The 72,089-nt window shown below is 35.1% G+C and overlaps 5 protein-coding genes across 6 annotated transcripts in view; all 5 read right to left on the bottom strand.

The window, feature by feature from the left end:
• The window catches only part of LOC110451444 (C-type lectin domain family 4 member M-like), a 3,180-nt gene extending 921 nt beyond the window's left edge, over positions 1-2,259 (bottom strand). Inside the window, exons 1-4 of the mRNA XM_021499462.1 lie at positions 2,199-2,259; positions 1,190-1,287; positions 814-892; positions 1-78 (exon numbers count right to left, since the gene is read on the bottom strand). The exon at positions 1-78 is cut by the window's left edge and continues 193 nt beyond it. Coding sequence (XP_021355137.1) covers positions 1-78; positions 814-892; positions 1,190-1,287; positions 2,199-2,247 — 304 coding nt within the window. The 5' untranslated portion in view covers positions 2,248-2,259. The remainder of the gene's footprint in view (positions 79-813; positions 893-1,189; positions 1,288-2,198) is intronic.
• Positions 2,260-7,009: 4,750 nt separating this feature from the next.
• Positions 7,010-11,126, bottom strand: LOC110451443 (C-type lectin domain family 4 member M-like). The gene is made up of 5 exons (XM_021499461.1): positions 11,032-11,126; positions 9,169-9,266; positions 8,752-8,830; positions 7,798-8,068; positions 7,010-7,174 (listed from the first exon to the last, which is right to left on the bottom strand). Exons 1-5 carry the CDS (start codon positions 11,078-11,080, stop codon positions 7,150-7,152), a joined length of 522 nt encoding a protein of 173 aa, XP_021355136.1. The 5' UTR covers positions 11,081-11,126; the 3' UTR covers positions 7,010-7,149.
• A 10,253-nt stretch (positions 11,127-21,379) lies between these two features.
• On the bottom strand, positions 21,380-25,785 carry LOC110451442 (C-type lectin domain family 4 member C-like). Its single transcript, XM_021499460.1, has 5 exons — positions 25,667-25,785; positions 24,877-24,974; positions 22,980-23,067; positions 22,173-22,443; positions 21,380-21,484 (listed from the first exon to the last, which is right to left on the bottom strand). Exons 1-5 carry the CDS (start codon positions 25,713-25,715, stop codon positions 21,466-21,468), a joined length of 525 nt encoding a protein of 174 aa, XP_021355135.1. The 5' UTR covers positions 25,716-25,785; the 3' UTR covers positions 21,380-21,465.
• Positions 25,786-30,653: 4,868 nt separating this feature from the next.
• Positions 30,654-46,154, bottom strand: LOC110451440 (sulfotransferase family cytosolic 1B member 1-like). 2 transcript variants are annotated; one of them, XM_021499459.1, is made up of 6 exons: positions 45,973-46,154; positions 38,739-38,957; positions 37,756-38,076; positions 36,970-37,073; positions 33,234-33,405; positions 30,654-31,367 (listed from the first exon to the last, which is right to left on the bottom strand). In XM_021499459.1, the coding sequence occupies exons 2-6, from the start codon at positions 38,911-38,913 to the stop codon at positions 31,258-31,260; spliced, it is 882 nt and encodes a 293-aa protein (XP_021355134.1). In that variant the 5' UTR covers positions 38,914-38,957; positions 45,973-46,154; the 3' UTR covers positions 30,654-31,257. The 2 variants fall into 2 exon arrangements, with proteins under 2 accessions (XP_021355134.1, XP_021355133.1); XM_021499458.1 differs by having other exon boundaries at positions 38,739-39,040; positions 45,973-46,151.
• A 7,898-nt stretch (positions 46,155-54,052) lies between these two features.
• On the bottom strand, positions 54,053-71,020 carry LOC110451439 (cartilage matrix protein-like). Its single transcript, XM_021499457.1, has 12 exons — positions 70,898-71,020; positions 62,106-62,121; positions 60,621-61,244; positions 60,229-60,273; positions 59,847-59,882; positions 59,159-59,370; positions 58,566-58,788; positions 57,837-57,968; positions 57,606-57,632; positions 56,619-57,053; positions 56,238-56,366; positions 54,053-55,475 (listed from the first exon to the last, which is right to left on the bottom strand). Exons 1-12 carry the CDS (start codon positions 70,934-70,936, stop codon positions 55,372-55,374), a joined length of 2,022 nt encoding a protein of 673 aa, XP_021355132.1. The 5' UTR covers positions 70,937-71,020; the 3' UTR covers positions 54,053-55,371.
• Positions 71,021-72,089: the final 1,069 nt, after the last annotated feature.

Genomic DNA, 72,089 nt, shown 5'->3' with positions numbered 1-72,089 from the left:
TACCGAGATTAGTCCATTTCCAGCTGCCTCCCCACAAAGTAGCACCGATCATGAAAAACCCAGAACTGTGATCCGACGCTTGTAAGAAAAAAAGATATGAATCACGTGAGAAACGTTATATTCATATCACGTAAACTGTTATATCAATATTATACATATAATAATGCAAAATGATAGGAACATAAACTACAACTACATTAGCAACATTGTAGGTATAGTTTCAATTTTCACAATCATTTTAATAATGTAATTTATTTGAAAATAATGTGATCTCTAAAACAATAACATAAAACGTGTTGTATACAGGTAAGTACTCGAGTACCGAAGTACGGATCGCTACCCCTAAAATATACAGCATTTAGGTATCCATCATTGATACTCCGGGGGCTACGCTCACTTAAGCTCTCTGCACCCATGGACCATGTCATAACAACATCGTAGGCACACGGGTACCTATTAGATTGGTGTCGGGTAAAAAAACCCTGACCAAACACTAGGCTGATCTTTGAAGATTACAGAGTCGCAACGCCCGACTTTAAAGCCAGTAAGTGTTACCGTTCCGCGACCGCAAGATGCTTTTAATGTACATCAAAGGATCAACTTAGTCTTTTTGTCTCATCCACAATGTGGCGTACACTGCGCCTTCAATGTTAGGTACCAAGCCATCACTTTACAAAAGGCGTATATATGAACAAGTCAATCTCATACATCAGAGGAAAGATTTATATATAACAAAATATAATACCAAATGATTAGAACTTTGATATTGCCATTTGGCAAATATAAATATGACTGTTATATATATTTATTTACATATTAGGTTGATGAGGTGGGTGTGGGTACTGTGGTCCGGTACTTGTGCCAGGATGGTACCAGATGCAATACATCTGCCCTGTAATATTGCAAAGAAACACAATATGTCATAGCGTACTTTAGGTAGAGGTACGTTCTAGCGTCTGTCCGTCTGTCAACATTTGACTTCTATGTATATTTTTTATTTAAGTTTTCAACCGAAGTTAATAAAACTTAACATAAGTATTCTTGAATATATCATTAAATGTTTGCCTGAAGTTCAAGGTCTAAGTCACAGTCACAGAATCAGTCAACCATATCGCAAAACATTAAATAGATTAACCACCACACGAATTTTTCTCCATTTTCTTACTTGTTACAGGTAAAGTTATCTTACGTTAGCATCATTCCAGCTTATTCCTTGTTCATGGAACACCTTGAAGCACGGGCCCCCAGGATGGAAAGAGTGCCAACCACCAGTACAGGCCCCACAAACTGAAGTGATACCAAACGTTAAATAGCTTTATTAACATATTTTCATCAACTTATATCAACTTAATTGCTACACCACTGGCCATAGAAGACCAAAATCTCTCCTGTTCAGCACATAAATACATAAATCCAGTAATTGCAGAGCCCTACTCTTACATCAAGAAAATGAGCCAAAGTTTCCAAAGATAAGCTATATTTGCGTAGTAATGCAAAAACCAAACGTCCTCACCATTGATAAGGTAGAATTATTTCACAAACAATTATAAGATGACTTACGCCTTCCTTTTCATTATTCTTATATAGGTTTTAGATGAAGGTAACCAAGCTACTAACACTAGTAACATCGTGTTAAACACAGGAATTTATATTTCTGTAGAGTTCAAATATTGAAAAAGAATCAGAAAAAAAGGATCATCTTTGAAATGTACGTGAAGCTTAGCAATCTCATATAACGGCACACAGTTTTCGAACTGTAAATAACACAATCGAATTTTAGGATGGTCGAAAATGTGGAAATCAGTAGATCGCTCATGTTTGTTTTTCTGACCTGAAATTCCTAATTATGATATTTTTACTAAGCAATATCTAACCTCAGAGCAACATGGTAATTAACCACGTTATCAAAATGTCTTCAAGTAATTCAGAATATGCAAAATAATCGCACATCGACTATCTACGAATGCTGTACAATATCGAACGCAACCCTGATCTATAAGATATAGCGATAGCTTTTTGGATCGCGTGTGCGCTCATTGACCAATTACTGTCCCTGTGACTGATTAACTATACCAACATTGAATTCCATATTGAGCTTTTATTTGTCACTAGGTACTCCCCCGCATTTATTTCTTTTCGCCGAAGTATATTGGTACCCAACTTTCAAATAAGATAAGAAAATATGAAAAAAATCCTACCATGGAGAAGCAGAGGAAGGAGAGTAAGAGCAAAGCCGAGTCCTTTCATATTTCTAGCATATAGTTTTATATTGAATAAGATAAAGGTTTTATATAAAGGCTACTAACACATAAAGATAAGGTCGAAGTCAAGACGGTGACCTTTTTGACATTTAACTGAACAAACAGGTGCTCGTTTGTAGTACTATTGACACTTGTTTAACCATGAAACGTAGTTTGGTCTGCACTCAGTCACCCTATAACGTTTTTGACAATAACCACCCATTTGTGAACACTTTATAATTCGCCTGATTTATTTAATAAACTTAATTAACGTGCATATAGAGGGTCGTGACGTGCTTAACCAAAGCTAAAACAATAGCTTCCATTATCTAAAGTTTGAAATGCAACGCGCATCATGGAATATATTTGAACGGAACTGTGTTGTATACCCTCATAAATTTTAAAAAGATGCATTTCAAACCGTATATTTACGTTCTATTTACATTCACTTTCATAATTTTAAATTAAGAAAAGCAGGCGTTCTTTTACGTGAAAAAGCAATACACCGTTCTGAAAACAGCATTATTGAATAGACATTTTTCGAGGGAAAGATGATGCGATGCGGTTGGAATGTCAACGAGATCGGTGAATGGAAATTGCATTTGTGAAATGTGGAGTTTTCTCAGAAACCAGATGACGAATTAAAAATTGCTGTTGACTGAATTCTTGTGTTGACCGACTGTGACAACGGGACTAGCTCATTGTTGGGGCATTCGGCATGTATAGGAGGCCTACAGTCGTCGAGGGGACTGGCCGTCGAGCCGGGATGATTTCATCTACTTTGCCACTTACAACAGACCCTGGTGTAGAGGACACTGTTCGTAATATTAGACTCATTTCGGTGGGCCGACATAAACATGATGTGCCTTGATTCAAAACCAGTCATTCATCGTCTGCATTGGCATGGCAAGGAGACAGTGTGCTGTCAATATTTTCCCAGCACCCTTACTTGATGATCAGTTCATAGTCGTTAGCACTGATTTGAAAAAAATATATGTTTTTAAGCCGTTGTTAAGATGAGGGGGGATTGTGCTTACATATTAAGGTCAGATGTCATATAACGGTACATGTAGTACTGTTTACATTTCTACACACTTGCTTGTTTTGAATCATAACATTTAGAGATGGTACTGTTAACAAAAATGTAAATATTTCTACATATATAAAGGTCTATTCACGTGCATATTTTAGGAAATGTTATACATTAGGTGCACGTGAGAAAGACGAACACATTAATCTTGATATGTTTATATTTATTGCTAACTAAAAGTCAGAAACTGTGCTTTTTTACACTGCTTATTAGTTAGACACAGTTCCAAACAAAGTGCGTTCGTTTATCATAGATTAATTCTGAAAGCATACGAGGAAACAACGGTTACTCACAACAAAATTGCATATTGCATTCTAGTTTTCACCAAATCTTATACGAAAATAATTAAATATACTTTTGTCTACACCCATTGTACTTCCATTTTTTTTACTGTGAATATTTAGATAATCCTACCGCTTTCTGCAATGTTAAATAATTTAAATCTTACCCTGGTAGCAATATTGGACGGTTAAACGCCATATGGCCACGAGTGTTATGTTCTCGCATGCAGTGAAACTTGTTCATTTTCAGCGTCAATGTCGCCGTCAATTCAAATTCATCGACCATCAACATAAGAGTATCTATGTGTTTCCGCTCTTTCCTCAAGACCGAAACATGAACAATAACATTGTACAACATACAAGAAAGAGACAAACAATCACCATGGAAATTACTTCGACATGAAATACCTTTAAAAAACTAGCTATTACTTCTGTGATATAAAGACGTTATCGCATATCCCTTCCTGACTACAAACTGCAATAATCTATCGATCCCGCCCTATACAATAAACATATTTTCCTTTGGCTACTTAACTCTCTTTAAACAAACATTGGCACTGCCGACAAGCCAGGGTTAATACTTTAAGATGCACAAGTTATATGCACACTTTTGACAATATATCGATTAACTAGAAACTGTTGGTAACGATTTGACGGGGTTTTAACCGTTAGGACTGATTTGGACTTTAGTCACCAGCCTTTTTATTCAGATGGTCTTTACCTTTTTTGAAGAAAGGATCATGTAAACTATAGTACTGAAAGAAGCTTTGTGTTTCGTTTAAAATGAATCGAAGTACTGGTCATCTTAGATGTTTGATCAAGATGAAAGTTATGAAAACTTTGGCAAACATGAATACCAAGACTGGATAAATTCTGCCTAGCAGAACATCAGCGATTCATAGTAAATATGTCCAGAATGCCGAGGTTATTTTTAACTCTTGAATGTTGAAAAAACAACATTTTCAAGTGCTTTGAATTTTTCGATGCTAACATATATGAAAACAAATACACGTATTTTTTGTAATTAAACAAGGAGGCAGCGCAGTAGAGAGAACAGCGTATTCTCACGGGAAAATGGAACATTTTCACTGGGGACCTAGCAACAGCATGACAACATAATAAACAGAATATAGTTCAATTTTCAAGATTTAATTTGTAGAATGTATTTAAGTTGAATATTATCATCATATACTTGAAAATCAAGCCAATCATGTTAAATGTTAATTCATATTAGCATAACAAAACTAAATCGGAGCTGTTTCACGGCGGACGTGAAGCAAGAATGCCCTGTGCTACGTCGTTGTAATGTATCAATAACAATCGGAAGACCACGAAATGGTTGCCAAAATCAATAACGGAATAGTCGGACATTTACTTAACCCTTAGGGGGGCCCCATGTTAGCCCCTGGCTTAGACCTACAAATTATCTACATTTTTATAGATGCGACCAAAATCGGATAGTTGTATAATAAAAACAGTGTTCAGGGATTACAAATTAGTGTTAACTTTGTACTCTATTTTAAATACTGACAAAGAAATCACAAATCTGAACAGATTTTAAAAGGAAGCCAGACTACAAAGTTGTGAAATGTCAACCATTTTTAAGTAGAACGCGCTTTTACATGCGAGATGTAAATATAATCTGAAGAGTACACACTTGAATGGTAGTCAAAACATTTTGTTCTAAAGAACAATATTACCGCATATGATTTACAGATAACTGTAAGTGAAACCCCTCTTACTGCATTCCGACATTTGTTGTCCATGAAATATACTTACTGAGGTTACACATGTATGAAACTATTTCCTGCGTTTAGCTTGAGATACGCGAGTAAACTATCATGCTAATTAATATATACATGTTTGTTTGTGTTGTAAATACGTTTTAGATAGAAAGTTTTCTAAACATGTACTGTGTTTGTTGCTGTTTATTATTTGATTACGAAATTGAACGGTAGATTGTTCGAGTAACCGTTTATAAAAATATGACCGGTTTGACAACCCTAATATTATGGCATTGCGATCATTTTCTGATGCATCACTTGCGACTACTGGGTTTGTTTAGGCACCTTATGGTGTAACGGTTTATGTTACGAGTATATATTGTTATACTTAATAATAAAAAAAAGAAATGTGTGTACCCTTCTAGAGCAATGCTATTACATCTGCTTTAGTAAGTTTATGTTGTGTAAAAGATTCGTGTCCTTTGTTCCTTTGGCCAAAGACAGGTGTCCTGTGTTAGATATGACTTACATATTATTTCATATACGTATGTCTCGCGCAAATTGTCTTTATAAAACGTTTCTATGTTAAGAATATATTCAGTGGAATTCCAACAAAATCAGTTCTTCTGATTCATAAGTAAATGAATAATAAATAAATAGATAAACACAGTTACCGCTATCCAAAAAAGTGGTAGCATATGTGTTAATTCACTCACAATTTAGGTGAACCGGATTGCGTTTGAATATGATTAAGAAGGTAAGCGCACGTGCATTGTATGAATCGGGCAACATTGTTTCTTTTCATCGTCTTATTGAATCTGTGAAGATTTGTTAAGATTTCTGTTTCGTATTTCAAAAGTAAATGAATAAATAGATTGATAGATAAATCAATCAATAGCTATTAGGCATGTTGTACATTGGACCATAGTAATTTGACATCGTGCCAGCTCATCTATTACATGTACACTTAGGCAGGTTTTAAGACACCACGGATGAAATCCATCCCCAATTGAAATAGAGAGTTGGGGTGAGAAATCGTGCCTGGTGAGAAAACGTGTCACCTATGCCAATATGTTTTGCACGATTTTTCACCGGGGTGAGAAATCGTTCAGGGGTGAAAAATCGTGTTGCGAACGCAGCAATTTTAGCAGGATCTCTCACCCAGGTTAAAAATCGTGCTACAGTGGTGAGAAATCGTGCCCTAATCTCGTTTCATCTTTAGTGAAGTTATAAAAGCTTTAATTATGTGTCATTATATAACATTATGATGATATTTATAGATATTTAATGTTTTGAAGATATTGTTTGAACAAAAGAGGTGTTTTGATTGACTTAAAAAATCCACAATACTATTCACAGATCAAAGAGACGCATTGAGGTTTTTATCAACTATAAATATTTGAGATAGAATGGAAATCATAGCGAAATTAAAGATGTTTGTTTTAAGACAAAGTCTTTGTGAAAGTAGGTCACCGACATAATAACATATACATATCTTAAGCAACCGAATTAAGTTATGCGATATGATACCATTTTTAAAGTTTATCTTTATATTGTATGTATATATGTCATGGTCATGCAGAGCTGCTTTCTTCTTTAATTTGAAAATTTAAAAATGCCAGTTTTATTCTACTGATAAGGAAAAAGAGCGAAGGTACAGTGTAAGCTTTCATATAATAACTAAAGCCTTCACGTACATTTTATTTGAAATCAAATAATAGTAACATTATCAATAATATTTAATTCAAATAATAAACATATTGGTTGAATGCATGCATTTTCCTCTTCTTCACTGAATGCGAGAGAGAAGCCTTTTATCCGACAATCGGTCCACTATGGCTGGAAACAAAAGAAAACTACTATTAAAGATTAGACATTGTTTTTTTTTCAATACATATTATAACAATATTGTATTTTTTTATAATATATATGATAAATTAAATGCTTTACGACGGGAAAACAGTATCGATATTTTTGTCGGTGGTACAATGCATCATTACATTCATGTTTAGATAAACCAATTGCACGCGTATCAGGGAAACAACCATATTTATCGACCCACTGAAGCGGACCCGTACGACAGCCTCGAAAAAGTGCTATCTCAATCGTACCCGTAAAAGTACTGATTGTGTTATTACAGGAAAGTGTGTCTCTGACAATATACCAGATCGCATCAATCCGATCTTATGGCGTATGCGCTTTATAATAATTTCAGACGCTTTTCACAGGCTAAGAGTATGACAGGGATGCTTGATTGGGGAGTGCAAGTGAGACAGGGGTTATATATTAATTACCTGCTAAGGTAGTACGCTGTAAGAGTCGTTAAGGAACTTTCCTTCCCTAACATGGACGTGATAATTTTTTCGATTGTTTTGAATAATTTTCATATATAAAGATGTTTTATCAAAGACTTCAAAAAGGGATACTTTTCACTAATTCATAAAACAGACTAAGTTACATACCCTTCAGCATTCTTTTCACAAATGTAATAATCATAGTTAGAAACACTGCAAGTGATGTCGTCCCAGCCCCAGTGGTCACTGTTTTTGTTGGTATACGCTACACAATGTTGACCTTCATGACACGTGTGACCGGCATGACAGTAGTTGTCTGGCTGACCCGACAGCCAATAACTATGACTAGAAGTTAGGTGACTACCGAGATTAGTCCATTTCCAGCTGCCTCCCCAGTTAGTAGCACCGATCATGAAAAACCCAGAACTGTGATCCGATGCTTGTAAGAAACAAATATATGAATCACGTGACATAATTAATATTTATATTACGTGACATGATATATCAATATCATGCATATCAATATGCAAAATGATAGGAACATAAACAGCGCAATGATATAATAGTGTCAATTTGAATTTATGCTTCATCGAAATCTTCTACGAATGTCAACTCGTGTGCTTCTATTTCTTTCTTACACTTGAGTACTCGAAACATTTTCATGAAGAAATTAACATATACCAACTGCCCACATATATGTTTTATGATTAAACATCCTCCATCTGTAAATCACATTAGAAACATTGTAGGTATAGTTTCAATGTTCACAAACATTTCAATAATGTAATTTATTTGAAAATAATCTGATGTCTTAAACAACAACATAGAAAGTGTTGTTTCCAGTAATGAAGTATAATAAATTTGTCACGGTGGCGAACACTGAGCCTTCAATTTTGCTTTGACATATTGCAGGGGTGCAGAGCGCGAGAGTTATTGTAACCCCTTGCTATCGAGTATGTTAGGTACCGAGCCGTCATTTTACAAAAGGCGTCAACATGAACAAGTCAATCCCATAAATCAGGAGGAAAGATTTATATATAACAAAATGTAAAACAAATTAATGTTAACTTTGATATTGCCATTTGGCACATATACATATGATTGTTATGTAGATTTACTTACATATTAGGTTGATGAGGTGGGTGTGGGTACTGTGGTCCGGTACTTGTGCCAGGACGGTGCCAGATGAAAGACATCTTTTCTGTAAGATTGCAAAGAGACAAAATACGCCATAGCGTACCTTAGGTCAAGGTACGTTCAAGAGTCTGTCCGTCTGTCAACATTTGACTTCTACGCAGATTTGTTATTTAAGTTTTCAACCGAAGTTAATAAAACTTAACATAAGTTTTCCTGAAATATATCATTAAATGTTTATTTGAAGTTCAAGGTCATATGTTTACTGTCAATGTCACAGTCACAGAACCAGTCAACAATATCGCAAAACATTTAATAGATTAACCGACACACGCATTTTTCTCCGTTTTCTTACTTGTTACAGGTATAGTTACATTTTTACAAAACACGTGATGTGCATCTTACGTTAGCCTCATTCCAGTTTATTCCTCGTTCATGGAACACCTTGAAGCACGGGCCCCCATGACTAAACGAGTGCCAGCCACCTGTACAGGCTCCACAGACTGCAGTGATACCAAACGTTAAACAGTTTATGCATATCTTTTGATTTAATAATTTGCTTCACAAGTGGCCGTAGAAGACCAAAGGCCTGTCCTGTCCAGAATTTAAATAAGATGCAATGTATAAATATGGAGAAAATCCAGTAATTGCAAACCCTTACTGTGAAACAATGAAATGAAACAATGTTTCCAAAGATAAGTAATGTTGGAGTAGTAATGCAATAACGTACACGTCCTCACAATTGATATGGCAATCTAATTAAAATTATATCTTCACATCGCTCCCGTTTAATGATATGTCGCGTTGAAGATCTAACAACATCCCGTAGAGGGTCATGTTCAGGCGACCTTTGCTTTAACCAATCAGATGAGAGCTTACGCATTTCTGTAAGTGATGATGTAATGATTTCGGAACACACTTGCTATACTAAAAGACCGAGAGGTGTCAAATGAGCATCGAAAATGGCGGCGCCCATGACCCCACGCCGTGTCTATCTACAAGACATCGTTTGTACAATTTGTGGATTTTGCTTTGAAATAAGAGAGACTTCCTCTTCTGGTGATGTTGTCGTTAAAAAGTTTAACAACCTGAAACTAAAATTAACCAATGACAGGCTTCGCAATATTCAAACTATCACTGGACCAGACGAAAAAGTGGATTTTGGGCTACGAGGTGTCTGCATTAAATGCCACAGATCCTGCTTTCTGATTGGTTGAATGAAAGATTTATGTCGCGTTTTGATTGGCTTGTTATAAATGCGATAATGCATTCATGTTGACCTCTGACGTGACCCTCTGTGGGATGTTGTTAGATCTTCAACGCGACATATCGGTAAACGGGAGCGATGTGAAGATATGATTTTAATTAGATTGTTGATATGGTAGAATTATTTCACAAACAATTATAGGATGAGTAATGCCGTCCTTTTCATTATTCATATATAGGTTTTAGATGAAGGTAACAAACCAACTTACAATAGTAACACCGTGTTAAACACAGGAACTGATATGTAAATACCACATTTTACCTTCTAAAGAGTCCTGCCTATTACTCGTTTTTGGTCATAAGTAAAAACGTCATCGAGTTACTTTGTCAAAAGTGTGAGACAAATATTATATATATTATATAATATATCATTATATATTTGAGCGAAAAGAGCGAAACCTTAATGCTCTTTTTTCTTTTTATCAATTTAGATTTCTGTAGAATTCAAACATTGAAAAAGAATCAGAAAAAGGGAGAATCTTTTAAATGTACGGGTAGCTTAGCAATCTCAGATAACGGCACACAGTGTTACGAAATGTAAATAGAAAAATCGAATTTTAGGATGGCCGAAACTTCAAAAAATGTGAAAGTGAGTAGATCCCTCGCGTTCGTTTTCTTGAACTAAAATTCCTATTTATGACGTTTTCAATATGCAATACCTAACCTCTGAACAACTTGGTAATTGACCACCGTATTAAAATTTCTTCAATTACTTCAGAATGAGCAAATCAATTGCACATAGGCTACTTCCGAATGCTGTACAATATCGAACGCAATCCTGATCTATTAGATACAACGCTAGCTTTATTGGATCAAGTGTGAGCCTATCGACAAATTACTGGCTCCGTTAAAGATTAACTACAACAATATTGAATTCAATATTGAACGTTTTACTTGTCGCCAGGTACTCTTTCGCAGTAATTGCTTCTTCGCAGATTATACCGAATGTGTATTAGTACCGAACTTTCAAATAAGTTAAGAAAAAAAATATAGAATTCCTACCATGAAGAAGCAGAGGAAGGAGAGTAAGAGCAACGCTGAGGCCCCTCATAATTCCAGCACGAAGTTTGTTATTGAGTGAGGTAAAGGTTTCATATTAAGGCTACTGACACATAATGATAAGGTGGAGGTCAAGACGGTGACCCTTTGACGTGGAACTAATCAGGTGGTCGTTTGTAGTACTATTGACACATGTTTATTCATGAAACGTAGTTGATCTGCACTCAGACACTATACAAAGTTCACAGAAAGCAGCTGTTCCGGAGCGATACCTTCTTTGCAATAACAACCCATTTTAGAACACTTTTTCATTCGCCTGATTTATTTGATACCTCTGAAAGATTTGGCACGTGTATCGAGGGCTGTGACGCGCCTAACCGAAACTAAAACGACAATTTTCATTATTTCTACATATAAACAAGGTCTATTCACGTGCATATTTAAGGACATGTTATACAATAAGGTACACACGAGGAAGAACATATTAATCTTGATATATTGATATTTTACTAGGAAACAATGGTTACTCACAATAAAGCTGCATCATAGTTTTCAAAAAATCTGATATATCCATGTTAATTTTTTTTGTCTACGTCCAACGTACTCCTAACTTGCTTTTTGCAGTGTTAACTAATTTAATTCTCATCCTGGAAGCAATGTTGCATAATGTTATGGTCTTACCTCTGGTCACAAATGAAGCGCTTTCTAATATCCACTGCTCTTCACATCATTGTAAAGCATTGCTAATTGCATTGTTGGTATCCAGTGTTATGTTCTCGTTTTTAGTGAAACTTGTATATTTTCATATGTACAGTGTATCTATATGTATCCGCACTGTCCTTTGAAGACAGAAACATGAACAATTTCATTTTATAACTTACAACAAAATGACACATAGTCACCATGAACATTACTACAACATGAAATACCTAAGCAGACAACTAGTTATCAGTTATGCTTTATATAGACGTTATCGCATATCCCTTCCAGACTACAAACTAAAATAATCTGTAGATCTCGATCTATACTTTAAACACATATTTCTAAGGCTACTTAACTCTCTTTAAACAGACTTTGGCGAGCCAGAGGTAATTATTTAAGATGCAAAAGTTATATAAACACTTTTGACAATTTGAAGATTAACTAGAATCTAACTGTTGGTAACGATTTGAAGAAAGGAACATGTAAACTATAGTACTGAACGTAGTTTTGTTTTACGTTTAAAAAGAATCAAAGTACTGAAAGTTCTGATTATATTGCTGAAAGGTAAAAACAATGAAGTCGGATTTTGGAAGTCACTGATATAGTCATAGTTCATGTAAATAAAGGTCAGGCATTGAAACCATGTTAAAGCACATCGTTCCATGTTGCTCCATGCTAAATACCAGTGACCTAGACTTCATCCTTATATACGAGAGGTTGTTTGAATATTTTGACATGTTTTATCCTTTTAACCTTGAAAGTTTATCAAGATCGATCATACTATTCAACTTGATAGTCACTCACCTGAGCATTCAAACAGATAAAATATAAAGATTATAGACTTAGTAGATTTTTAAAATGATTTTTTCAAAAAGATGTTACCTTGAAATGGCACACCCGCACTTTAATTTCAAACGAAAACCGAAAGTTGACCTTTAACACTAAACACTTCCTGAGACAATATGTGCATTGGCGTCCACCACAACACACCAGAACATAATGTAAATGCCTTAAATCGATTTCGAAATATTCTGGTTTTAAAAAATTTGACCTCTATGACCTTGAAAGTGTATCAAAGTAAATCGTTTTCTCAAACCTGATAGCAAACCATCTCAGTGTCTTACAGATAAAATTTCCAGACTTTTTATTTTTTTTGTTATAATCTTCATAGCATATCAAAAGATGAAATTGATGGCTTATTCGTTAAGGAATTATTACAAAGTGGACAAAACGGATATGACATCAAGGCGGCCATCTTTGATTTTGATCGAGATAACAGGTATAAAAAAATTGGAAGATAGAATGGGCAAACATAAATAGTAAGACTGGATAAAATCTCCGTAGCAGAACATCAGGATATAACGGTTTAAATATACATTGTATTATCGGCTTTTCAAAAAGATCAAAGGAAATATTCAAAATGGCGCTGGATGTTAACGATAAGGATTATAGTCAAAAACTTCAACGGGATCGAATTCCCAATAAAAAAGTTGAAAAAATGGTGACCTTTGACCAAAGGCGAGTATTTTTAATTGACGTTTTTGTATAAATGTGTATGACAAAACGTTAGCTACGAAGAATATCTACAAATAATATAAAGCATGAAAGCTGTATAATAAATATTTTTGAGTTATGGCCATTTTGACATATGGCGTCATTGCGGCCATATGGGATTTTTGACCTACTTAAAAGTGTGGCAATAACACATTTTGGCCATGACCTACAATAAAGCTGAAAAACTGTGAACAAATCTGTTACCGATGAAAAGATTGAGACGCCACTAAATCATGTCAGAATATCAATAAGAACTAGAAATTGTTGATACCAATACGACGGGCTTTTCAATTTTTCTGAATTGGTCTTTGAACAGAATCATGGTTTGACCATCCATAAAAAAGGATAAGTAAGCTTTTTTACCGAAGAAACTGATACAATCGCAAAATTGGAAAAAAGATGGATTTTGGAAGCTATTGTTTGGGTCATATCCCATGTATGTCAAGAATTGAAACCATGTTGAAGAATGTTCCTTGTCAAATATCATAGACCTCGTTTCACTTAGGGTAAGGGTTAGGGACAATTGTCCCCTGTGACCTTGAATAGAGACTAAAGTCATTGGTAGTCCTCCATCCAAACTTGCAACAAGCCAGATATCATCATCCCAGGCCTTTTGTTTTTTTAGACGAAATTTTTGAAAGATTTCAAAAAATTTAAATCCTTCAACTTTGAATCGGCGAATTTCAGTCAATTGAACAAACTAGGTACCCCTTCTTTCCTGCATACTTCCGGTCAAATATCAATACCCTAGTCACTTTAGTTATTCAAAAGAAGTTGTTTAATTCTTTTTTTAATTTCACCTCTCTGACCTTGAATATGGGTGAATGTCGTTTATTCAAATAAACTTGGTAACCCTTCATCAGAGCAAGTTTCAAGCCAAATATCGTCATCCTGTGTCTTTTGTTATTCAGACGAAGTTGTTTAAATGTCCTATAATTCCTTGAATAAAGGTCAAGGTCAATCATTTGTACAAACTTGGAAGCTTTCAATCCTAGCATGTTACCTGCCGCATATTATTATCCTTTGCCTATTGATTACTTAGAAGTTTTTTAAAGATTTTAACATACATGCGACCTTGAATATGGGCGAAGGTCATGCATTTGAAAAAAAATTGGTAGCCCTTCACCCTGCATGCTTCTGGAAAAATAGCATCACCCTAGTGACTTTGGTTATTCAGAAAAAGTCGTTTAAAGTTTTCTTTTTTAATATTTGATTCCTGTGATCTTTAATATGGGCTAAGATCTTTCATTTGAATAAACTTGGAAGCACTTTTATTTCAGCATATTACTGGACAAATATCATCAGCCTTTGCCTTTTTGTTATTCAGAAGAGGTTGTTAAATGATTTTTTGCTAGACAATTAACCCCTGTGACCTTGAATATTAAACATGGTCATTCATTTGAACACACTTTGTAGCCCTTCATGCCAGTATGCTTCTGGTAAAATATAATCACCCTAGGCATCTTGGTCATGCTGTATAAGTTGTATCAAGTAAACATGACAGTAGATCTAGGTCAGCCTTTTTTTAAACCTAATAGCTGATCACTCAAGCTCTTACATATCAAGACCTTAAACCTAGTAGAACTTAGGAAGAATTTATTTGTTTTGAGTCTGCTACCAAAAAAATAATGCATTTGAACTTTATCCCTATAAAAAGCCAAAAATTGACCTTTGACAGAAAAGTGTTTTTTTAGAAAAAAAATGCGGAATCACGCCGTCAACATTAAAACAGAATATAGTGCCAATATTCGTTTTATACAGTATCCATGTATTCTGGTTTGAGAAAATTTTAAAGTTTTTCAACATTTGGCCTTTGTGACCTTGAAAGTAGGTCAATGTCACACATCTGATGGTCAGTCCTCTCAACGTGTTGGAGATCAACTATCAAGCCCCTTGACCTCGCAGAACTAGAAGTGAAGTTGTTATTAAACGTTTTTTAATTACATGTTTGAAATTTGACCCCTGCCGGAAAACGAAAATTGACCTTTGACACAAAAATATAACCGAAAAAAACTTTGGTGAAAATCCTAATAAGAATAAAAAACATAACAAAAACATTTGGTCATTTCACCTGATAAACCCTACTAAAAACTATAATTATTTTTCATTAAATGATAGGATGTAACATAAGTATTTGATGTTTCGAGTTATTTTGGTCGACATAGAAATCCATAATACTATTCTTTGATCAGAGGGACGCTTCAAGATGTTTATCAACTGTAAATATTTGAGATGGATTGGAAATTATAGCAAATTTCAATTTGTTTGTATCGAGGCAGCTGCCTTTGTGAAAATAAGTCACCGACAATAAAATATATGAATATCTTATGCAGCCGAATTAAATGTTGCGATATGAAACCTTATTTAAAGTTTTTTTTTTATTGTAGGTACACATGTTGGTTATATAGATGTTTTCACCTTGTAATAGAAAAATAACTAAATGCTAGTTTTTATCCTGCTCATACCAAAATAAAGAGCGACGGTTAGCAAGACAGTAACTTTGATAAAAACATATAAAATGTCTTTTAACCATTACTCTTTGCTCTTTGCGTTCATATGAAAACTCAACCCAGTGACATTTCATTTGAAATCAAATACCATTATTAATTAGAGAGTTATCGCCCTTCACGGCGTGAGGACGTGTAAAACATCGGTCCCAGGTTTTTCACAACATTTTTACCATATTTCCAACAATTAACTATGAATGTGTTATACTTTTCCAACCGTATGGATGTGTAATACTTAGGAGTGGAAAATGTATGGAACGAACCCCACGCAAAAGTGCGTACTTTGTGAAAATAAATGTGAGAAAAATTCTCATTACATCCGTCTATTCTGACTATCATCATCTGTCAAATTTTTAACTTCTGTGAAAAACATTTGATATTTACAAAACATCTATGGAATTATGTGGCTGAGATGGTTTTTGAGTAGAGACAATTATAGTGAAAAAATCTTTACAGTCGACTGAACCCTTTGTGTATAGTGTCGATACATGTATATTGCTCGTGCACGCACGGCGGACTATATGTTGAGTACTTATAACCGACAAACTAAACGTAAATGGCAGAGAAGAGGAAAACTGTATCGACCTCCAGTTTTATTGATAGTGACAAAGTTATTACAAAAGTTAAAAAGGTCGTCAAGCGCGCAAAAACTTCGGACAATCAAGCGATGCTACATACATTCAAAATGAACGAGCAATTAAAAAAGTTCAGTGCCAACACGATGACAAATTTTAAACTCCTAGAAGACAAAATGAATGACATTACAGAAAAATTATCAGACATGGTCACATCGGAGGTATGTCGCAGCAGTTTAAAACAATGGCCACTAAAGAGGACCTGGAAGTTTTGAAAAGGGAAAATCATTGAGGGCTTCTGCTTCTGCCCCCTGGGAGACCACACCCACTGCTTATACAAAATTGAGTTCCCTTGGCCCAGGGATGGCCAGGGCCAGACCCATCATTTATACAAAATTTGTTCCCCTTCCCCCAAGGATGCTCCACACCAAATATGGAACAAATCCTTTCATCCCTACGGTAGAAGAAGGAGTTTAAAGGTTTTACCTCTATTTCCCCTATTGGGCCCCACCCCTCTGTCCCCAGGGGGGCCACACCCACCGTTTATACAAAATTGAGTCCCCTTGGCCTAAGGATGCTCCAGACCAAATTTAGTCAAAATCTACTTGGCCATTCAGGACAAGTAGCGTTTTAAAGGAAAAGTTGACGGACGGAGGGACGGAGGGACAACGGACGACGGACGTCGGACGACGGACGCTGCGGTATGGCATAAGCTCACCATGGTCCTTTGGACCAGGTGAGCTTAAAACTATAGAAAATATCCAGGCTGTGGTTACAGAACAAATATGGGAAATATTGTTAAAAAAACCCACATGTAATGCTCCAAGCGCAGCGTTACACCAGTGATTCCTGTTTAGATTTTAATTCCAAGGGCTGATCTTCATTTACATGCCTCACAGTTCATTGTAAATAAACTTGTTTATCATTAGGATGTTATGCTTGCAAATACATCTGTGATTAGAAGAGATTTTGTGAGATGGATTTTGTACATAGTTGGACCGATTCGAACGCACCCAACGTAAGGCTACACATATATACATACGTACGAGTCCGGACTATTGGTTAGTAGTGAAAGCAATAACAATGTAACTCACATTAGGTGTATATCGTGTGGATGCCACCACTACTACACGAAACTATATGATAAAACATATTATAACAGCTATTACATAGGGTGTTAGTTCATTGATCAATATAATCAGTCTTATCTACAGAAATCACATAAAGTTATGTATGTCTATTTTTACAGAGCGCATTTTGCAATCACAGATGTCCCTGCCCCATGTATGTGCTTGTCTTAATGACAGGAAGAGTTTTGCCTTGTTTTCCCCAGCAAATTTACGTAATGTTTATTTTTTGTTGTTGTTGTGACATAACCCGTTATGTGAGTAATAAGGATGAAGGTATAATCATATAACATAAAAGAGTGCGGCGAGAGAAGTGTGATTGACGCAAAATGAACAAATTCGTCATACATCATATATTTTATATAAGAACAAACAAATACACCGTCAACGTGTCGAGTGTTATTGTACATGTGCATTTATGTATTTCAGACTATGTTGTATACAGGAAGTGAAACTTGCACGTGATGCTAAATGAACTAAAAACAAGGTTATGTTATAAGTAACCCTAATCGACCATGGTACATTATATACTTATTAGTTAAATTTAATATAACTTAGATAACTCTTAAAATATCCAAATATGAATGGAAGATATATAGTTTAATATTACAAATAGATATCCTCAAGGTATATAAGTTATAATAGATACTTTTAGAGAATTAAACCCGGATACAAGGAGATATACTTGGCGTAGAAGAAATTCATATAAACAGGAATATTTTATATTAAAAACAGTACGCGGTACCAATTTACAATATGGACAATATTGAAGATGTTTCTTTGGAAGACTTTTTGGAAACTTTATTGTAAGAAATCAAAAGTAAGACTATTTCATACTCATGATATTACCCCCCCCCCCCCCCCCCCCAGTAATGATACCGAGAAAAAGCTAATTGAAGATATTCAGGAACTAGAAAGGGGGGCACTATCAAGTTATGTTGATTTAAACAATATTGACATAAAAAGAGAGAACTAGAAAACTTAAGAAAGCATAAATTAATGGGCAATATGATACGTTCCCGAACAAAATGGATAATGGAAGAAGAAAAGCCAACTAGGTACTTTGTGGACTAGAATCTAGAAACTTCACCAGTAAAATTATTCCAAAGATAGAAAAAGATGACGGTATAGTGATTTTCAAACAGACAGAAATTCTAAATGAAACAAAACTTTTTTATTAAAATTTGTACATAAGAAATACTGCTATACAGGATGTAAACTTAGAAGACTTGTTTGATCCATATGATATACCTAAATTATCTCCCCTAGAATCATTATCATTAGAAGGACAAATTACTATATTTGAAATGGCAAAAACTCTAATGAAAATGAAGGATAATAAAAGTACTGGTTCCGACGGCTTCTCTGTTGAATTTCTAAAAGTATTTTGGAAACAACTTGGGCATTTCATTGTTAGGTCAATTAATTTTGGTTATTCAGTTTCAGAACTGTCAGTTACTCAAAAACAAGGAATTATAACATGCATCCTAAAAGGCGTCAAACCCTGTAATAAACTAAAAAATTGGCGTCCCATCACACTTCTCAATACTATTTATAAGATGGCATCTGGCACGATAGCAGAAAGACTCAAAACTGTAATAACTAAATTAATTAGCAACAGTCAAACCGGTTTTATTCCTGGTAGATATATTGGAGAAAGTACACGTCAAATTTATGATTTAATGCATTATACTGAAGAAAATGACATATCTGGTCTTCTATTGTTAATTGATTTTGAAAAAGCTTTTGACTCTGTGTCTTGGAAATTTATTACAAAAACTTTAAATTTCTTCAATTTTCGACCGTCAGTTATTAACTGGATCAACCTTTTTTCAAACAAAATTACACTCTGCAGTTAACATAGGAGGGAACTTGTCCAATGTTTTCACTATCGAGCATGGATGCCGTCAGGGGAACCCTGTTTCTCATATATATTTTATCTTATGTGCTGAAATTTTATCGATTCTATTTAGAAATAATTCTGATATCAGCGGCATTGTTGTCAATAATAAAGAAATTCTTTTATCTCAGTTTGCTGATGATACGTCTGTTATCCTTGACGGTTCAGAAAAATCTTAAAATGTAACGCTACAACAACTTAATTATTATGCCAGAATTTCAGGTCTTAAAATGAATTTCACCAAGGCCCAGGTAATCTGGATAGGCAGTGAAAAATATAGTAATAATAAATATGCGACAGAGCACAATCTTTTGGGGGAAGTACACGTTTTAATTTGCTAGGCATTGAATATGATGTTGATTTACATAGAGTAGTTAAGTTAAACTTTGATAAGAAACTTGTTAAACTTAAATCCCTCATAAGTTCGTGGAATAGAAGAAATCTCACTCCAATAGGTAGGATAACCATTATTAAAACAATGCTAATTTCACAATTTAATCATCTTTTTATAGCTCTTCCAAACCAACATGACCCTTATATAAAAATAAAAAAATAACATGTTATACATTTTTTTGTGGTGCGGAAAGACTGATAAAGTTAAACGTGATGTTAAAACTAAGTCAGGGTGGTTTGAAAATTATTTATTTAAAGTCTTTCATAACAGCACTAAAGGCAACATGGGTACGGAGGATCTATAAAGAAGATGCTACTTGGACTTTCATTACTGAAAACTACATTGATAAGTTCTCTTTGGCTAATTGTGGAATTCATAAATTGAAAATGTTATGTGAAGAATGTAAAAATACATTTTGGAAAAACGTTCTAGAAACATGGTATCAAACAATAGTGTCGTCCAGTATATATAGTGAAAAAATATGTGAAAATCCTTTGTGGTATAATCACAATATCCAAATAAACAATAAGCCTGTTTTCTGTAAAGAGTGGTATAGAAAAGGAGTGCTTTTCATATATGATGTTATTATAGAAGATGTTTTTTTATGATTTTGTAGGATTTCAACATAGATATGATATTAGTTCCAATATTTTAACTGTTCACTATATAATTAGTGCTATAAAACAGTTTATAAATAGTAAACAAAAATCTTTGCTTTAGAAAAGAGTATTTGTTTACCTTTTATACCTTTAATCTTAATATTATATTAAGGAAGACTAAAGGGGCACAGGATGTGTATGCTGTTTTATGCCAAAATGATACAAAACCCACGTCACAGAGGAAATGATCTACAGTTTTTAACATTCAGGGCAAATTATGGAAAAATATTTATGTATGTCCTTTTAAAACTACTGATTTTACTAAATTAAGATGGCTTCAATACCGAATTAACCATAGAATCTTAACTACAAACACACTCCTACACAAAATGGGTATAAAACAAAATTCAACTTGTACTTTTTGTAAAACAAATCCAGAAACAATTGAACATCTATTTTGGGATTGTGGTAAAGTATGTGAAATTTTGAGAGAACTAAAACAATTGTTTGTGATTTGAATTTTGACAAACAGGAATTTATATTTGGACAATTCAGTTCTAAGGATGCTGATTTGATGGTGGAAAATATCATCCTATTATTGATTAAACAATACATTTCAAAATGAAATGGCTATAAATGGAACTTAATATAACGATTTTAAAGAATCACATACTTTTTGAACTTAAATCTCATAAGTTCTTGATAAATAAGCATAAAAACTGCAAAAATAATATAGACTTACATTATAAATTGGAAAAATGGCTTCTCTTATGAAATAACATGAATAAAGAAAAAAAACTGATGTCTAAGGTTTGCAATCCCCCTCCCCTGTGTGTGTGTATGTGTATGTGTGTACAGTATATAATTGGTCTCTTGTAAAGAGGTGTCCGTTGTGAAGGGAATTGTAATCAATGTAATATATGCTTGTTGCTTTGTGTGTAAGTGTGTTGTTAATAAAAAAGAAAAATTTAATAAAAAAAACCAAAACAATACCATTATTAATAACATTTTATTCAAATAATATACATATTTAATTGAATGTATGGATTTCTGCTTCGTCACTGCGAGAGAAAAGTCTTTTATCCGACAAGCGGTCCACTTCGGCAAGAAACAAAGAAAACAATTATTAAAGATGAGATTATGGGACTTTTTCAAAACATATTATAACATAGAGTGCTTAACTATTGCAGTTTTTTTTACAATATCTATGATAATTAAAGTGTTTTACGATGGAAAACAGTATTATCGTTGTCATTTTCACATTTTGTTAAACCGTCGTGTGAAACACATAACGTATCGATACTTTCGTCGGTGGTACACTGTATCATAACATTCATGTTTATGATTCACATACTGATAAGAAAAACATCCATAATTATCAACCCTCGGAAGCAGTCCTGTACGAAAGCCTTAAAACAAAAGCTGTATATTACTTGTACCCGTTAAATGATTGATTCTGTTATCGAAGGAAAGTGCGTCTCTGAAAATATACCAGATCGCATTACACCGATCATGTCGTATGCGCTTTATGATAATTTCAGGCGCTTTTCACAGACGAATATTATGACAGGGACAATAGTTTGAGAAAAGCAAGTGAGACAGAGAGTAAAACTTTATTATATTCCAAGTTTTTTTTTAAAAACTGCCGTGTAGGAACTTCCCTTCCCTAACAAGGGTGTAACATTATTTAAATAATATTTAATGAGTAATATACATAAATTCTTTTATCGGAGACATCAAAAACTATGCTTTTCACTAGTTAATAAACCAGACTAAAGATGCATACCCGTCAGCACTCTTTTCACAAATGTAATAATCATAGCCATGATGACTGCAATTGATGTCGTCCCAGCCCCAGTGGTCACTCTGTTTGTGGGTATACGCTAAACAATGTTGACCTTCACACCACGTCTGACCGGGACGACAGTAGTTGTCTGGCTGACCCGACAGCCAATAACTATGACTAAAAGTTAGGGGACTATCGAAATAAGTCCATGTCCAGCTGCCTACCCAGTTATTAGCACCGATCAGGAAAAAATCAGAATTGTGATCCGATGCTAGGAGGAAAAAGAAATGACATTAACCACGTGATATGAGTAATATTCATATCATGTGACGTGTTATATTGTTATAATAAAGATAATAATAAAAAACAAAGATAACATTAACAAGTCATTTATATAGGGTGTGTAATAGCATGTGAATACAATTCATCGTACAACATCAAAGTGTAAATAAATGCAAACGTACTTTTTTTAACTTGTTCACGAATTTCAACTCGAATAAATTTAAAACTCGTGTTTCTTATTCTAATGAGTGCTAAAACGTTTTCATGAAGCGATAAACATATATCCTGTTTGATGATATAACATCCTCTATGCGTTAACAACATTAGTAACATTATAGCTGCAATTTTCACAAACATTTTGATAACGTTATTTATTTATAAAGAATCTGTTGACTTTAACAATAACAAAAAAAGCGTTGTATACAGTATAAACGAGTACCAAAGGACTTGTGATTGATGTAAACTTTGATATTGCCACTTGACATACAATGTATATAGATATGACTGCTATGCTGATTTACTTACATATTTGATTTATTAGGTCGATGAGGTGGGTATGTGTACTGTGGTCCGGTACTTGTGCCAGGACGCTACCAGCTGTTTGACATCTGTTCTGTAACATAAGGTTTCCTGAAATAAATCTCTAAATGTTCCCTTGAAGTTCAAGATAATATGTTTAGTGTCAAAGTCAGTCAGAATCGGTACATGATGACCGAAAATATGGCCTTTGCATGATCAAGATCCTGATTTTAGCTTTCAGCTACATTTTGAAAACCGGCCACATGTACTTTTTACATCAATTTTGTGGGACATATTGAATGAGTGGTCTGAAATTCAATATCAAGGTCTCCTCGAGGAACTTTTACATCACGAGGAGAGTATTTACTTTTCCACGCATTCCTGACGTGGAAAATTGGCTTGTCCACATATCTAATTTCAGGAAATTCCTCTTATCTATTCATCACTGTACTCTTCCGATAATAAATTAAAGGTCCATATCTCAGCTACAGATTATATACACTTGGAGTGGAAAATTCCACATGTTCCAAACTAACGAAACATAAATGTGTCACTCCGTATTTCGCATAACCCAATCCCGTAATGGCCTATCTAAATATATTTTTTCATTTTCTTAGAAAATTATTTCATTTCAACAGATTTTATTGACATGGTGTTATGGTAAAATGGATCGAATAACAGGCAAGCCTATATAAATTATCTCCATAGGTGGCTAGAGTATTACTGTAATATTATAGAACTATAGCTAAACATATTTTATAGATATTTTGAAATGAAAATACATAAATGTAAACGATAAAGTAATTAAAGGGAGGTAACTCACTTTTGATTTTTTACAATACAACAAAGGACATACATACACCGACACAGACACACACACACAAACAAAACATAAATATAGTTATTAATTATCATAATTACACGTGTACACATGAGTTACTATTTAACATTTGATACAGTTATGTAGATAGACCAAAAGTCCATGTGCAAGTACTGCACAGGTCATCACCACCTAAACTGTGTATTAATTTATTTATATGTAACTATTTAATCTACAGATTTAATCCGATATGTACATTTATCAAAAGTATAAGTAAAACATTGTGTAGAGGAGCACAAAATAAATAAATGAAAATATATATTTATTACATAATCAAATAAATGCACAACCATGTTCAACTGTTTTCATACAAAATTTCAGTTTTTGTCAATTTTATGGCTTTCTAGATCTTGTAAAAGTTAAAACGTTTGGATTTCTCTATACGAAGCATTAGTCTGTTGGTATTACCTTCACAATTAGGACAGCCGTGTAAAATAATTTCAATATCGATATGGTTATGGTCAAAGGCATAATTACTGAGTGAGTTGAATAACCGCAAATCATAGTAAATAGGACATTTAAAAAAAATGAGAGACTGTTTCCAATTCATCTGAACAAGTACATACTGGACTATCAGTTAGGTGGTCATGATACAAATCAAACTTTAAATCGCTACAATAATTTCTAAGTTGGGAAAGAATAATGTTTGCCCTTCTATCACCTTCAGTTTTGAAAATTTTAACAGATTCACTATCAGTTATAGCATTTTTATCTAACAGCCATTTAAAACTTGCAAGTGTAGGAGAGTCAAAAAGATTAGTATCCGTGTTGTAAGCTGTGCGGCACATGAAAGGAAAGAAGCTGTCAAAGTAGTTATTAGTTCTGCATATTGGTGGGATAAAAAGTCTAGTTTGTCGGAGAGAATAATGATTTTCATTAGGATTGTTTGGCAAGGGGATCAACACATCTTGTAAATATTGCGGTGAGAGTCCATACAATAATTTATTCATCATGATATATTTGTGTTTCTCTCTTATATTAGAGTCGCATAGCATTCTAACAACAAAATAACGTGAATCTTACTTGAGCATCTTTCCAGCTTATAAAGCTCTCATGGAACACCTTGAAGCACTGGCCCCCAGAGTGAAACGAGTGCCAACCATCAGGACATGCTCCACAAACTGCAGTGTTACATGTACCAAATGTTAAACCGTTTTATCAATATATTTTCATCAACTTTATATCAACTTAACTGCTACAGCAGTGTCTGTAAAAGACCAAAGACCTCTCCTGCTCTGGGTTATATCAAGTAATTACACCGACTGTGACACCATCAAACGATAACAAGGTTATCAAAGACAAGCTATGTTGGCGAGTAATACTTAAACCTGACGTCCTCACCATTGACAATATGGTAAAATTATTTCACAAACAAAATTAGGAATAGGATGACTCACGCTTTCCTTTTCATTATACATAAACAGAGTAGAACATCTATTTAGATTTCTGTAGAGTACAAGTAAGGAAAGAATCTCTCAAAAGTACGAGGTGTTAAACACAATCTCAGATAACGGCACACGTTATTTCGAAGTGTTAATTTTAAAATCCAATTTAAGGATTACCGAAATTTCAAAAAATACAGAAGACAGTAGACCACACGCATTCGTTTCTTGGACCAATATTCTTAAATATTATGGTTATATTAAGCGATATCTAATCACTGAACTTTACGGTCATTGGTCTAGAGCCAACTTATCAAACAATCCTCTGTTCAATTTAATGCTTGATTTACTAGATAGTATGACCAATTGCAGCCCATGTACGTAGGTAACCTAACGTTTCAAAAAAGGAAGAAAACATATAGAAATCCTACCGTGAAGGATCAGAGGAAGGAGAGTAAGGGTAACACTGAGTCCCCTCATGATTACAGCATAAAGTTGTCAATTGAGTGAGTAAGGTAAATGGTTTTATATCGAGGCTACTGACACAAAATGATAAAAAGTGTCTGATTTGTTAACATTAAACGTCGCATTTGGAAACTGAACAGGTGGCCGTTTGCAGTACTATTCACATGTTTATTTATGAAAGATATTTTGGTCTGCTCTCAGTCACAATAAATTTAACGGAGAGCGACTTTTCTTGAGCGAGATTTTCTTTGTAATAACAACCCATTTAAGAACACTTATTCATACACATGTGTTTTTCGAAAGCTCTGACAAATTCGGCACGTGCATACCGAGGGCCGTGAAGTTCATGACCAAAATTAAAACAAAAGTTTTCATTATTTCTACATATATCCAATGTCTATCACGTACATATTTTAGGACATTGGGTTTACGCGAGAAAGAAGAACGTTTCAATCTTAATGTATTGATATGTATTTATTAAGAAACTATGCTGTGTCTGCTCTACTTATTAGTTCGACATAGTTCCTGTCCATGTGCATTTAGTTCGTTTATTTCGGAATATTTCTGAAAGCAAACTAAGGAACAATGTTCACTCACAAGACACTTGCTTTAAAGTTTTCAGCAAATCTGACACGACAATGTCCCATTGCATTTCTAATTTATGTTCTGCCGCTTTTTACAGTGTTAAATAATTTAATTCTGACCCTTGTAGCAATATTAAATAATGATCTTACCGCTGGTCACAAGTTTAAAGTTTTGTAAAATTCCCTGCTCTACACCCCATTGCGCCCCTTCCTCAGGACAGAAACATAAACAACAACATTTTACAACATACACAAAAAAGAGACAAACAGTTACCATGACAATTACTACAACATATCATATATAACAGAAAACCAGTTACATGTATCACTCAGGTAATACTGATAATACTGTATATCCCTTCTAGACTACAAACGGTCACACTTGTCTGTAGATTCCGACCTATACCTTAAACAAACTTTTATACGGATACTTAAGGTCTCCTCAAACAAACTTTGACACTGACGACGAGCAAGCGTGAGTAAGATACACAAGTTTGGTATACCTTTGACAATTGAACGATTAATAAATACATAGAAAATGTGAAATTGTCATAGCTATGAATATGTGACATTATATAACAATATGATGATACATTCTTTTTCATGTTTTGTAGATATGGTTCGAACAAAAGAAGTGTCGTGAATGATCCTGAGAGCTTCCTACGTTTGGGACATTTTCACTGTTCGAGATGTTGAACCCGGAGCTCTTCAACCGCGGCAATCCATGTCGTTTAATTTATAGTTATATATATCTGTGGTATGTTCATGTATTCATACATACTTGATGAGAAAATATCCATAATATTAATCTTTGATCTAAGTGAAGTGTCACGGTTTACTCGAATGTAAATATTCAGTTTGAATGGAAACCATCGCGAATTAAAAGTTACATGCATCAAGGGTGCCAATCTCTTATTCAACAAAAATAAATTTTAAACGGCATGATACATTATCTTAAGTTTATTTATACATTGTATAAAGGGCATGCATTCACCTCTAATAGCAGGTTATGGGAAAGGCTATCGGCCTTAGGTCAAGGTAGTTGTGATCACGCAAAATCGCAAACAAACGATTTCTTGTTTTTAACTGCTGAATCGAAGGAGGAATTTGACCAGATATTTGATTGGAACCACTTTATGGTAGTGGGGATTCAAATTTGAGAAATGGAGGTGATGACCACTAGGAGCTGAAAGGCGACATAATCATGATATTAGAATTGACTCTAGGGTTTAGTCTCACACTAGGAATATAATTCCACTGTCATAACTATTAAATGGTTGAGATCCCCACCCCATAACAATTATACCATTGCTGGGTCTAAAGATACCAATGTAATCACGACATAAGGATTGACCCTAGGATCTGGCCCTACCCGTTGCGACTTCATTTTTTTATTATAACTTAGAAATGGTTGAGATTCCCATCCAGTTACCACATATACAATACATCTCCTGCAAACACACAGGCATACACATATAGGGAGATATTAGCCAGGTGGCATAGGACTAGTAGATAGCGCATGATAAGGCAGCTCCTGCGAATTCCTCAAAAATTGTATATCCTAATTGTATCAATTGTATAAATGTGTACTGTAAAGCGCTTTAGAGTGGCTTATGTTAGCTAGATAGGGCGCTATACCTATGTACTGTAAAGCGCTTTAGAGTGGCGTATGTTAGCTAGATAGGGCGCTATATCAAATGTTGTATATAATTATTATAGGAATAAAGAGATACGCACTCATGATATTTCAATCGGCTTCTAGGTCAGGTCTTACTCCTTGGGATTTAATGTTTGGACCATAAATGTGGAACGTTTGTGATCCCAACCCATAGCCATTTACCATTGCTGGGTATACAGATCCAGTCGAGCGAAACAGGTCCCCCGGGCCTCTTGTATTAACGCAAAATCGGTGTCGTGTGATCGAGATAATTAAATCAACATAATATGATATGTAATTGTTTAATATAAATGATGTTATAACTAGCTTGTCATTATTTAAATATTGTGTATGAAAATAATTTTAACGTTTGTAACACGCCAAACTCATGTTTAACTAAAACAAATTACGACAGAGCTGTATAAAATGTATTTATTTATCGCAAAGGCATTTATTTACTACTAACGTATGTTTCCTTGGCATTTTCTTTGATTTTTGTGGTATTGCATAGCAACATCCATCCTGATATGTCTCTCAAACAGCTATCACAAGCGAAACAAATCTCTGTGTTACATGGGTACTGTATGTATTTAGATATTGTGACATTAGTAACATTCTATTACAGAAGGGATAGGAACATTTTAATACCAATGAACTATTAAAAGACAGCAACCTTAATGTCTAAGTACAGACTAATGAACATTCTCATTGTACTACCATCACCAACGATTTTACCTGTAGCCAATTCCTCTGCTGTTTGTATTTAAGTGAATGGTTAATTGTGTACTGATGGCAATGACATATATTTAAACCAAGCAATTAATTTCAGAACACAATTGATCAAATCCTGTGACAATCTGGCCACTCCGGATCCTAAATGTATAGGAGATCTGGCTAAGAGTCATATATATGAAATTGAGAGCGAAACGTTAGTACATGAACACCTAGATATCGACTTCTGTTCTCCGTCAGCAGATATGTAGAGCACGCTACCACTGATATCTTATCTTTGGTCGACAAACCACTGTCTATATGAGAAGGGGTGCACGCACTACCAATCAGGGTTTGATTGTGCCTGCTTTGTGTTTCAGGAAATGTCGACTAACGATTAGCGTAGACGTGGTTTTACAAATGTACGATTGATAAGTAAATGTACATGTTACATGTATACAACTCAGTCACTTCCCAAATCTTCATGCCGAATCTTTATCATTCAATCTTATATCACTTTTAAGTCTTTTTGCACCAATGAAGTTCGATGGTCTACTCTGCAGCGTTGTCTATGCTGTTACCTGTTTATCCCTATACTATCGGTTCATCATGTCTGTATTGGTATCTGAACCGTATTTTCCAGATCCAGATCCAAGTAATACAGCTTGATCTGCGGTGATTTCCATGCTATTTGGACATTGGTTTGTACCGTAGACGTAGTCGCCGCGCATGTTTACAAATTCGTTTTTCTGTTTTTCGCTGTACTTTTTTAATTTATAAGTTAATTATTTCCCCACCAATTTTTCAATTATCATTTTTTCGATTGCATCTTTCATCGTCTTATTTGAAACGGAATACCCCGATGAGTTCAGTGTTGTGGTGCTCCTTATACTCCTTTATAATATAGCTTTTCTTGTCTAATTGGAGGTTATCTTCTGACTTTTATTATAGGTTTAAATCCTTCCCAACATCAAGTCTGAATCACTGACTCTTTTCTCATTACACGTATTCACTGTCAAATCTTTGATTATTTCAAACGCGTGAACTTCCTGCATTATGGTAAATGATTGCGCTTGTACTGAGCAAGATATGAAAAAAATGTCATATGCCCGAATTGTTTTATTTCAAAATTGAAATGTCAACGGTTTGTCTTGGTTGAATATGAACAGCTGATAAGAACAAACCGACCTTGTGTATAGACACTGCCTACATGACCGACTCATGACGATACTATAGGTTAGATTTGCACGCCACACTAAAAACTTTGCACATCTGTCGGAATATCATATTTTCGTTGTCACTAAATTGAGCACACGTCCCTCAGTTTAGTGTTATAATGCCTTATTCTAGATAAAGTTTTCAATCTTTTAACACACTTGTATTAGAAGTAACTCGCAATTTTTTACTTTTCCAGCTTTATGTTCAAAGGTTAACAAAGGTTAACAAAGGTGAAAATATATATATTATTCCTCATAATGCGTTTGTGTTTGCGAAAGAATCATAGGTAATGGTGAATCGTATTACATGTCAGAGATTAAATAATGTTTTAAAATTTCGCAGTGTGAAAATGAACGCGTTTTATTGCATGGAGTACACAAGTACATATCCATACATTATTAAGCTTTAGGTATAGAGAATATAACAACTTCAGAACCATTGCCAGAACCAAACTTTCCACACTGCGACCTATTTCAATTTCACAGTATACATGTTGATACTAAGTACACGTTTTAATACTACAATTATTATTGTAGTTTTAAATATGTCACTTCTTATAGACACACCTGTCACATGTCCAGTATCCTTTGCTGTGTATTGCAGATAAAAATACAATTCAACAATCACGACAGATATTTAAATTAACAAGAACTTTTGGTCGAGTTGACGTCACTCTTTAATATATTTTTGTTGTGAATAATGACTATATAAGTGAGTTACGAGACATTTCTATCTGCTCCAACTTCATTTGATTTTAAGGAAACAAACAACACACACTCGTTATAATATCTAATGCTAGAACCGTGTGAATTTATTATCATATTTAGGCAAATATACACACAAATGCATGATTCGTGATCAAATATTCCGTTTTGAACACGTATGAATAACGTAAAATACGAAAGGAAGACTTCAGACTTAGCTGAGTCTCCGTAAAACTGTAGTAAAACAACACAATGGATAAATCTTGCAGTTTTTGTCTGTATGCACACAATCTTTTTGAACCTTTAGAAGTATTTCCATCACACTTGAATATCATATGGACAAGCCAAATTGAAATTCACAATAGTCAGCTATTATACCTTTATTCTTTCCGCTCATCCTTCTTTCTAAATAGAATTTATGCATTTTGTAATTTAACTGTTTTTGTTTGTTGGATAAAAACAATCATTACAAACATTACTTGCAAATATAAAACCTTTTCACATTTTAAAACATATCTTTAAAAAACTACTTGGAAACTATATTTTCATTCATGAAAACAGAGAAAAATAGTTTAAAATGCACTTTCCTCATTCGATATCTGAATACTTCTCTCGAAGTGCGTGGGCTGCAAGTAGTTGTTGGCGCTGCAGTATTTAGGACTCTTTATGTGGTCGGGTGTAAGCTATGTATAAGGCACAGGGAGTGTTACGTTGTTTAGTTTTTCCTTGTACACTGTATCAAACATGTCACTCTGGGCCACCGTGAACCAGTTTTTCCAGTCTCCAACGACCCCTGTAAGTAAACACAGTTAGTATTAATAACTCAATATCATAAAATATATATCATACATCAAACACTGTCGCATCCAGTATCTCACAACATATACACAACACACAAAAATGTATACGTCACATTAAATCACCTACAACAATCAAATGTACATATATATATCATACGTCAAACACTGTCGCATCCAGTATCTCACAACATATACACAATACACAAAAATGTATACGTCACATTAAATCACCTACAACAATCAAATGTACATATATATATCATACGGCAAACACTGTCGCATCTAGTACCTCACAACATATACACAACACACAAAAAATGGAAACGATACATTAAAACACCTACAACAATCAAATGTACATATATATACCATACGTCAATCACTGTCGCATCCAGTACCTCACAACATATACACAACACACAAAAAATGTAAACGTTACATTAAATTACCTACAACAATCAAATGTACATATATATATCATACGGCAAACACTGTCGCATCCAGTACCTCACAACATATACACAACAAACAAAAAATGTAAACGTTACATTAAATCACCTACAACAGTCAAATGTACATATATATATCATACGTCAAACACTGTCGCATCCAGTATCTCACAACATATACACAATACACAAAAATGTATACATCACATTAAATCACCTACAACAATCAAATGTGCATATTTATATCATACGGCAAACACTGTCGCATCCAGTACCTCAAAACATATACACAACACACAAAAAATGTAAACGTTACATTAAATCACCGACAACAATCAAATGTAAATATATATATCATACGGCAAACACTGTCGCATCTAGTACCTCACAACATATACACAACACACAAAAAATGGAAACGATACATTAAAACACCTACAACAATCAAATGTACATATATATACCATACGTCAATCACTGTCGCATCCAGTACCTCCCAATACATACACAATACACAAACATGTATACGTCACATTAAATCCCCTCCAACAATCAAATGTACATATATATATCATACGTCAAACACTGTCGCATCAAGTATCTCACAACATATACACAATACACAAAAATGTATACGTCACATTAAATCAGCTTCAACAATCAAATGTGCATATATATATCATACTTCAAACACTGTCGCATCCAGTACCTCACAACATATACACAATACACAAAAAATATATACGTCACATTAAATCACCTTCAACAATCAAATGTAAAAATATATATCATACGTCACAAACTGTGCTTGGAAATATAAAAAAAATGGCATAAATCACACATTAGCACACTCCTAAAAACATGTTAGTACACAAACATACGTCACGCATTATCAAATTTAAAACGTTTACACTATATATAACTTCATACCATTTTGTTTTCTGCACTTGCGATCTAACAATTGATATGCTTCTTATATTGATATATATGTTATAATTTAATCCTATCCTATTTAAATCACGTGATTTCATCATAAAGTTTGAAGTCATTTCTTGAAGACCAAACGAACAATTACCTGGTTTCATATGATAAAGCAGTGAAATATCTACCAAAGTAAAGATGGGTTTTATCTAATTTGAACGATAACCGAGAATTACGATCTTCATCTTTTCGGTCAGTCCTGCCTTTTGAAAGTACATTTCATACCTTAAAGTTTAGATAAATCGTCATTCATATGTCCTACGAAATATACCCTTTTAGGACGTGAAACTCCTCATTTTTTTAATATTTTATTTTAATTGTATTTAGTAGCGAGAATGGCAATAACAAAGCAAAATCAATAACCTGTTTTACAAGAAAAACCATATACAGATATTTGAGTGAGGATTACTGTAGCATTGTTATTATTACCTTTCCTGTACATTCCCGGTTTATGGTCTTTCCACTCTGTCGTATCCTCTAAAGGGTCCTTTTCCTTCTTCATCTTCTTGAAGTTACACTGTTCGGCGATGTCCGCATACAACGTTGCAGTTCCCTCAGTCTTCAGGAACGTCGCTAGTCTGCTCACCTCCTTCACACAGTCCTGCAACACAAACATCACACGGGGATTTTTGTAAGAATAGATTCAAACTCTTCGGCGTAGACGTATCACTATACACATTTTCCTTAGTCCGAGTTTCCTCTGGCCCTGACACCACATTATGTCTAAGTCTGGTGTCAGGGCCATGGGAAACCCGGGCTTACATTTTCCCCTTTGTGTTGGTAACAGGTTGATTTCTTTTATATGATAGTTCCGGCTCCGAAAAATATATGCTTAAACATTTTTTTTCGACTTGATTCTTCTTTTCCCACACAGCGATTGTTTTGTAGGTATTTAATACAGGGCTGTGTCAAACAGCATCAACAGTAACACTAAGATAATAGTTGTTGATAGTCAACAATCACGTGAATGATGTAATTATGATCATTACGTGTTCGGTAATTCTGAAAGTCCAACATTAGAGTGTTGCTTCGTAATATTGAACGCTTCAATGTCATCAAAACATTAGTATATGAACGATTTGTTTTGGTTAAAAGAATGAACATATTTTTTCAGAGATTTTTTTTTTTTAATAATTTTTAATAATTTTTTCCTTCCACAGGCGAATGGTTTTTAACCATGATTGTTTTTCTGCATCTTATTTTGTTTGTTTGAGTGGTTCCTGGTTTTACGTCCGCTTCGTTACCGAGTTGTTCGATTGTAATGAAAGTTTTAAAGGAATGAAAGGAGAAAGAGAAATAGCCGTCTGAATCTACAAACAAAATGTTTAAATAACTGTTTCATAACATCGTGTTTCTGTTGCTAATTCCTGGTAAATCGGGGTAAAGATAGCTGAGGTATAGTTTCTTAAAAGTTACAAATAGTCCGTGTTATTTACCGACGTTTGTGTAATGTTATCGCTTTACAATGTCCTCCCCTACGGTGTCTACTGGGAGATAACTCGATATGTATTCAGAGAAAACAAGGTATATACATTGTACAACGTCTCATTTAAATCCTAGAAAATTTACTCCATACAGTATTTATCAATAATCTAAGATAGTCATATAGCATACATATCATTTCAGAGGGATGGGAAAACATGCTTAGAGCTAATCTCAATTTCTATTCGTCTCATGGTTGATACGTCTGTTTAAGTGGACATAAATGTCATCCATGCTAGATCTACAGCTTAAAATATTCGAGATATGTGAACATATAAAATAAAATGAAGCAGTATAAAAACGATAATTACTGATTAAATATAAATTATATAACACCTTTGCAGCGCTGCAAATTAATGTTTCCATCATCAATACAGGTCAAAACTTAAATATATCCCGAGAATGAGTTGAGTACATTTATGAATATATCTCGAAATAATATATGAATAAACAATGGTATTGAAAATAAACTAGCAAATGTCATTAAGTTCAAGGCACGAATCATGTTATAATGACAAACCATTATTACAATGCACTCCACTGTGAAATATTGAGTCTGGGAAACAATTGACTAGAACAGACGATGTTTGTTTATATTATGAAAGGTATTTGACTTTCTGTGCATCATCGAAGCATACAACATCATGCACAATACACAAGTTAGTTTTCATCTTTAGAAAAAAGTCTCAGTACCTTGTTTGCAACATGAGCTGTCTCCGAACATACCAAAATAGTCCAACAATCAATGCTAATAAAAAAAGCGTTCATTGCTCAATTTAACAGTCTGTTAATGACAAATAGTCTCGCAGTCATTATAAGCAATATCTAAACATGGCGAACATCTTTCTTCATATTACATGATCATTTTGCCTATGATGACATCGTGTTTCACAAGTCATATGAAACACTGTGTCAACGACATCATCGTCCATAGATGCTAATCGGTGTTTTTAATTACTGTTTATTTATTTACTGAATTAAATGATATGAAAGATCTGTTAATTAAAAAAACAATTGAGATAATTCACACAGTTCTAATTAATCGAAAATCTAAAACTTTGAGTCAATATACTGTTGAATTTTTAGAAACCTTATAATCAAAGAATATTTTACATCAGGTCAGACCAAGATCATAACTAACTTAAAACAAAACTGACAGTTATTCAGAATTAGATATCTCAAGAAATGAATACAATCGCAGGGCGTTAAGAGAAAATGTTACATTAAGATGAACATTAAGGAAACTGGATCTAATTGACATTCTGATGATCTATTAATCATCGGTTTTATTACCTTCTGGAGGACTAGTGGTCAATTTATTATTGGTTAAATTACCTTCTGGAGGACTGGTGGTCAATTTATCATCGGTTATATTACCTTCTGGAGGTCTGCTGGTCAATTTATTATCGGTTATATTACCTTCTGGAGGACTAGTGGTCAATTTATTATTGGTTAAATTACCTTCTGGAGGACTGGTGGTCAATTTATCATCGGTTATATTAACTTCTGGAGGTCTGCTGGTCAATTTATTATCGGTTATATTACCTTCTGGAGAACTGGTGGTCAATTTATTATCGGTTATATCACATTCTGTAGGTCTGGTGGTCAAACCTACTGTCGGTTAAATTATCGGAGGACTAGTGATCAATTTATTATCGGTTATATTACCTTCTGGAGGACTGGTGGTCAATTTATTATCGGTTATATTACCTTCTGGAGGACTTGTGGTCAATTTATTATCGATTTTATTACCTTCTCGAGGTCTGGTGGTCAAAACTACTATCGGTTAAATTACCTTCTGGAGGTCTGGTGGTCAATTTATTATCGGTTAACTAAACTTCTGGAGGACTGGTGGTCCATTTATTATCGGTTATATTACCTTCTGGAGGTCTGATGATCTATTAATCATCTGTTAAATTACCCTCTGGAGGACTGGAGGTCAATTTATTTTCGGTTATATTACCTTCTGGAGGACTGGTGGTCAAAACCACTATCGGTTATACTACCTTCTGGAGGACTGGCGGTCAATTTATTTTCGGTTATATTACCTTCTGGAGGACTAGTGGTCAGGTTTTTTTATCGGTTATATTACATTCTGGAGGACTAGTGGTCAATTTTTTATCGGTTATATTACCTTCTGGAGGAATGGTGGTCAAAACCACTATCGGTTATACTACCTTCTGGAGGACTGGCGGTCAAAACCACTATCGGTTATATTACCTTTTGGAAGTCTTGTAGTCAGTTTTTTATCGGTTAAATTATCTTCTGGACGACTAGTGGTCAATTTATTATCGGTTATATTACATTCTGGAGGACTGGTGATCAATTTATTATCGGTTAAATTACCTTCTGGAGGACTGGTGCTCAATTTATTATCGGTTATATTACCTTCTGGAGGTCTGATGATCTATTAATCATCGGTCAAATTACCTTCTGGAGGTCTGGTGGTCAATTTAGTATCGGTTAAATTAACTTCTGGAGGACTGGTGGTCAATTTATTATCGGTTATACTACCTTCTGGAGGTCTGATGATCTATTAATCATCGGTTAAATTACCTTCTGGAGGACTGGAGGTCAATTTATTTTCGGTTATATTACCTTCTGGAGGACTAGTGGTCAAAACCACTATCGGTTATATTACCTTTTGGAAGTCTTGTAGTCAATTTATTATCGGTTATATTACCTTCTGGAGGTCTTCGTACGTGACCACGTGTGCTGGGTTCTGTTGGTTCTTATTCATTGTAGTTTCCCAGTCCACTACGTAGTCAAACCACGATCCGTAGTCAACTAAGATATCAAAAACAAAGAAATATTAACATAGTGTAAAACACAGACTTGTTTAACACAAATACTTTAACATGTATGTAATGTATAATGTACTGGGTTTTAATTTAACGCTACTATATTTGTTCTATAGGAGTCATCAACTAACTTGTAGGCATCTTCGTTTTTTTCCCTGATTTCTTTGTCCCGGGATTTAGTCCTCTATTTTAACGGGTTTAATCCAAAAACTTAACATCTCTGTAGACTAACTCCCTTTCGAAGTTCTTTACCTTTTCCACGGGAATGACCAATTCAACTAGGTGAGAGGTGGGTGGAATGTGTACTACATTGTAAAAAGATATGCTTTTGTAATAAAATGTTAACTTATATTTTTCAGAGTATAACACGTTTCTTACCCCCTTCGACACGGTCCGTTGCCTTCGGCTTCACGTTTACAAATACACCTGTTATCGCGGATCCGGAATATTGATGAAAAAATAAAGTGAGTTCGTTCCTAGTCACATTAGCCCTTGATTGAAGTTGGCAACGAAGGATTATGTAATGTATCAAAAAGTTATATATTTTTTGTTTTAAATAACCCTTGTAATCAGTAAGGAATCGAATTGGTTGTTAAGGAGAAAACTATTTGGAGGACACTTTTGAGGGAACCGTTATAGTTAAGAGACAAACGAAATAAATTAGTTACCTTTGCCCTCTATGAACCGGGGGAGATATTGCTGCCAGTTGCCATCGTACTCGTAGTCCAGCAGACGAGTATGGTGGTTAAAGAAGGACACGGCTACGTCCCTCGGGTTCCGCAGTATGTATATCATCTTACACTGTTTCCGTTTGAAGTCCTCTGGTATCTGTCCGTAATACAGGTGAGTGTTTAGCACTCTCGGTGACGTCATGGAGTCTAGGCCGGACCGGGAAAGGCACTCTACCATGGACATTTCCTTCATTAGATGGATTCTTTCGGCGTTTCCGTTAAGTAACATACAAGCTATCTCCCAAAGCCAGTGGGTTCCTGTTGGAAGCAAAACATATGATATGTCCATTGTGGTTTGCGAGATTGACTTATATAAGTGATGGAAGACTAGTTTGCAAATGTTAGAATCGGGCTGCCCTATTCACAATATGCCCGGCATATTGTAGAACTGATTAAATGTATCTCTTCGCGACCCGGACATCGTCATACTCTGTTACTTCATTGTACAATTTCAATTATTGTTAAAGAAGTAACCCGTAATGTGAATCAACATATGCGAATAAAGTCCAAGTGATGCTTTGCAAATGGTCCCATAGAATTGTAGTAATTTACAGAAACTGAAAAATCCCCCTTCGGTGTAATTTTCACCTTTTGTCGTCCTTGTGAGAGCAAACTCAACAAGGGTCGAAACTAGCAGTAATCAAACGCATGCATTGGTTCAAAGGTGAATTCGATACTGGGCGGATATTTTGTAACAGACTACCGAGAGAACATTTACCGGGATTAACATTACTGATTACGGAAGAGTGACACCATATGCTGACCTGTCTTCACCAAGAACATAATTTATTTAATTAACCTTTTTTTTTTGTTAATTAATATCACTGTCTTTCAAAAAGCTAAAATGATGATAGTGAAATATATTGACAATGTTTCGAAGGAAGTCATGTGTAACACATTACAGGTCGTTTATTACCTACCTGATTTTGGATAGGCACATATGAGTATGTCATCTGGCCGAGCGGACCAATCGGACCTGCCCCGGAACTCCTCTTCCTGGTCGTGTGGTACCCGGATCACAGGTAAGTAACACCCGTCTATCTCCCGCAAAGTCATCGTCTTCCCGATGTCGTCTTTGATTTTGACCACCGGCATCTTGACGGACCTCGGACCTCGGCGATGACCTTAGTCTGCTTAATCTGTCGGAGCACACAATCAATTAGCAAAGTCTTCTTATCATCATTTCCCCTTGTGTGTTTTACGTTGTTTGTTTTGTGTTGGTCTGAAATATAAGAAAACTGAGGTTAATTTATCTTCAGAAGCTGTTTATTTTGTTGGATATTTGTTTGAGGGGCAGCTATTTAAGCCTAGTTTACACTATCGACTGAAGTGTACTTTGTGTTAGTCATTACATCTAAGAAAATATTTCGGCAATAAAATTAGAAATGTCCAATAAATGTATAAGATATTCCCAAACATGTAAGTGAAACGTCTTTTATACCGGAGTTTCAAGTAAAACAAATACGATTATTTCACTTGTTTGAACATATTTTGTCATTCATTACATTGTGTTTAATACTAAGACCACATACAATCATACCTATTGATACATATTGTCACAATCAATATATGCTTTAAACGTAATGGAAGTATTGGCAATAATTAAATGTTACATTATGAAAATATTTTGCTCTAATTCAACGATTATTAGCCCAATGACCAATGGTGTACGACTTAAACCCGTAAAATGTATACTATTAACGTATTATGTGTTTATTGGGATCACAGATATTTTCTTTAGTTCAAACCTTCTTTGACAGAATTTACCACGTATGTGCAGTATGTAATTTGAAAATTGTCTATCATAAGGCAATGTTTCCCGTCTATTTTGCATGTATTACATTTGTTTTTACTAGAAAATCTAAACCTGTCACGTGGTTGACACTGCTGTGTCTTTGTATCAATGTTGGCGAAATAAAAATAGCAAAATATTGCTTGTGAGTGATGTGTAACGATGTTTATCACATACCTGTTGAATCTTGTTATAGCAATACAAGCAATGTTCAGACCAGGAAATACAACGTTCTGTATTGCACATGTGCAATACGGAATGTTGTATTTACCTACTACATGTAGCCGGAACTACTTTTTATGGGAATCCCCTTGTCATGGCGAACTGAAAAGTTCCCGGTATTTGCAAAAAATATCAAAGTTTATAAAATCTTTGTATCGATCTTTACCACATACGTAAGGTATGTGATAAAAGCAAGACCAAACACTTGTGTTTTTCTAACGAATCAGAAAGCACTCATTTATTGCGCGGACGTAAATATTCGTCCGCGCAATAAACTCGTGCTTTCTGATTCGTTAGAAAAACACAAGTGTGTGGTCTTGCATATGTATTACATCTTTCTGATGTCTTATACAAATCAATTTAATTTATTGATCTGTTGCTTCGTCCATTAGCTGATAAACAATAACAAAAAGGTATTGATTATCAGACTCCCTGACTTTGCTACATTGTATGTTCATACCTCTGTCCATACCTCAGTAATGTTGTGTGGTCCCCGGATCCCCAATAACAATGTTCGCTATTGTATGGTTCGGTGTGCATTGTGTCGAGTAAAACTAGAATAATACCATTGAGGTGTGTTGCTTTGCTATGCATTCTTAGATTCATTATATAAAATACAAGGGTTTTCTGCTGGTCCAATATAAAAACGGAACTGGACCAAATATTGATCGCACTACATGAGTACATAACAGGATACATTGGTATCTAATACCCACAAAACTGTACATCTTATACCAACTCAATTGTTGATATTAAATTTGTTTATCTGTCTTTTTGTCCTTTTGTATTCTCATGAAAACTGTTTCCCAATGAACAGTTCCGCGAACAATGTGTCTTCCTTTCATAATGTCCCAGATTTTATGTTTGGTGTCTTTTCAGCGTTTCTAACCTTAGATCAGTGCTCCTTTAAAGTTTCGACCAATCCGCCTTTTGCTGTCACAGTAAAGTATTTGAGTGCACCTCCACCAAGGCTTATTTCAGTTGATTCTATAAGCTTTAAATGTATACGTTTCATTATAGTTTTATATATTATTATATAGTTGTGCTATGGGTGAAATTGTTACAGTAAACATCATTGTCCCGAGTTGCCGGGAAAAGCCTAGAGGACTGGTTAAAACTCTGTTCCTCTCCCTTTGGATGTATTTTCTCGCCTTAACATTAACATCGCCCCTGGTGAAGCAGAAAACGACCAAGCATGGATATAACAGTGTCTATGTTCTATAGCAGTCAAGTGAGGCGGCAAAATAGAAGAATAAAAAAGACTGTTAAAAATATGATTCCAACGCAACACTTTTACGCCTCCAGTTCACACGCAGGCACGTGCACACGTGCAGGTATTTAACCAGGTGACACAGGACTAGCGCCCGATAATAAACTCCTAAAATTCCCCATATTATATTGAATGTTTTTATTGTTTGTATGAATTGTATATCTTTATGACTGAGCATTAGAATGAGACATGCTGTTATTATGAATACTGATATATGTCGCAATGAGATATATTACAATTTTTTTTGTGTGACATGGAGAGTATAGGATAAGCCTTTCTGTGCTGCCACATGGAGACATGAGGATGTAACTTAATGTACACTCATTCTGTGAAAAGAGACGAAAACATGTGTGATGCCTTATTTTGTCATGAATACTTAAGGATGTATGTTACCTTCCATTGACATGGAAACGTGAGAATGTATAGTACCTTAAAGTACCATTGGTACTTTCGGGTGTACACTAACTCACTCTAACAAAGAGACTCATATATGTATGCTGCCCGTACTACATTTTGTCACATGGTATGCTAACTTACTGTGATACGGATACGTAAGGCCGTATGCTTACTTACTGTGATACGGATACGTAAGGCCATATGCTAACTTACTGTGATACGGATACGTAAGGTATGCTTACTTACTGTGATACGGATACGTAAGGCCGCATGCTTACTTACTGTGATACGGATACGTAAGGACGTATGCTACCTTACTGTGATACGGACACGTAAGGCCGTATGCTAATTTACTGTGATACGGATACGTAAGGCCGTATGCGTACTTACTGTGATACAGATATGTAAGGCCGTATGCTTACTTACTGTGACACGGATACGTAAGGACGTATGCTAACTTACTGTGATACGGACACGTAAGGCCGTATGCTAATTTACTGTGATACGGATACGTAAGGCCGTATGCTTACTTACTGTGATACGGATACGTAAGGCCGTATGCTAACTTACTGTGATACGGATACGTAAGGCCGTATGCTTACTTACTGTGATACGGATACGTAAGGCCGTATGCTAACTTACTGTGATACGGATACGTAAGGCCGTATGCTTACTTACTGTGATACGGATACGTAAGGCCGTATGCTAACTTACTGTGATACGGATACGTAAGGCCGTATGCTTACTTACTGTGATACGGATACGTAAGGCCGTATGCTAACTTACTGTGATACGGATACGTAAGGCCGTATGCTTACTTACTGTGATACGGATACGTAAGGCCGTATGCTAACTTACTGTGATACGGATACGTAAGGCCGTATGCTTACTTACTGTGATACGGATACGTAAGGCCGTATGCTAACTTACTGTGATACGGATACGTAAGGCCGTATGCTTACTTACTGTGATACGGATACGTAAGGCCGTATGCTAACTTACTGTGATACGGATACGTAAGGCCGTATGCTTACTTACTGTGATACGGATACGTAAGGCCGTATGCTAACTTACTGTGATACGGATACGTAAGGCCGTATGCTTACTTACTGTGATACGGATACGTAAGGCCGTATGCTAACTTACTGTGATACGGATACGTAAGGCCGTATGCTTACTTACTGTGATACGGATACGTAAGGCCGTATGCTAACTTACTGTGATACGGATACGTAAGGCCGTATGCTTACTTACTGTGATACGGATACGTAAGGCCGTATGCTAACTTACTGTGATACGGATACGTAAGGCCGTATGCTTACTTACTGTGATACGGATACGTAAGGCCGTATGCTAACTTACTGTGATACGGATACGTAAGGCCGTATGCTTACTTACTGTGATACGGATACGTAAGGCCGTATGCTAACTTACTGTGATACGGATACGTAAGGCCGTATGCTTACTTACTGTGATACGGATACGTAAGGCCGTATGCTAACTTACTGTGATACGGATACGTAAGGCCGTATGCTTACTTACTGTGATACGGATACGTAAGGCCGTATGCTAACTTACTGTGATACGGATACGTAAGGCCGTATGCTTACTTACTGTGATACGGATACGTAAGGCCGTATGCTAACTTACTGTGATACGGATACGTAAGGCCGTATGCTTACTTACTGTGATACGGATACGTAAGGCCGTATGCTAACTTACTGTGATACGGATACGTAAGGCCGTATGCTTACTTACTGTGATACGGATACGTAAGGCCGTATGCTAACTTACTGTGATACGGATACGTAAGGCCGTATGCTTACTTACTGTGATACGGATACGTAAGGCCGTATGCTAACTTACTGTGATACGGATACGTAAGGCCGTATGCTTACTTACTGTGATACGGATACGTAAGGCCGTATGCTAACTTACTGTGATACGGATACGTAAGGCCGTATGCTTACTTACTGTGATACGGATACGTAAGGCCGTATGCTAACTTACTGTGATACGGATACGTAAGGCCGTATGCTTACTTACTGTGATACGGATACGTAAGGCCGTATGCTAACTTACTGTGATACGGATACGTAAGGCCGTATGCTTACTTACTGTGATACGGATACGTAAGGCCGTATGCTAACTTACTGTGATACGGATACGTAAGGCCGTATGCTTACTTACTGTGATACGGATACGTAAGGCCGTATGCTAACTTACTGTGATACGGATACGTAAGGCCGTATGCTTACTTACTGTGATACGGATACGTAAGGCCGTATGCTAACTTACTGTGATACGGATACGTAAGGCCGTATGCTTACTTACTGTGATACGGATACGTAAGGCCGTATGCTAACTTACTGTGATACGGATACGTAAGGCCGTATGCTTACTTACTGTGATACGGATACGTAAGGCCGTATGCTAACTTACTGTGATACGGATACGTAAGGCCGTATGCTTACTTACTGTGATACGGATACGTAAGGCCGTATGCTAACTTACTGTGATACGGATACGTAAGGCCGTATGCTTACTTACTGTGATACGGATACGTAAGGCCGTATGCTAACTTACTGTGATACGGATACGTAAGGCCGTATGCTTACTTACTGTGATACGGATACGTAAGGCCGTATGCTAACTTACTGTGATACGGATACGTAAGGCCGTATGCTTACTTACTGTGATACGGATACGTAAGGCCGTATGCTAACTTACTGTGATACGGATACGTAAGGCCGTATGCTTACTTACTGTGATACGGATACGTAAGGCCGTATGCTAACTTACTGTGATACGGATACGTAAGGCCGTATGCTTACTTACTGTGATACGGATACGTAAGGCCGTATGCTAACTTACTGTGATACGGATACGTAAGGCCGTATGCTTACTTACTGTGATACGGATACGTAAGGCCGTATGCTAACTTACTGTGATACGGATACGTAAGGCCGTATGCTTACTTACTGTGATACGGATACGTAAGGCCGTATGCTAACTTACTGTGATACGGATACGTAAGGCCGTATGCTTACTTACTGTGATACGGATACGTAAGGCCGTATGCTAACTTACTGTGATACGGATACGTAAGGCCGTATGCTAACTTACTGTGATACGGATACGTAAGGCCGTATGCTAACTTACTGTGATACGGATACGTAAGGCCGTATGCTAACTTACTGTGATACGGACACATAAGGCCGTACACTTACTTACTGTGATACCGATACGTAAGGCCGTATGCTAAGGATAAGTAAGGCCGTATGCTAACTTACTGTGATACGGATACGTAAGACCGTATGCTAACTTACTGTGATACGGACACATAAGGCCGTACACTTGCTTACTGTGATACCGATACGTGAGGCCGTATGCTAAGGATAAGCAAGGCCGTATGCTAACTTACTTTGATACGGATACGTAAGGCCATATGCTAACTTACTGTGATACGGATACATAAGACCGTATGCTAACTTACTGTGATACGGATACGTAAGGCCGTATGCTAACTTACTGTGATACGGATACGTAAGGCCGTGTGCTAAGTTACTGTGATACGGATACGTAAGGCCATATGCTAACTTACTGTGATACGGAGACATACGGGAGTCTGAAAGCTTATAATTACTGTGACATGGATATGTGATGCCTCACCGAAACATGTACCTAGTTTATGAAGAGTATATCATAAAAAGAATATACATATATATAAGGACATCCGTGCCATTGCCAAAAACAGGCACTATACACCGGAAGCTGCTTTTTCACCATGACTGTAGCTGGATAAATCGTTCATGAAAAAATATACCTGGATGGCTTTTATAAAAAACAGTGATGATCAAGTCAATACAAAAATAAATACAAGTGCTCTGAGTGAAATGACTCTGGGCCAGAATTCGAACCCGAGTCCCTCGATCATTGTATTCCGCTCTCGATCTAGCTAGCTTAGCTAGCTGGTCAAAGGGTAGTTACATATATGTATATTCAAAACGAAACTAAGGGGTGTACAAGCCTACACTGGACTTCTCTAGCGTGATTCCTGAAGTGGGCCAGGGATCCTAACGTATGTTAATTGCACTAAGTTTCCCTACCACTTCGTACATTATGTAATTGTAAACAGGGATAATTTTATAATATTGAATTAAATTATTAGATGTTGCAACTTTTAAAATAAGTTTAAGAGATAGTCATTTTAGCAGAACTTACAAGGGAGATCATTCATACACTAATCGCACGATCGCCTTACATGTACCTTTAAATACTTAACGCCCGAATGCAGATCTGGGTCACGTTAAAATCTCCCCGTAGCAAGCGCAAGGTTATACACAGTGAATGTTGTTTACAAGGTAAATAGTTATAACTCCAGAGCACACATATTGTATAGAACATATGTGTAGTGGCGATACAAACGATGACATTGGTGTTTACTTGTATGTATATATAACTCTATACTTACCTTAAGGTAACTGAGTGGTCAAACGTCCGGTAATTAGTGGGAAAACTACCCAGTTCTGAGGAGCAGTGCGGAGCACCCCTACATGTTTGTATATCCTACTGTAGTGGTTCCCCTCACTTCCGGTAGACCAGGCAAGCGTTTATCTCTAGCTCACACAGTTTAAAGCTTGACTAAGCTGGGACATATTAAAATCAATTGCGAGGCGGTAATGTGTGTGTGCTGTGGAGGCTGCTGCTGAATGCCTGCGCGCTCTGTCTAATGACACGTAAAGAGTGTCTAGCGGAATCCCGGATAACTCTATTATATCTGTAGCTTCATTCTCAATCGATTTTCTGCCGAAATTGGATCTCATCGTCAACCTCTTTGATTTGATTATCGGGGGAATTCATTGGAGTAGAGGGATTCTCTGGATCTTAGTCGAGATGAACGATGATAATAGACTGTGTTAATGCATTACAGGGTGAAGTGAGATGTTATATTGTGGTATATGACAACAGAATGATTAAGATGAGAAACATAGCTATCTTATAGTTTGTCTATTGTGTATGGAAAATAAATGATTATACATTACAAGATTAAAGGTGTCATTTGAATTATGAAAAAATAAGGTATCGGAAAGATAAAAAAAATATGTATTTATTAGTATTGACGTCGGTAGGTTTTGTTTTATGAATTTACGTCTGAGATTAATTGCTTGTTAAGAGATATAAGATAGATTGATATTATAGTGTGATAAAGAATATAAACAAACACAATAGCAATTCCTAATGCAAACATAAATATAGTGTAAAAAGGACCGGGTGTTGTTCTGGCCTAATTAAGATAGGGATATACCGCGTGATTCCTAATAAGAGTACGTGATCCTTGTGATGCTTCCATACTCGGGGTGAGTAATTAACGCAACTATAAACGCCGTATCACGGAAAATAAATCCAGCATGCCTAACAAATAATTTCCTGAGAAAAACCCCCCATTCATAGTTGATGTCCTCATGAATTATCAAAGGTCAAATAAAAGCGTTGTTGATCGTTCGTACATAACGTAAGCATTGGTAAAGTCGTTTGTTCCGATATATAGAGGTTACACAATGAGTGGTTGTTGTATATGGTATTTCTTTCACTCGAGTTAGTTATTTTTCAAAAGTTACAAAAAACACGAGCTTTACCGAGTGTTTTTTTGTAACTTTTGAAAAATAACTTACGAGAGTGAAAGAAATACCATATGCAACAACCACGAGTTTGTGTGACCTGTTTCTACCACAATGAAAAAAAAAAAATACTCCGAGGAAACATTGACATGTTCTGTATGCATATACAGTGTATATGGGTTTGTTTACAATATCAGATGGTATTTCTTTCTTTCTCTCTAAAGCTCGTGGTTTTTGTAACTTTTGAAAAATAACTAACTCGAGTGAAATAAATACCATATACAACAACCACGAGTTTGTGTGACCTGTTTCTACCATAATGAAAAATATCCCGAGGAAATTGACATGTTCTGTATGCATATGTGTTCAATCTGATTAAAATCGTCTGTTACATGACTCCGCCTGTAGTACGATGTAAACGAAGCCATGTAATATAACATATGATTTTAATCAGATTGTACGAAGTTAACGAAGCCATGTAACATATGATTTTAATCAGATTGCATATGTGTTTTGTTTACGATATCAGATGGGGCGTAAGGATATGACCTGTAGTAAAATGCCGCTTATTAATATGCAAAAATGACAATTTCAGGAACAAGTGGAAATATTATGATTTATTACAAATCATAACAAGTACGTAACACATTTATTGTCTTCAAAGCAATAAAGAGGTATGGCGGGTTGCTATGCCTATTTCCCCAAAGTTATGTTACGCTAGTGCGCGCATCCAACCGTGTACTGTTATGACGCGTCCTCAGGTATTTTTTTATACAGGTAGCTATATCGGAATCCTGTGTCTAAGAATAGATTATTGTAAACATGGCTATTAATACATGCATTTAACGATAAAGGCTCAACACAATGCTTATTTCACGTTATTTATATTGATTTATAACAAAGTATACGCTTATATGTAATACAAGATCGTGCAATCTATACGAAACAGTTTTGAACGGATTTAATTTTCAACACTACTGCCTGTGTTCGGTAAATCGGTAGCATTCAGAATGAGTTCTGAGAAAGTATCCGGTCTCGGGCGATAATCCGCACGTCGAGCAAAACATAAGTACTACAATACCATGGCTACGTGTGAGCAGCATCCAACAGTACGAGCACCTGCTCGACATTCACAGTACCAGCCGGTTATATTGCGCTGTGAAAATTCTAGGTTGTGTTGCTTTGATGAAATGTGGCGGGAATTAAGACGAGCATGAACAAGGTCGGGTTCCTCACGATTGACATAGATGACATTTCAAGCAAATGAGGCTGTCCTCGCTGATAAGTTTTCCCGCATTTTCGGTAAAATATTTCCGATAACAACAGTTCATTTTTCTTGCTTGGCCTTTTTTTATTCTGACACAACAAATCCCACATATTTGGTATTTCGGCATTATTTGTTGGTGTTTGAGCACTAGATATAATTAGTTTGCCAGTTGGAGTGTCAAACAGTTCATAAATTTCATCAAAGCTGTACTGTACACATGTGCAGGGATTTGTTGACATGCTTTGATAGAAGTATATCGCACTAAATAGTAACGAAAGTATTACTAACAAAACTGATAAATCAATAGGTATGTTATTAAAATGTAAACAAAATTTTCCATCGATTTGAAAAACAAGATATTGCTTCATTAAGGAAAATGATCACATGCCTAAATATTTAAAAAAAAAAGAAAAAGAAAAAGAAAATAACTGAGGGAAGATTCGAAGCTGCACCGTTTATTTTTTAGTCACAAGTAAACTGCGTTACACATTCGGCTACATAGAACATATGGATATTGGCAATTACAAAATGATTTAAACCGAGAAACACATGTCGCAGTTTAGAGAAACTTGATCAACCCTGTTTTTCATTATTTCAGCACTTTCCCAATGGAGGACCACTTTTCCGTAATACGATTTGTTTTTGCATATTACATCACGGTCACAAAAAGTTTATTCAAAAGTTGGTCCTCGGATGGGAAAGTGTTGAAAGTATTTTTTTAAGTCCGGGAAACCCCATCACTTTCATAGATATAGTGTATATGGCTATACTTGCAGTATCATATAAGCAAATTACCTAATTTCTCAGCAGTTTAAAAATTCATATTCAATTGGTTCTATATCTTTTGTATGCATTTTTGATACACGAAATGTTTTATTCCTTAATTTGTTTACCCGTTTTCATAAATGCCGACTTAGGGAAATACGGGCAGTTTTCCGCCATACCTCTTTATAGAAACCAACATAAAAAATTAGTAATCACAAAAACAATGACGAACTACTTTCTGTGTATCATCATTTCTGCCACCGCATGAAGCGGCTTTCCCGCCAAATTGTCCATTCAAAGGAGTGTCGGTCAAAGTTCACCGTGTCAGCCAATCAAAACGCGTTTAGAGTTTATACCACGTGTGTTATACAACAGTTGTAATGATTAATTGATGCCTTGGGAATTGAATAACACCCACCTATTGTGGTAGAAACATATATATATATTAATATTTTGTTTAAATTGATGACTATAGAAATCAATCGATATTTTCTGTTGAACTAGTTGGAACAGTTAGTCATTGCGGTATTATTAATTAACTCGGGACTGAATTTTAAAAGGAAATCAATAAATATAGAATACACGACAGAAATCTGTCCCCAAGGACCCCGAACGGCAATGTGATATGTGTGTGGTCGGTGTTAAGCTCTGATGACATTTACAGATATCTCCTTTAGTCAGTCGATGAGAGCCTCGTCCATCTGGATGACGCTATACATACATAAACATACAAATGTATAGTGCATTTTTTACCGGTGATTATCAGGGATTATCCATTTGATAAAGCCCGATGTCTGCTATTGGTCGAGGGCTATTATTGTATGTGATATAGCTTTTACCATGTACTATTCTCTATATGTCGTTACTACAGTGAGACGTGTTATATCCTTACATGTGAAGATATCATTTATAGCAGCTGTTTGTCAAACCAGAATGGCACTTTCTATTGACTGCGTAGGTTTTCAGTTTCAAGTTCAGATGATACGACTGCAGAACAAGTGGTTGTGTCGGTACACGTTTGCATCATACATATGTTATTTATACGGTCACATTTTTGTTTGGAAATCTTACCAGATACTATCAGCAACGCCAGAATTGCGTTGTGTAACTCATTTAAAATAATCCTTTGCCAGTACTTTTCTGACGCATCAATAATTTTAGGTCTCGTTACTTTGAAAAAATGTAATAAATTCAAATTTAATGGTTTTCTCGTTAAATACAATATATATTTCCCTCGTATGGTAGAATATACCGATACTTGTGATATATATTGTATATGGTATTCTACGGGAAGCCATTAGTATCCTCTATACATCCAGACTAGTATTTGTACAGTGAACAGGGACAGTGAGACTAATTGACGGAATAACAGCCATCTGTTGATTTAAAGTGTTATATGCTACATGTATATCAACTGGTTACATAGTTAGTGATTTCGACTTTGGGAATATACTATGTTATGTAAGTGATCGATTTGTTTTCATTCACAGCAGTTATTTGTTTATAATATGATATTTTCAATTTTACCTAATACTAGTGTTTGATCTTTATTGAAACTTCTATTAAGTATGTAATTTTTATTATGCTGTATTCATAATCAGACATATTTGTCATGTCAATTAAAAAATGTAATAATTTATCAAAATACATCCAGAGTAATACATTAAAGAACAGAACAATATTTCTACAAGTTCCAATGAACATTGTATGACATTATCTGAGTTACCCCCCCCCACCCCCCCCTTAATATGGTTTGCATTCCACCATAACAACTATGTCCAATAGTATACTCGTTGCCCAGTGATAGAAAATATATCAATGACGTTATGGTGAAATGCACTCAGAAAGCGATGCAAAAGGATAAACAAATGTTTACAACATAACATTATAAACAAGATACGGAGACGGAATATCGCTTCCCAATGCACAAAACAGTTAACCGCTTTACTGCTCTCTTTGAATGCACCGTATACACTCTCATAAGATGAACATATCTACTTTAGTATACACAGGTTTGAAACCGACAATAGTCAAGGTTTTTTAAGTATGCAGAAATAAATATCACAGACTCGTAATATTGTCGGCTTAATCCACTGTAGAATGTTTCCACACCTGTTTGTGTTCATATAGATACACTATTACACATCCTGTATAACAAGGCTTGCAATTACAGTATTTTCTTTATATATGTTTTAATCACGTCTTTTACGTAACTTGTTTGTTACTGTTGTGAATCCATTGCCTGAATAAAATTCATCTATTAGAAAAGACTTACACACTGTAAGAAGCGAGTCGTCTTTTCAGAGTTATATCAGTAAGAGTCAAATAAATAACCAAGGTATGAATTGAAGCGGACCGGATTACTTAATTGCTGAAAATAAATAAAATCTTTCAATAGGCATATCGTGAGTCTGTTCTGATAACTTTTAGAAAGTCACCGAATCCTTCGTTCCAACTCCAAATTGATAAAACTAGGTCAGATGAACAAAGGAATATGGAAACCCTTGAAAAAAACCAATAATTTATTTATAAGACCATGTGCAAGCGTGTTCTGTCTCATCGACGACACCCGCTATGCAAATGTAGGTTAAATCTAAGTGTTGTCACGTCACGTTCTCAAAGCGTGAACCAAGGGAGTTATAGCGAGACAACAAGGCACGCGAATAAGCATATCTCCCAGAGAAATACACTAAGCTGCATCTCTGGAAATCCAGCATGTGTTGTAAGGTTGTCTGTCAGCGTCAATGGTCTTGGTGTTAAATTTCTTCCTTCCTTTGTGACCAAGATTAATCGATTGTGTTCATATAGGCATTTAATCTGGCTTTTTCCAGGGTTCATGCAAGTATGAACGGGGGGAAAATTACTTACACACCACATTAGCGGCGAAGCGAAGTGTGTATGTATAGTTCCAAATCACTATCAATGGAAAGGAAAACCAAAATCACCATTTAAATTACGATTTTTTTGCATTCATTCATAAATTCAGCATTATGACGTAACATTGCAACGTCATTTCGGGGATCTCGAAACTAATTCACGTGAAAATTTCTCACGGCCCCAGAATGAGCGACCTTGTTGAGGAAAACATTGAAGAAACAGTGGTTTAATTTGCGAATTAGCTATAATTTAAGTTAGGTAATTCTGGGAGAAAGTTTCCACACTGTAGCCTCGTGTACGATGGAGTCGAGGGATGATGATTCTCGAGAACGGAAAGGTAGAGGTTGACAATCTGTTTGAGGAAAGCGGTATTAATTGTGACGGGAAGTGCATCTAGCTACACGTAGATTCATAGATACAACAACATGAAAAAGTCTCATTTGTATGTCGTGGCAGGAACATTATGAACCGTAATTCCAACCCTGCGTCCCTCGACGTTCGGCTGTTTGTACAAGTCTCGACTACGCTATGCGCGGCGTATGTTGGCCTAGTGTTTACGTGCCGCGTTCGTCATGATCGTGGAAATTCATGGATAATTCAGTATATGTGTAAGTAAATTCACCTCTTTTGATACCTTCTAATGTTAGAAACATTCAGATTGATATCTTATATCGCCACTATTTTGATAATTGTGCAGACCCATACGTGACATCGAGTTTGATCTTTTGTCAGATTGATATCGTCGATACGTTAGACGACAGAACGTGTCACTAATGTCAACTATAGTTTAAACCCATTTATTTTTTAAAACTTCTTATACTTAAAATAATAAAAACCAGGACAAAGATACGACAAAAAACGACAATTCAATTGCTTACAGAAAAGCTGTTCATACTAATATTAACAGCTGTTTTTCGGGTCACATGTGCTACTATTAACCAATCACAGAACCTGTAGCAAATTATATATAAATAAACGGTTGTGATATAACTAAAAACATATATGTACCGCAATAACCTGAAATGGAAACGTTTGACAAATATTGATAAATGGTAGAAAATAATTTTGGATACGTTATATACTAGTCAATTGATGTATTCTCTTTTGTGTATTTGTGTAAATTGGATATAATCTAGGATGACATTTTGCTACATCACTTATCCCGACTCGATATATACATGTATACGTAACACTCACCGGTGTCCTTGCCATGGACTTAATAGAATATACCTGTACTTTTAACGACTTATTTTTAATTTTTAAGGTTGAGGTTATCTTTTTTTCTGTGGATGTTTTTTTTTTCTTTCTTTGGATTTTGTGTATAATTGAGTTTCCTTTCTGTTGATCATGTGTATCGTTGAGATATCTTTTATCTGTTGATGTTTTGTTTCGTTGAGGCTTTCCTTTCTGTTGATCATGTGTATCGTTGAGATATCTTTTATCTGTTGATGTTGTGTTTCATTGAGGCTTTCCTTTCTGTTGATTATGTGTATCGTTGAGATATCTTTTATCTGTTGATGTTGTGTTTCGTTGAGGCTGTGGGTCAAGTATATGATTTTTCTGTATATGGTTAAACAATAACATCATCATCATCATCATCATCATCATCAGTTTTCGTGAATCATAATTTGTGAACCGCTTTGAGACGACCTACGAACTAGGTTGTGATAAAGTGGTATATAAGAACCTCGAATTATCATCATCATCATCATCATCATCATCATCATCATCCTATTAAATTTTTCTGATAATGAGATTACACCGAAAAACATTAGACAAAATGGAATGAAGCACACAAAATTAAGGCTAATAAATCAAACCAAAACCGAAATATACTTCATTGCCCTTTACATTGAAACAACTCTTCAATAACATAAGTGTAAAGTGCATTACTTGGTTTTTCAGTTTGCAATGCATAATAAAGGGTAATTGAATTTGGGTATACTAACACTTTAGATATGGGTAAGTTACATGATTAAATCGAGTGTCAATTGTCTTTCCGTACGTAGATAAAACAAAAACTCTTTTTAACTGCAATAGCTTTGTATTTAAATAAAATTATAAAGATATACAAAAAGAACAACATGTAAAAACATACATTGGAGTACATTATCAGTGTGATACAAACATTGTTGAAATGAAGATTTACTTTTAGTAAAAAGGAAAAAGGTATTCTTCGCAGACGCGCATAGAACACACAATCTGTCTCATTATTACCAATCAATTGTCCCGGCGGTGTTTTCCTACTGTGCCACGCACGACAAGGTCAATAGAACTGAAAGAGGATTGCTCGATTTCTGCCATATTGCCGACATGTTTTTATATAGATAGAACCAAATCACCGTTGACAAGTGATTGGGTCTTTTGCTAATTATTAACACAAATTATTAAAGAATACACAAAACAGTTTTAACACATTTAATAAAAGATGTGTAGATGTGTATATAAAATAGGTCATATACTAGTCTTGTGTATTATAATTCAATCATTCAGGCGGTTATCGAGTATGGGAAGGACATATGACATCAGGTCAAAGGTCACATAAAGGCGGTAGCATAGACGCACCAAATGTCAAAACGCATACATTCTCTTACATTTGGTAGAAAAAACGGTGACTAATATAAATGAATTATACCACAGCATAAACAGGGAAAATCTCAAGTCGCGGGTTAAATCATGGGTCAATAACCAGGTACTCAGAAAGACAAGCGTTCCCACCACACTATATATCAAATCCCAATCAGTATCTCATTCACTTGTCTAGATGAAAATGAGGCTTTGAAAATATATCTTTATAAATCAATAAAATAACTATACATATCATAAAAACAGATTAAAGAATATAGTTGATAGAATAGCATGCCGCCAAAAAACGACGAGGACTTGTCAGACAATAGAAAAAGTGTACACTGTACAATATCATTAAAAATCGATGGAATAGTGTTTTGTTATCTATCATATAATGGGTTTTAAGAAAATACTTTAAAGAGGACTTGTCGGACAATATAAAAAAAGTTTACAATATACAATATGATTATAAATCAAAACTATAATTTTAAAGAAGTGTTTGATAGAATAACAGCTTTTACACGTTTCCCCCCAAAACAGCATTGCGGGTATATACAAAACATATATAATAAAAAAAATGTATACATTACACTTATACTAGCGGCGTATACAAGTCTGTGGGTCATTATTCCGTGAGTCCCTTTCCAATGTATCATAGGCAGATGATGATGCAGCCATAGGTCCTTTCTGTTGTTTTACGATAACATAATCACACAAATGGTCGTTTGATTTTGATTACAAGGAAAGGGCCCAGAGTAGTGCTGAGTTTGATGATTTAGTTGGAGGATTCAGCTTTTTCCAGTAATTCGAGTAGTGTCTTTATCTCTTTCAACTCCTTCTTGTCAAATGCGTTAAGCTGATGCAAACCTGGTTTCGCTTCTGTAATGTACAATCACCAAGTGATCCAAAATTAAGCTTTGTTGCATAGCAATGATGTTAACTGATCACGTCAGATGGATTGTTGCAAGCATAAAAAGGCACATGTTCGTTTTAGATATATGCTAAGTCTAAAACTTAAGAAATTCATAATAAAGGAGGACTGAGTGGAATTACAAAACTGTATAACACGAAATGTTCGTGGGCACTTTCCTTCGTAGTTTGAATCCATTTAGGTAGTTTCGTGGTACAAACTTTCGTGGATATCGCTATATTTACAAAAAGTATACACGTTTATCATCAAAATTTGTTGTACATATATTTATTTTCGTGGTTCAATAGCAACCACAAAACCACGAATGTTTATACTCAACGAACATTTCATGTTACACAGTATACATTATCAAGTGAGTGACATGTTCATATGAAAGCATATTTTGATGGTTCAACATTAAACAATATTAGTTAATTTACTGTTCACAGACGAATGAATCCCGACAATATTACGTCAGTATAAGATTTGTCGAGACATATCGTAAGGTTATGTTTGGACGAAAAGCTTCAAATGTAAACAAAAATGTTAAACAGTTCCTTTTATACTGATTCAATTCACTGCAAATTTATTATATCATCAATGAAAACTCTTTTATTTATAGATACATTAGACACCGTTAAGTAGAACGTGCCTTTATATTTACATGATATAAAAATATGACGTATACGATTTGTTTTTATTATCACATAAGATTTACAGAACACACAAACCTTGACAAACTTTGGAGGTCAGACTTTGACCGATGGAGTATAACGCGGAGAAATCGTCGACTTTAAAATAGCTATCAAGGTTTGAGGATAAGGATTTCAGCTCGTCTTCTGCAATGTACTGCCCGATGCCTGTAAAAACACAAATAGAATAACTGTACAAACAGAGTAAAACAAGTGAACATACCTTCACTTAATAAAAATATTCAGATACACAAAGACTCATATTACACAAAAAATATCTATATTACGCTACTACACTTCAAAACCACATCATTGATAAAAAAACTGTTTAGAAATATTGTTTTGATTTACCTTTTGACTATTATTTTCGTCTTCGTATTTTAAAGCTTCGTACCTCTAACAATGATAACTATAACTCACCTATTGCAAATACACGTATTCCCAGGTCATGCGCTGCTTTTGACATTTGGTTAGTTTTCTTAGGCTGTCGTGAAGTCCCATCAGTGAGCACAATTCCAATCTTCGGAACATCATCTCCTCGTGCACCTTGCTCTGGAGTGAACATCTTGCAATACAGCGTTTGTATAGCCTCGGCTGTATACCGTTGTCCTGATCTCCATTCCACGTTTGAGATGGCCTTTTTCATATCATGTAACGATGTGTACGAATTCAGGTTGAACTCAATCTTTGATGTATTGGCGAAGGTTATTAGGCCAACACGTGTGGCGTCTACGCCGATGTCGAACTGACTGACAACTTCTCCGATGAAGCCGAGTAGTTTGTCAAAGTCCGATTGTCCGATATTAGTGGATGCGTCCGCCACAAACACAATATCTGCCGTCCGTTGTCCACAAACTACGAAAAAAAACCCAATGATATACATAGTTTTATAAGTTCACCGTCAGTGCTATTTTTTATACCTTGAGCCAGTCTTTTTGTTATTGATTCTATGAATGATCAGACCGGTTTATGTCCGGTTTTAACCATTTACAAAAATCAAGTATTAATTACACGCGATTAGTTTAATTGCTAAAAAGTTTTAAGATTTTGTTAAAAAAAACAGTATATGAGGGAAAGTGTATTATATGACTATTTCCATATTCAACCCCTTAAAAACACTCGACCAATATTAGTCCTCAGGTTAAAATTCACGTCTCGGGTTGTCACGGCGTTAGATTAAGAAATAGTCATTTGATAAAAAATCTTACTATAAAAAACACGCCATTATAGTCAATATAGCTAGACAAAATATTTAATTTTAATATCTGATTGTCTTATGAAAAACATCTTAAAAAATTAAAAACACTAAATATGAAATAATGAGTTTCTTATGTACTTTCATCACGTCAATTGAAAAAGAAGTTAAACTTAGTTTGGGAGTTCTCATAAATTAATTGTGTCACTTACTCTCCTGTGGCGTTTCCTGTGTGTTCTCTGGAGAAAAAAAATAAATATATGATTAAGTAATGGTGCAAAACGAAATATTGTATGAAAACCTTTTAGCTTCAATTTTGACTGAATCATGACTTGAAATTCATGTAAATGTATTCACACATGATAGTCAAAAACACTGTTATCTGTATTAATTTCCTCATAACATTCATTTAAAATATCATGCATGACAATGTTACTGTTTACCTTTGCAAACTCTGTAGGCTAAGATTTCTTTGATTTTGTCAAGAGCTCCAAGATTTTTGACAGTGAAAACAAAATCTGAATTCGGTTCGGATGCAAGGGTGTTTAGCTCAACCTTGTTCACGGATCCCACACCTAAGTAATCAACATTTAAAAGTAAAGAATATCATGAAATATTTTTGCTCCGTTTAAAAATATTATTCAATTATAGCCTTTGGCCGAGGTCGATACCTGGATTTATCGACCCGAGAAAAAACATATTAACAGATGACGCAGTCCGAGGTCAATATATCTTTTATCGGGTCGATAAATCCAGGTATTGACCGAAGTTAAAGGCTACAATTGTTTTATTATTTTCAAAACATTAATATTAGCAATCTGAAAAAACATAGCAAAAAGCTGCGGAAGCGGGACGATACGTTCATTTGGAGACACGTCAATATTCTATTTTTAGAAACACCCAGTCCTTCAACATAAATCACGCGCTCCAAGTCAATATCAGGGTTTATCGGTGGACACGTGATTCACTTCTGGCCAATCGCTTGTCGGGAATAATAAGACCATTTATTCATACAAACATCAATCGGACGATTGCATCGATGGTGTCACAATTTTGTGCAGAATAAAACACTGAATTATGTTGAAGAAGGAACACTTTTACATGTCAGTAAAATTTACTTTTTGAAATATGTAGTTTAGTAAAAATCATGAAATAAAGTCGGGATATCTCACCGATAGCAAACATGTAAGTCCCCTCGTTAAGAACCTTTTCAGCTTCCTCAGAAGTCTTTTTTGGTTCGTTAGAGCTACCGTCCGTGACGATGATGCCAATATGTGCCACCCCTTTCCGGGCCCCATTCATCACTGAGAATCCCTCATTCCTAAGCATTTGTAGAGCCTCGTGGGTGTAGGTGTTACCACCCCTCCACTGTATATTCTTTAAGGCGGATTCGACCTATTGAAAGGTCAGGAGGGAATTTTAAACTTCTCTAACTGTCAACTCTCTTAAAAAGATATTTTGAGAATAAAACACAACAATGACTATGATTTTGACACCGTAGAACCATATCTAAAATAAATGATAGTAACATCCCTTAATATTTCTGTCTTTCACTATTATAACACGATAATCTGATTGCTTACAGTAGGATTAATATATTGGCAAAATTGTTGGCAAAATACGGATCCACCTCAACATAATCTGATAATGTGTCGATATCGACTCAGGTTATGCCTTCATCTTTTGCAAATGTCGACACAGGTATCTCTGAAGTCGTAAGTATACTACTTATCTACTTATCTGTTATTACTATCAATGTTCCTACCTCATCCTTATTGGAGTAATCATTGAGCTTGAAGTGCATGGTGGCAGTATCACTGAAGGTCAGGACGCCAACACGGGTCAGATCGGCGCTTACATCTAGGTAATTGATAACATGTTCTACAAACTTAAGTTCCAGCTTAAAGTTTGCTTCTGAATGAATGCTGCTCGACTCATCAAGTAGAAAAAAGACATCGGCAGGTTTTCCCTGGCAAACTTTTGAAAAATAAGAATTTTTATTATTCAGAACTATAAAGTATTAACAGGAATAATGTGTCACTACACTCAGAGAGTTACAATGTATGAGAGAAAAGAAAACATATTCGGAGACAAACATATTTATGATATATTAGAGTCCTAGGGTCACTGGTGTAATTAGACAAATATGATACACGAACAGACACCTTTTGACAGAAATTATGGCATTCAAAATAGCATAACTGGCGTCAGAAATAGATATATGAAACGATTCAATTCATTAGTGCATTATTTTATCGATGTATTTTGTGATGAATTAAATAATATCTATTTTTTGGTTTTATTGGTGTACATTGGATATGTTGCAGCATAAAAGCAGTTCAATATCTTGTGTTCAAAAGAATATGTGAAAATATATATCATTCTGATGCAACGATTAAATACAATTGAACGCTTAAAGCTTTTATAAAGCATAACTGTGTGGCTATGTGTACCTTCATTTGGGTCCTCTCCCTGTGGTATATCAGGAACTGCAACATCAAACAGCAATTATTGGTTTCATTTTCATACAAATACCAACATACACATGGTATTTATATTTTTTGATACACGAGTAGTAAAAACATATCAATGAACTTGTTTCAATACAGACTAACTCTTACTGATAAATGTACCCTATTACCAACCCATTACAGAAAGATAATTGCTACTCTGCTTATTTCCTTTCTTTCTTTCTATTGATCCTTTTGAAATCAAAATGGGGACCCCACCTAAAAAATAAACAATATCGATCTTTTAGGCAACACGAATGACAACAGGCATGGGGTGGCTACACACGACCTGTACTTGTAGTAAATGTGAGAGAGTGCTACTTACAGATTGGTTGTTCTATATTAATTACAGGATTCGGTGACGAAACAGCTGAAATAAAAAAAAACTTATTACATTGAACATTATTAAGCTTTTAAAATACGTAATTGTGGTATCACTCATTCTTTAACTAAATGATACAAATATTATAAAAAATACCATCGCACATAAACTAATGATCATTTATTAAGTCGAATTTAAGTTAAGTAACAAAGTACTTCAGCAAAGTATATTCAGTTATTCTATTATTTTTGTTTATTATAATATCACAATAAATTTTCAAGGAAAAGTGCAAAACCCAATCTATATAAATGACTGATGAATAGCATTTACAATTAGTATACTAGTTTTGCTGTATTTGATATTTGTATATATATAATGTCAAGTAGGTGGCTTACGGGAGCACGCCCTGTAAGACAGAGTCTCTTTGACGACCTTCGTGTTCAGTTGGTTGTAGCTGTCTACAGTTATCATAAACTTGTTGTCTGGGTCGACAGAAGCTATTCCAAGGAGTTCTTCCTTATTCACATCAGGTCCGATACCGACAGCAAACAAGTATATACCGTCGTCCTTAGCTAACTGCGCTTGCTCTTGCGTTGCGGCTTTGCCCATTTTGGTCGAAAGCCTGTCATATTTCCCAGGGTTGGTTGTCCCGTCTGTTAGGATAATACCCACGTGAACTACATCGTCACGAGAACCTTTACCGGGAGCAAACAGATAGGTACGCATGCGTTCAATAGCTTTATACGTCCTGGTGGCTGGTCCTTGGCTATACCGAATGTCGCCAACGTCTTTAATGACTCTCGATTGGTCACTTCCGGCGTTGAACTTGAACTCGTCATACGCATTTCCGCTATAGGAGACCGCGGCAAACTGGACATCCTCCGGCCCAACGTCAAAGCGTCTGACTACATCTTCGATGAAATTCTTCTGGATATCGAAATCATCCACTGATATACTACTGGATGAGTCGACAACGAAAGCGATGTCTACCTTGCATTTCATCTGATCTACTTGATGACCTGAAAACATACGGATATTTACGTTTTAGCAATGAAACATACATAGTCATGTAATATAAGCAACAAAACGTAAGTAAAAAACTATATCAGGCGTCGAAGTGACACCTTTACAAAATCAAAACACGAACACATTTATCTCCTAAAACCACTATAGATTTCCCCACTCTCGACTCATTGGGAACACCTGTAAGGCAATGGTAAACGTTGTTTGGTAACCAACTAGTTGGCAACACGCAGGAAGCGATTTTATTTCCCAATTATGACAACATATAACAATACTTTGCGCCTTCTCCAACCTTTGTAACGTCATATTTTATAATTGTTTCCTTTTTTGGAATTGTTTATGCTTTCGAACTATACACCAAACTTTTCCCCTATCAAAGTTTGTTTCGAACTTAAACAGTAATTGCTAAATTATTTTGCAAGCTTTCGAAAACTTCCATTGTCATACAAAGAGCACACAGGATTGATATCACGAAGACACAATGTGCCGAGTCAGTAAAGTCAGTTGTAACAAAATATCGCGAAATGACACCGGTCGTTTGCACTCTTTGCCTAATAAAGGAAAGAGACGTTTTCGAAAGCTCGTAAAAGAAGATTTAATTTCTGTTTGTGTTAAAAACAAACTAAGCATTTCACGACTATATTTCGTAAGTGAAACAGTGAAAAACGCCCATTGACAAATATACAAATTCCAAATTTTATCGAGAAAAATATGCAATACTAAAGTAAAATTTAGCTGAGATAGAGATTGATTTTACGATCAAAGGCTTAGGAATCTCCCCTTTCAGCATTCCGTTCAAAGGCAAGCATACTAAAGGAAATTTATTTTGACTAATTAACACATTCAAATGTACTTACCAGTAGTCAGTATGATCTGAAAATACAAAAAAGCAAAGGAACAAATAGGATTGTATTTTTTTTTCTTTTTTCGAATAAAGTCATATAAATAGACGGTAAAGCTAAACTTCAAACATGCAACCAAATGCAGTTTGGGAATCAGTTGTTCAAAATAAAGACCTAAATTCAAAAATTCCCTATGTTAAGGATAATACCTACATTCGAAAATATGAGACGCAGTGTCAGGAACTATGATCCCCAGGATATTTTTCCCATCAAAGAATACCTGGGGTTTTAAATTTTACTCCGATATACCAGGTAGCCAGAAACACCATAGATAGCAAGATATTCTAAGGTTCTAACGGGACCTGATTTAATCTGGTCAGGTATTTTACATGACTTCCAGCTCTTGTGTTGATGTAGCAGGTTCGTGTTTCTATAACTTGCTACAAACAGGAAATGAGTTGCTGATGATCAGGTAGAGTCAACCTGTTACTTAGATAGATGAATATACTTTCAATATAAACTTTGTTTATTTTACAGCAATAAAAGTTATTTCAACTTATATTAATCACTCTTAATGGCCCGGATGTAATAGCGTGGGGTAACCATAGCACCCGGAAAAAACGCACGCGGTCGGGTAGGTGACCGCAAACCTTTACTTGTAAATTTGTTTGAACGTAAATCATAAACATTTTAAGGTTAAGGCTCAACAAGCCCCCAAACAGATGTAATAGTCGCCCTAAATGTCAACCCTCTGGTAAGTCATATTCGAATACCCTTATCAAAAATCGGAATATATATGTATGTAATTTAAAGATATCGAACTGGTACATGATCTTTTATAAAGGGACATAACCAGGTTAATGAGGTCAAAATACGGCATTAAGGGTGATGTAATGATAAAAGTTGCTCACCAGAATTACAAATTTTCTATCTCTTAAGCGACCAAACTAAATGTTTCATGAAGGGCTTCACTTTTCTTTACCTATGTGAGGAGAAGTATACCGGCCTCATAAGAAAAAGATTGTTGCTATGGAAAAGTAAAAAAAACATAATAAAACTTCTGCGTATCATATTTGACCGGTATATATATGTAAAACCATAAACATTTGACCATATAAAATGTCCCTTTTCAATACTAAATGTTTTTATAAAAGAGCTAGAATTTTAATAAACATTATTGTACTTTTCACCGTCAATGTTTATAACATGTCCAGCGCATTCATACAATCACAGAATGTTATCAAATGGCACATCATCTAAAGTTCATTTATCGATCAAGGTTACTTAGCCTATGTTTTCTTATTTATAAATTGCTAAGATGTTACCAAGTGATTTTACTATGATTTATTGGTTTCGCGTGGCAACACCTATCTTTATTTGAGGTTGAAAGTCCTCTCACCAGCTAGCAGAAGAGAAATAAAGCTCTGCATGACCAAGGTGTATAAATAAACTTTAAATTATGGGTCATTTCTCAGCACTCAGTTGGATCGCAAAAGAGATTGACATGTTATAAGTCCAGTGAGCTATTTTTATTAAGACATCAGCCTTAATGCCTTATTTTTGAATATGTAAACCTAGATATGTATTTTTTGTATAGCCAACGCACAAGTTCAATATATACAAATAACATATATGAGTTCAGATTTTTAATTGAGGAACATGACTGATCAGGGGGTTGGAATTTTAGGTGACTACAGCATCTTTTAGGGGGCTTGTTGAACCTTAATGGCACTTTTTTATATTTGGTTCAGATAGGATATTACTTATGGACAGATTTACATTGAAAAACATTTTTGGTTTCCCATGTGTGCACTATTCTTAGTAAATTTATATTGAAAAATCCTATCAAAATAAGTTGAACATAATTATGTTAATATAAAATAGATATTCTACTGCACTTAAGAAAATTGTTTTGTTTTAAAAAAAACCCATTGTGAGATAAGAAGGGATGCATGTATATGTATGACATCAATAAAAATAGCATCATGACATAGGTGTATCAGACATATTAACTTCCTGTTAAATATATATATATAGTGGGAAGGTCACTTGCGGTTAACGAACAGTATATATTTGTTAACTTGTTGTAATGGTCAATAATAAACACACTATAGTAACTCCTGTGTTATTGAAAGACTGCGAAGAATGTTTTCTGTGAAGATAGTGTTTAACATTTTACGATAATACAAATTTGACTTGTTATATGACCTTAGGGAGTACAAGATGTTCTTTCCTGACTAGAACGTGTTTGTACCTAATACGCCTTTGTGATTTAGGATTTTGGGATCAAGGTTATCGTTTCCATGTACAATGTATTTAACTCATATATCATTTAGCAGGATGGCATGTTCCTATTATTATAAAATTGTCTTTATTGCTATAGGAAAACAAAAGTTTTTACTATGTCATACTTTGTTAAGAAATATTACCAAACACAACATTGTTGTCATCTTTATGAATAGCATATTTATATTGTATTGTATTATACATTACTAAAAGTAGCTAATTATCAAAATAAAGCATAACCCATTAGCCACAGGCATCCTTTATAGACGCAGAAGTTATTGCATAATATCAAAATAACTGCATGATGGGATGAAATAATAATGTTTTGGAGAAATATTATGCCTGATACGATAAAAACACAGATATGTTTACTTTTTTACTCGATATGGCCTCCAATCTCCTGTTTAGTAAGACAAAGTGTAATATACCAATACACTTGTAAACGTATCTATAGCAAAAGTTTCGTTTAAAGAATATGGAGACTTTTTAATAGGGACACACATACTGTTGTTTTCATTATTTCTTAAGAAAGAGTTAACTAACAGATCAGTGTAAATACATTTAATAAAATTCAGCTTAATCGCAATATTTAGAGTCATGCAAAGCAGAATGAAATGATATAATGACATATAAAGGAACATAACTTTAGGAAAGTTGATTGAAAAAATAATAAAACATAATTTCTGATACTATTTAAAGAACATCAAAAGTCCTGGTGAGGGTGAAATCTTTCACCTATTCAGAGGTTCATCAACATTACAGGTGCTAGCCCCGTCTGTCAATGCGCCTAGTAAAGTTGTGTTGACAGACGACGCAAATCCCTTATTTATGAAGTGTGTTGAGGAGGGGGAGTACACGTACAGTTGTAGCCGGATCTTAAGGTTTGTATGGTGTAGGGTAATGTAAGGTTTGTATGGTGTAGGGTAATGTAAGGTTGAATAACAATGTATCAATATCATACGCAGTAACAGTGTTAGACAGAGGTACGTGAATTTCCATAACAGGTGAGTAGCCAGCCTATTAACACCAAAGAAGTCACAGTATGCATCCATTTTTTCTTTCCATGCATTCACTTCAAAACTATAAAACCACAGTTATCTAACATTTAGCTTCCATTAACCTTTCAAATGCACGCTCCATTAGCTAATACTCTATAAAGGTAAGATTTCTTCACACCTTTGATAATGTGGTTCATAAATATATGGCCATACATTCTGGTTCGCATATCTGTTGAAAACAAATACCACAGGATATGACTAACTGTTTTAAGTCTCCCGAACGATAATAGTTGTCAAAACAACGTGTGCTGCATTGTCAACCTCAGATAGGAAATGTTGGGCGTTTTACACTATGTTGCAGAACGGGATCAAAGGTCATTGCTGCGCCGTTGTATGTCTATGCATCAAATGAAACCATTGTTACTTCAATATGAAAGTCTAACGCTGAGGTACATGGCTGAGTGGTAAAACACACAGACCACATCTTTCGCATTATACACAGCCATTCAAATTCTTCCACATTTAACACATTAGTATGCACAGCTTTTTGGTCATATTTAAACATATTAAATACGTGCTTGGAATATTAAGTATCTTATTTTTTAACAGGAAAGTTTAACGTGTATTTCATAAATAATAGCAGTTTTCTAGAGTTGCAGACCGAATTTAACATCTATAAAATGTGCAGAACGATCAGTCTTTGCTTTGCAGTAATGTTGTATAAGCCGCTGAGCTCAAGGTAACAAATATTCTCTGCTTATATGTCTTTCCAATATATAAGATTCGACAATGTATTACTATCTGTGTGCGTTTGGCAATTGATATAGATAATATTATAATCTATACTCTCACGTTAAAGTGTACCACGAATCGAAAATATTATCATTCTATTTGATCGAAACACAAAAATGTTGAATACCACATACAAATCGGTCGGTCCAATGCCGAGATATCGACCTGTTCTAACAAGACTTGTTAGAGAGCGAGAACAGCCATACAGCGTCAGATTGCGAATTAACATGATTTTCGAGGAGTTTTATAATCATATCGCCAGAACATTCGTACAGTTGGTTGAATGGGAACCAAACTGACGAATCTGAACAGGGTAACACAGACCATAGACAGGTAGCATTGTGTGTCCGGTTTCTGAACTAATGCATAATTTGCTGAATAAACAAATTTGAGGGAAATTACACAAAAATGGTTTCTATGCTGTTGATCCACATTTTTTTTACATATGTTGCTGCTGTTTTTGAGTAAAATATCATATCAATGGAAATAAAATATATATAAAAATTATCTTTAAAATTTAGATTAGAAAACCTTCATTGCAATCTTGTTTTAAGATTTTGTTTAAGCCATTTTCATCTGCTTTGGCGGTAAATATTCTGGTGATTAAAATACTTTGATGTCACGTTAAAGATGTCACAAATTTGGATAAAATCCCTCAGATGGTACAGAAGGAGGAGATTTCAAAGATTTTACCTCTATAACCCCTATTCGTACCAACTCCACTGCCCCCAGGCGGGCCACACTAACAATTTATACAATATAGAGTCCCTTTGGCCCAAAGATGATCCAGACTAAATTGGGATAAAATCCATATGGTAGAAGAAGGATTTCAAAGCTTTTATCTCTATTTCCCCTAATGGGCCCCTCCCCTCTGCCCCAAGGGGGCCAAAACCCACCGTTTAAACAAAATTTAGTCCCCTTTGTCCAAGAATGCTCTAGACTTAATTTGAATAAAAGCTCTTTATCCCTACAGTAAAAGATGGTTTTACCTCTATTTCCCGTATTGGGCCCGCCCATCCGCCCCCAGGACAAGTAGCGTTTTAAAGGAGAGGTTGACGGACGGACGATGGACGCCGCGCCATGGCATAAGCTCACCGATCCTTCGGACTAGATGAGCTAAAAAACAGCTATCCGACGGAACACAGAAGGACATGTGTCCCTACCTTAAGAGCAATAAATGATTTATTATACCGAGACAGTAAGATTGGTCAGGCTTTTTAATCTCGTTGTCCTCTGATAAAGTCACTCGGAAGTCAGATGTCCTTTATTTAATTTATTAGAAATACTCCGAACAGGTGAATATAACCGAGGCTATTTGAGTGCAAGAGAGAAACAGACTATTTATTCCTCCTATATCAGAGGTAAAACAATATACATTGTGCAAAAGCGCATAAGGAAAAGGGATATGTGAAATCAAATATTGATCTTAATAAGTAAAATATAAACAAATTATAATGGGAAACTGGAGAGATAAGGAGGGGCTTCACAAAAAAGAAAGTCTTAGATATGCCATTTATTCGTCAATAGGACAAGTCTACAATGAGTAATTGGATGTTTAGACAAGACGAATTAATCTTAAATATTCTGACCATGAGACAAGACGCATCAATCTTTCTTATTATGATGATCAGACAGGACGCATCAATCCTAAATAGTCTGTTGATGATTAGACAAGACGCATCAATCCTAAATATTCCGATGATGATTAGACAAGACGCATCAATTCTAAATATTACGACGATGATTAGACAAGACGCATCAATTCTAAATATTCCGACGATGATTAGACAAGACGCATCAATCCTAAATATTCCGATGATGATTAGACAAGACGCATCAATTCTAAATATTCCGACGATAATTAGACAAGACGCATTGATCCTTAGTCAAGATGCATTAATCCTTAATATTCCGACAATGATTAGACAAGACACATCAATCCTTAATGTTCCGACAATGATTAGACAAGACGCATCAATCCTAAATATTCCGATCATGATTAGACAAGACACAACAATCTTTAATGTTCCGACAATGAGTAGACAAGACGCATCAATCTTTAATGTTCCGACAATGATTAGACAAGACGCATCACTCCTTAATATTGTGATGATTAGGCAAGACGCATTAATCCTAAATATTCTGATGATTAGAAAAGACGCATCAATCCCAAATATTCTGTTGATAAGACAAGAGGCATCAATCTTTAATATTATAAGGATTCGACAGGCGCATCGATCCTAAATATTCCGATGATGATTAGACAAAACGCATTAATCCTAAATATTCCGATCATGATTAGACAAGACACATCAATCCTTAATGTTCCGACAATGATTAGACAAGACGCATCACTCCTAAATATTATGGTGATTAGAAAAGACGCATCAATCCTTAATATTCTGATGATTAGACAAGACGCATCAATCCCAAATATTCTGTTGCTTAGACAAGATGCATCAATCTTTAATATTATAGGGATTCGACAAGGCGCATCGATCCTAAATATTCTGATGATGATTAGACAAGACGCATCAATCCTTAATATTCTGATGATTAGGCAAGACGCATTAATCCTAAATATTCTGATAATTAGACGCATCAATCTTCATTATTATGATGGTTAGAAAAGACGCATCAATCCGAAATATTCTGATGATGAGACAAGACGCATCGATCCCAAATAAATCTTCATTATTATGATGATTAGACCAGACGCATCCATCTTTAATATTCTGACAATGATTAGACAAGACGCATTAATCCTTAACATTAAAAGGATTAGACAAGATGCATCGATCCTAAATATTCTGATGATGATTAGATGTGACGCATCAATCCTAAATATTCTGATGATGATCAGACAAGACGCATCAATCCTAAATATTCTGATGATGATCAGACAAGATGCATCAATCCTAAATATACCGACGATGATTAGACAAGACGCATCAATCCTTAATGTTCCGACAATGATTAGACAAGACGCATCAATCCTTAATATTCCGATGATAATTAGACAGACGCATCAATCCTAAATATTCCGATGATGATTAGACAAGACGCATTAAGCCTTACTATTTTGACAATGATTAGACAAGGCGAATCAATCCTAAATATTCCGACAATGATTAGACAAGACTCATTAGTCCTTAATATTCCGACAATGATTAGACAAGACGCATAAATCCTAAATATTCCGACAATGATCAGACAAGACGCATTAATCCTAAATATTCTGATGATTAGATAAAACGTATCAATCTTAAATATTTCGATGATGATTAACAAGACGAATCAATCCTTAATATTCCGACAATGATTAGACAAGACGCATACATCCTAAATATTCCGACAATGATTAGACAAGACGCATTAATCTAAATATTCTGATGATAAGATAAGACGCATCAATTGTAAATATTCCGATGATGATTAAAAAAAGATGCATCAATCCTTAATATTCTGATGAAGATTAGACAAGACGCATCAATCCTAAATATTCCGACGATGATTACACAAAACGCATTGATCCTAAATATTCTGATGATGATTAGACAAGACGCATCACTCCTAAATAATCTGATGTTTAGAAAAGACTACGTAAAACGTTGTTGACAATGACGAGTACACTCCATACACAGAAAGACACCTGGTCATTTCGTTGATGTGTATCTTATTTACATACTTACATTGCGACTTTCAATGCATTTAAACTGATTTATCTCGAGTTACTTTGTTCGATAATTGACCATTAAGAAACAGTTGGTTTCGGTAAACTATAAATGACCACGATGTTTGTGAAATCATGTAAGCATTGACTCTATTAATGAAAAAAGCATGGCAGTTTGGTTCTTTTCAACATTACATTTCCATGTATCGTAACAGCTACGTACTACCTATTTGATATTACATTTTGTAGATGAACATACGTTAATATATATCGCCTGGTGATCCGATCATTTACATCACCATAACATGGACAAGCGTCTCTTTAATTGAGAGCATATCTGCGATATGTTTTAAACAAGTTCAAGTTCAAATATTTTATTTTCGTGTCAAACACATAGTGTTTATAAAATCACAATACATATAAACATTTGAATGTAAAATGTGTCTAGCCAAAATGACTTATTAGACACGTTATAAGAACAATCACACTATTTACTATCTTCAGACATGTAATGTTATTAACCAGTCTTTGTAAAAACATTTATGCTTGATAAAATTGTATTTGTAGCAGGACTATAATTTCCATATATATATAATACCATGTACCCCAACAGGGTAAGAGATATACAAGAGTGGTTGGGCCTATCCCTACCGACAGATCATATATCCCCCACCCCATACCTGCACATCTAAGTATAATACATGATTTAATATGGGAGAAACATAGTTCTTCTCCTCCACATAAGAGAAAGTTGGATAGCTAGTGTCTTTTGAAGAACTGGTTCAAACATCACATATCTGATAAGTTTTGTTTATATCATTGGAAAATTAATATACATTGTTTGTTTTCGTAAAAATTACCGATCTAAGATCATCCTAAAATAGACATTCCATTAAAAATTGATATTCGTTTTCTTCATCATTGTTGCACAATTTACATAACCTATTATTGACAGGAATCACAGGTCGGACATGCCTACCTTTTTCAGTTGAACTTGAACTTGAATTTGTCTTAAACATTGAAACGCAAAATTGAAATGTTTGTGCAGTAGTACTTACCGCTTGGACCGCAAGAACAACGCACAACACCCACTGCATGGTTTCACCTCCACTGATTCAGGTAAGGACCGCCACTTTAAACAGATAAATGCTTCCTTTTAAAATATTCACGTTCTTGCTTTGTCAGCAATTCTTAAAAACATCCAGTTAAGCGTGCAATATCCGACAGGTAAACGGTCGAATCAATGTAAGGCAATCTCCTACAACACCTGTACGCATGTCTACAGCTTAAAATAGTGTTTTATTACTCCTCGGTGTTTTTAAAATCAGACCACAATCACTTCATAATAAAATCATTATGTTATATAATTCTGAATGAGAATATTGTATTTTTCATATAAATATATAAATAAAGAAGTAAAACATAGATCGAGAAGAAAGTCTGATAACAAAGACAGTAAAGATATTGTAATTTGTTCTTCAAAATATGATATTTCCAATTTTGTGCGTATCATTTTGTATGATTAAAAAAATATTTACAAGCAAAACATGAACAATAAAATAAATGAAATAAATTTCAGGACTAGGGTTTACAAGTCATACATAATTTTCAAATGATTTATCAATTAAACGGAGACCAATTTATGGTACTATCTTTAAATCAACAAATACAATACATTGCTTTATTAAATCACAGCTTTAAAAGAAATCGATAAGTTAAGACCAATAGATTGTTGTCCAATGAACACAGTTCCGGTACATCTTGTACATGTTGCCTCCGATTTTTCTTTACGTGGATTATGTCGTTTGTTATGGTGTCCGTGTTTACGTCTGTATGTCGACTGTGAATTTTGTTTTTGTTTGTTGACGCTTTGCTGTATGGTCCAACTGTACTTAAAGAGACGACAAAAAACAATTAACTTTTCATTCACGTGTTCATATTTAACACCTTCCCCCTGGTTACTATGACAACGATGTTTATGGCAGGTTACATGTCATATTTATGCATGTTTGATAAAGGCCAGGTATTTATCTCCTCGTTTATAACTACATGTCCTGATATAAGGACCAGGCGTTGTTAGAAACCTACCAGATAGATGTCTATATAGCTTGTTCACAAAGACCATAAAACGAATTATTTGTATTTTAGAATAATGCTTACCCGATACTGCCAGATACAGTCGACCTTGGGACACCAGAAACCCTTTGATAAAAATGTTAAAACCGACATTACCCTAATACACATACATCT

Source organism: Mizuhopecten yessoensis, unplaced genomic scaffold, assembly GCF_002113885.1.
Source record: "Mizuhopecten yessoensis strain PY_sf001 unplaced genomic scaffold, ASM211388v2 scaffold6021, whole genome shotgun sequence".
Taxonomy (NCBI): domain Eukaryota; kingdom Metazoa; phylum Mollusca; class Bivalvia; order Pectinida; family Pectinidae; genus Mizuhopecten; species Mizuhopecten yessoensis.
The sequence above is the reverse complement of the archived record's forward strand: the minus strand, read 5'-3'. Positions and strand labels throughout refer to the sequence as shown.

Excerpts from the sequence above, each read along its gene's own strand:
- LOC110451443 (XM_021499461.1), bottom strand. The coding sequence starts at position 11,080 with ATGAGGGGCCTCAGCGTTGCTCTTACTCTCCTTCCTCTGCTTCTTCAT. Across the intron at positions 8,069-8,751 it reads CCACCTCATCAACCTAATAT|CATCGGATCACAGTTCTGGG; the intron begins GTAAGTAAATCT and ends GTTTCTTACAAG. Across the intron at positions 7,175-7,797 it reads TGTGAAAAGAATGCTGAAGG|CCATAGTGGACCGATTGTCG; the intron begins GTATGTAACTTA and ends TTTTGTTTCCAG.
- LOC110451442 (XM_021499460.1), bottom strand. The coding sequence starts at position 25,715 with ATGAGGGGACTCAGTGTTACCCTTACTCTCCTTCCTCTGATCCTTCAC. Across the intron at positions 24,975-25,666 it reads CCTTCCTCTGATCCTTCACG|TTTGTGGAGCATGTCCTGAT; the intron begins GTAGGATTTCTA and ends GTAACACTGCAG. Across the intron at positions 22,444-22,979 it reads CGACCTAATAAATCAAATAT|CATCGGATCACAATTCTGAT; the intron begins GTAAGTAAATCA and ends TTTTCCTCCTAG.
- LOC110451440 (XM_021499459.1), bottom strand. The coding sequence starts at position 38,913 with ATGCCGGTGGTCAAAATCAAAGACGACATCGGGAAGACGATGACTTTG. Across the intron at positions 38,077-38,738 it reads ATGTGCCTATCCAAAATCAG|GAACCCACTGGCTTTGGGAG; the intron begins GTAGGTAATAAA and ends TGCTTCCAACAG. Across the intron at positions 37,074-37,755 it reads CCGGTTCATAGAGGGCAAAG|TTGACTACGGATCGTGGTTT; the intron begins GTAACTAATTTA and ends TTGATATCTTAG.
- LOC110451439 (XM_021499457.1), bottom strand. The coding sequence starts at position 70,936 with ATGCAGTGGGTGTTGTGCGTTGTTCTTGCGGTCCAAGCG. Across the intron at positions 59,883-60,228 it reads TAATATAGAACAACCAATCT|TTCCTGATATACCACAGGGA; the intron begins GTAAGTAGCACT and ends TTGATGTTGCAG. Across the intron at positions 55,476-56,237 it reads GACCTCCAAAGTTTGTCAAG|AAGCGAAACCAGGTTTGCAT; the intron begins GTTTGTGTGTTC and ends TGTACATTACAG.